The sequence below is a fragment of the Acinonyx jubatus genome, chromosome C1 (assembly GCF_027475565.1).
Source record: "Acinonyx jubatus isolate Ajub_Pintada_27869175 chromosome C1, VMU_Ajub_asm_v1.0, whole genome shotgun sequence".
Lineage (NCBI taxonomy): Eukaryota > Metazoa > Chordata > Mammalia > Carnivora > Felidae > Acinonyx > Acinonyx jubatus.
In genome coordinates this window covers 87653904-87725992 of record NC_069381.1, presented here as the reverse complement: position 1 = coordinate 87725992, position 72089 = coordinate 87653904, and positions in this window count along the sequence as shown.

The following is a 72089-nucleotide window of genomic DNA, read 5'->3' as shown; positions in this document are numbered from 1 at the left end:
ATAGCCAAAGTACATTACTTGACCATGAACTTTTCTAGCTACTCCCCAATCACCTTCCCTTTTTAGCCAGTTTCTCAATGGTATAAATTACCATCTGTGTTCACTTTCTCACTGCTACTGTACCCTAAACATTGGGAATTTGTTTACTTGCACTTAAATAAAATGATGGTCTCTGCTTGATATAAAAAAGCACTGAATCGCTTGGTCCTATTATTTGACCAATATAAAGAATTTGAAACTGCCAACTACTTACTTCTTGAAATTGTTTTCTCTTTGGCCTCTCTGAAGCTGATCTTCCTTGATCTTTGCTCCTTTCTCTGAATCTTATACATTACATATTCTCTTTTTCGGACCACATTTTTACAGATGCTGCTCATAAATCTGAGTTCAATTTTAAGCTTTAATAATTTTAGAATTTTAAATGCTATAAACTGAAAATAAAAATTACTTGAGAATTTAATTATTTACACTTCTTTATGCTCATTGAGTTTTATGAATTTTAAATAATAAAATTTTAGCTTTTTTCAGTTACTCTGAATGAAGATGTCAGATATTCACTGAAACAAAAAACATATAATTACAAATGTATTTTTTCCAAGGGCCAACTCATTTCAAGCGGCCAATTTATTTATTTTTTCTTGTGATATCTTTTATTTAATTTTTAAGTTGTTATTTAAGTTCCAGTTAATTACCATACAGTGTAATATTAGTTTCAGGTGTATAATACAGTGATTCAATGCTTCCATACATAACCTGGTGCTCATCACAAGTGTGCTCCTTAATTTCCAAAACCTGTTTAACTCATCTTCACACCCACCTCCCCTCAGTTTGTTCTCTAGAGTTAGGAGCCCATATAATTACAAATTTATTATTTGAAATTCACACAACTAATATTTTTTCCCTCTAACTGAAGATTAAAATACTGACCAAATATCCTTACATGAGCTCCATTCCCATGTACCCATTGGGCTACTTAAAATCTTCTGTTAGAAGTCATCCAGGCATATAATAATCAATATGCCCCCCATCTTATTTATTGGTTTCTTCCTCAAATAAGTTTTTTTCAAATCTGTTTTCCTTATTTTAAGTGATATAGTCTAAATATCCAAGCCAAAAACCTTCTTCTCCTTCAACTCTAACATCCAATAAGCCATAAGTCTTAACTATTCTTCTCTTACACTGTTGTACAAACCCTGTCCTTTCTGTTAATAATACTGATGACTTAATCTAGAGAGTCATAATAGATTGCCAATATTATTTAATAGGCTTTAAATTAGTTTTCCTATGTCTTGTCGTATAGCTTCCAAATGTCATGTTATACAGTGTGGACAGAAAAATATCGAACATACACGTACATACACACACATACACATAAACACACACACACATAATTTATAGACTTTCAATTTCAGGTAAGGCCTAGTAGCTCAGAGATCAATAATACCTCAGCAGAAAACTACTAGAAAATAAGGATACATTTTAAAAATCACATTTTTATAAGGATTAGTTACAATGATCAAGTGTTCATTAGTGGTCCGATGGTGCTCTGGAAGAGCTTCTATGATAGCAGCTATAATGATACTATTTTGTACTTGGAATTTTTACCTTACTCTATTCACCAAAGTCTAAATTTCTTTAGAGAAAGTCACATCTTATATTTATTTCCTTATTCCCACCACCTATACCATACTGACTGTTCTGTCATTACTTAGCAGATAATTGTTCAAAAAATGAATAGGGTAAATAAATCAATGTGAATATTAATGAGAGAACGGCAAACGAATGCCAAAATGTGATTAGAAAATACTTTTCAATGTCATCCCAGCCACTGTGGATCAAAAGATGGTGTACATGGCTGGTACATTTCACTGATTTCAATATGGCACATTTCACTTATACCATCCATAACTGTAAGCTGCTTTGGGTACTTTGTTTATTCATAAAAATAAAATATTTTATTCCCAGAGGATTTTAAAAACAATACAGAAATGTGTTAGCTAAAATAGAAGGTGTTTATTTCTTTTCTTATGTTAAGAAGCATGAGACACTTCAATATTTAAGGGAATTTTTAAACAAAATTAGAGTTAAATCATTCAAAAAAAGAAATGGGATGTTAATATGATACACATAGTCCACAGAATCCAGTCTGACCTTCTTATCAGAGTGCCTTGCTGTAGCCCTACTGCTGGGTGGTAGTCTGATCGACTACCTCACAATAGTCGATAGGCCTCACAATACTCAACTGAGTCCTACAACTAGGGATAAACTCAGGAATCTAGTTAGTTCTGTGACCTTCACTGGTAATGAGTCCTGTAAACTCATTAGTTGCAATTTGAAGCATTTTAAAATTAATTGCTTTTAGTTTAATGAAGTTTTTGCTTACTTGAAAATCAGACCAATAGTAAACACCTCAACCAACTCCTTAACAATTGTTTATTACAGGCTAGCTGTGACCTTGAAGAGACCTTTTTTTTTTTTTTCCAATTGTAATGGCATGCATTTTATAGAATGCATAGAGAGGGTTTAATTGTAATTTTTTTCAACCATTCTTTATGTATTAGGAACCTTATTATACTTGCACTCATGTATAACTCCCTAAAATATATTAAAATCTCTTTTAAAATTGCTCTTGCTCAGATTTATCCATGGTTTTAATTTCTTGTTTGTTCAGCCTATTTGGCCATATGATTGTCATGTTACTCCAGGCACAAAAGCAACCACCCTGACACTAATTTTTCTTAAAGAACATTACATTATAATTTATACATATGCTTAACAGGAATGTGAATCGATGCCAACATCACAAAGAAGAAAATCATGAAATGTAGTTTTACATAGAGGAATAATTTACTGCAGAGGAAAATAGAGTTTTTAATTTCCATATTTTGAATTTCTATTTTTACCTGTGTACAAAAATGAGTTGAAATATTTATTCATTGGATCCATTGCATAGTGTTGTATTTATAAATAAAAATAGTCACATAATTTTTCAGTTAGTTTTCATGTCTTCTGGTACTGGCTATTCTATTACTGCTAGATTATTCTGTTTTATAATTATGTTGGGATATATTTTCCTATGCTTTTTAATTGCAGAATGCATACACTTCATTTTTTGCATGTACTTGAGTTGTTGTCATAAGGGTAGGATGAGTTTTCACTGCAACATTCACACACTTGAGGGACCAAGAACAAGTATAAAGAGCCCTAAAGTGAAATAGCTAAATCCTGGGATTGGATTGGCTTTCAACTATGTTGCCCAGGGAATTTATTCAAGTTGTATGGTTTTCGGTTTACTCATTGATAAAAATGTAGATGTGGATTAGATGATCAAAAAAGAGTTATTCTAGCCCTTATTACATTGGGATTATACAATGACAGAAGTGGTAAAGTAAGATTATTAAAATGAAATCTACAGTGTAATTGATGAATCACTAAATTCTACTCCTGAAACCAATATTGCACTATATGTTAACTAAAATTTAAATTAATTTTTTTAAATGCAATCTACAAATGCTAATCTTACTTGAAGTCCCATATCAAGTTTGTTTCAGTACAAAGGCCAAACATCATGTTTCTTGCTCACCAAAACATAAATATACCCTTACTTAAGCACATACTTAACATTCTTAAATCTACATTTTAATTAGATGACTTTATTGCTATCATGAGAGTACAGAAGTATTTGCATAAAAACTGATATGAGATTATTTCTATAGATGCAAAGAAAATTAAAATGGACTCTACCTATGCCTGTTTGGGATTGATTGCACACTGCATGTGACTATGAAAACAATATACAGGCAAAGCTGTTTTTATTTATTTTATTTTTTATAATGTTTATTTTATTTACTTTTGAGAGAGAGAGAGATAGAACACAAGCAAGAAAGGGGCGGGGGTGGGGGGACAGAGGATCCAAAGTGAGCTCTGTGCTGACAGCAGAGAGCCTGATGCAGGCCTCACATCCATGAACGGGAGATCATGAACTGAGCTGAAGTCAGATCCTTAACCAACTGAGCCACTCAGGCACCCCTGATAAAGCTATTTTTAAACCTATCCTTGATATCTTTATGTGAGTAAAAATTATTTGAAACAAATTTAATGAAAACAACATTATCAAAATGTTTCATACTATTTAAAAGAAATATATTTCCTACAAGAGTGACACTTAGAAGGAAAATGCATCTGAAGCTTTGTAACATAAAGACTTTGACATTTTACAAATATTTGTTGTTTTGAAAATACATTTTTAGAGTGACCAAGTGAAGATAAACAGTAAACTAGATTTAAAACTTCTGTGTATGAAAAATCATCTGTATCTCACAGGGCCATGAGAAGAATTAAGTGAGATAATGCTTGTGAATTAATTAGGACAATGCTAGGACAAATCTGGTAATAAGCATGTTAGTAGGGACAAAGAATAATTGACTAATCCAAGAAAGTGACTTCAAGGTTTTCCAGATCCTTCACTACTCTGTCTGAGCTTTATAATTGCTTCAATCCTTTAAATCACTACTAAACCTTGAGGAAAGGTAAGATTCCTGGTTTTATAAATCTGATTAGAAAATACGATTTTTTTGTATGCTCAGTATTTGCAAAAATGTTTTAATATTAAATATGGCTTTATTAAAAACAGACAAATTAAAATGTAAATCTTTCATACGAGATTAAAATAAAATAATGGCCTCCTAAAAATGGCAAGCTATCATTATAGCCCCTTTTGAGAAATTTTGTTTCATGTGACCACTTTTTATGAATGTTGCATAGATATTTAAAATAAAAATTCATATACTCAGTTGTATAAAATAAATTAATCCCAAATATATGTTTAGTGAGATAGGTGTACCAGAAAATTTATAGTCAGAGTAAATGCTACAATAGAAAATGTACTTTAATAGCTGCTCTTCTTTAGTTAAAGCAATGGTAAAAAACATCACCTCTTATATTTAAAATAATAAGTAAAGGAAGACATGCAATTTTTATATTAAAAGTTATTTAAATAAAGTTTGGTTAATTGCTATTTTATGCTAAAATAGCATTGTTTGTTTTAGTCATACATTTGACATGAAATATTTGACATGAATTAGATTATACATATTTGAAGGTGGTGAGCTCTTAGTACCCTCAGCTAATTGAACACACCAAGCTCTTTTCCATCTTTAGGCCTTTAGACCTGCTTTTTCTTCTGCCAGAATTATTTTCTCGCTCATCCTCACATATTACCTTCTTTTGATTGTTGTGCTTAATTTATGTATAATCTCTGACCATTTTAGTTAAAATGCCTTTCCTCCTTCATTTTCTATGATGATATATTCTAACTTCATCCATTCTATCTTCTTCCAATTATTGGACTATAATTAATTTTATTTATTTATTCAGTTGTTCATAAAATTATTTTCTCTCTGCCTCTACTAAAATGTCAGCTTCTGGAAGTTAGAGAGTTTGTCTACTTTGTTCACAGCTAATTCCCTAATACCTAAAAGAGGATTAAGCATACAATAACTAAAAATACATACATACATACATACAACAGAAAAGTATGTGGACTACTTCATGGAATTTTCTGGAATTCCATGTATCCTCTATTGTAAGGCGTTCTTAATATAGTGATATAATGTGCACAAATTTGACAAAGTAGTCTTACTGAGGTGTAATTCATTCAATCCCCAGTGAAAGCAAGCCACATAGGTATCCACAGATACACACATGTTCACTTTGGTAATTGCTGAAGCACCTAAACAAGGATTCAGTTCAGGCACCCAATTTTTCACACAATACTAGCAGTCAGAAACGCCCTATCATACTACTATTATACCATTCACAATCCACGGGGTATTATTTGTTTGCTTCAGGTGTTAGCCATTCTCATTCCTTGGTAGATGTTAAAATTAACTGTGAATTTGTTCAGAAAATGTAAACATTCAGCCCCTCCCCTAGAGATTTTGGTTCAATATGTCTCTGAGTGTCTATATTTTAAAACTTCACATGATTCTTGAAGACGGTCTTACAGGTAGAGGCTACTATAGTAGGCATCATGGGCACCTTGCTAAAAAATACCTTGCCTTATTTGTTTCTGTAGAGTGGGTAAAACTGGGGAGAGAAAGAAAATGCAAATGAAATGGTAAAAGACTACAAATTAAGCAATTCACATGCTGGTTAATTGTCTTTTGAACAAATAGCTACTTTTAATCTTTTATGATTCTGCATGGCTACTATATTCCTAACCCTTTGTACTAAGTAGAAAATACTAGGACTCAGTGCCATGGAAGAGAGAACAGGAGAAAAAAAGAAAGAAAGAAAGAAAAAAAGAAAGAAAGAAAGAAAAAAAGAAACGAAAGAACATATGATAGAACTAATGAATGCTTCTCTTTGACAGTCAAATATATTTCTCACTCTGCTTTCCAGTGAACTCACAGTTTCCAAAATTGTGTTTTAAAAGATGTTGAACTAATTTCTTCCTTGGTAATAAAATCCTGCTGTGTTCCCAGTTAATTTACTCGGTTCTTTTATAATGAAGGCCAGGAGGCCCTGTCTTTTAAATTTATTTCTATCTGCAAATTCTATAATTTCAGAAAGGTACTTAAGACACAGGGAAAACTTGCTTATTTATTCATTTACTTCAATTTAGCCTAAAGGAATAATTTTAATATTCTTATTTATCTGCAGTATAATTAATGTTAAATATCCTGAAACAGATACTGAGAATTTGGCTCAATTTCCCCATATTTTCACCACCCAAAATCTCACTTGGTTAAATTCACTAAATAGTTTTCCACGGCCAACCTGATCTATTATGCTTAGCTGCAAGCCAATATTCCATTCCCACTGTAATGCATGCCTAGAAACCTTGAAATTGTGTCTAGTTAAATTTCCATACACTGGAAACCCTGGCTTTACCCAAGTCTTTTTAAACCTAATTCACTAAGAATTGAAAAAGGAGAATGTGACATTAGAAAGAACAAAATAACCAAGGTAAAAAGCATTTTAGTAAATTTCACTATGGATGAAAACAATTCTGCACATTCAGGTTCTTCTATTCCCATCCCATGTATGCACAAATCACATCGTTCCCATTATTTTCCTCTTTTGTCTCCCAAAATATTTTTAGCTTTTTAAAATTTGTTTTGTAAACAATCCATCCCTTTCCTATAGAGAATTTTTAAATGATGACATTTTCACTCTCTGGATTACCCCTACTGATAATTCAGTTCACTTCCACAAGATTTTATCATCCCTTTCTGTGTACCTAACGACATGCTAAGTGATACGGATACAACAATGACTGTAATGAAGTCCCTGTCCCCCCCCAAAAAAACCCCATGCATTCTAGTGAGAAATATAGTCATGTACACATATTAATTCAGTTCAGTAAAGAAAGACACGTGCTCAGATTTCTATGGAAGCATAGGCAGAAAAATTAGTTACTGAAGTAAGAATGAGAAAGAAAAGAAAGCAATAAGACAAAGGTAGATTCCTGAAAAGCACACATTTTAGTGGGCAGGAGGAAAGCAAGAGCTCACAGTCATAGAATAAATAATCATAGAGAAAGGATGACATAAGAGAAAAAAGACATTACAGGAGTGAAAGAGGAAAGAGTTTTAACAAAGGGGGGATAGCTCAATAGTGTCAAATATTATAGAGAATTTTGGCCAGAAAGGGTTATAACTGTTCATAGGTTGTGGCACTGTGAATGCTGTTAATAACTCTCTACTAAAGGACTGTCCCCAAATGGTGGAGACATCACATTGCCCCAAGCTGGGAGAAAAATATAAAACAACAGGCATAAAGTGTGTGATCACTGGCTAATCTTTCAAAAAGCTGAGTCAGGAAGGGACAATAAAACAAACAGAAACCCATTGACAATATTCTCTCTGTCTCTCAAGACCAAAGCTCAGAATCCAAGATCTATCAAATGTTTCATTCCCTCCTGAAATGGTCTCCAAACCTTGTATGAAAGTATTTATATAAATAGACTGTCTGATAACCTCTGGGGAAGAGGTGTAAGGAGAAAGAGGGAGAGAGGTCTGCTGTACTTTAGCTCTTTGCTGTTTCACACTGAGAGAGGGCATCCTTCTGCCACATTAAGCGATGCTCCAGGTTCTAATGATATAATACACATCAGAGCCGGGCCTTGGGAGAGGGACACCTGAGCCAGCAAAAATGCTTCAGAGAGGAAAAGTTCAAGACAAGCAGCAAACAAAACTGTCTGCTTAATCCTGATGGTTGATAATGCTGACACGGGGAAGAGAAGAACTTGGACTACATTATATTCTCTTTAATGTCTTTGTCTTTTCCACTACATGTTGAATTACTGACTGTCAAGGATCTTTTCTTATTTATCTCTACATATCCAGTGTCTTTATATGATAAGAAAGTGAATATAAATTAATATTTATTTTTTTCTTTATAGCTAGAATTTAAAATACTTATGTCTGTGTTATAGGGTATTACCCTTAAAAATAAATCAATTAACTTGCATGTTGTCATTAATATATTGACTTATGATAGAATATGGGAAAGATAAATCAAACTAATAATTATTTTAAGGGATAAACAAAGAAAAAATCCTTGAAGAATAAACCTTGCTGAAGTGGTCTGATGTAATAAAGGAATGGGAGATATTAAACAATCTTTGACCAAAGAAAGGAAAGGAACGTCTGATGGAAAGAGTTACATAATGCCTATGGTTTGAGGAAACAATAATAAATAGATAATACTGATTGAGTGCTTATTTTGTGCCAAGCACTTTTTAAATGAACATTGTACTTAATAATTCTCACAATAATCTTCACAATAACCTTAGATAGATGCTAATTTATCCATATTTACAAAAGAAGTAATGAAAACACACCAAATACACACACACACACACACACACACACACACTCAAGTTCATGAGACTAATAAGCAGTGGATCAAAAACTAAACCCAGCAATTTAGCTCCAAAGCCTACAAAATGAAGCAATACACCAATAATAGTTAAATACATGGATATTAGAAATACAATTAATTTGAGGGTATATACTGGCAATTGCCAATCATAAATTATATGCAATTTTTTATATCAAACACTATTTTAAAAATAATGTGTTAGTGTTCTTCAGAGAAACAGAGCTAATATGGGGTGTGTGTGTGTGTGTGAGAGAGAGAGAGAGAGAGACAGAGACAGAGACAGAGAGAGAGAAAGAAAAAGAGAAAGAATGAGAAAGATTTATTATAAGGAATAACCTTACATGATTATGGGGGATAAGTCATAAGATCTGTAGTCGACAAGCCAAAGACCCAGGAACACTGATAGTTAGTTCTAGTACAAGTCTGAAGGCCTAAGAACCAGAAGAGCTGATGGTATAAATTCTAGTCCGGAAGCCATCAGGATTGAGACTGAAGAATAGCTGATATTTCAGTCTGAATCTGAGGCCAAAGAAGACCAATGTCCTAACTCAGCAGCCAGATACCAGGAGTTCCTTTGTAGCCTTTTTGTTCTATTTGGATCTTCTATTGATGGATGAAACTCACCCATGGAAGACAATCTGCTTTACTCTACTGATTCAAGTATTAATCTCCTGCAGAAACGCCCTCAAAGACGTACTCAGAATGTTGGCCAGTGTCTGGACACCTGTGGCTAGTGGACTTGACATAAAATGAGCCATTACAAATTTAACCCATGTCCCCTTAACCATACTTAATCACCAAGTAAAGACAATAATAAGGCCATAATTCTGCCTAACATGATACAACTATCCTGCATACACCTGAAAATGTACTAATCCCTTTTCCACAGAAGAAAAAACCTTGAATGATGTAACTCTTCTCCTTGATGTCATGTAGCTTAAATATTACAATGTAAAGTCAATACACTCTCTGTTACATGATAAAGATTAAGGGGAAAAATAAAGATATTTGTTATCTATCTATATTAAAATAAAGATATTTTATGATAATTTGTATAAAATATTATATAACACATATAAAAATTATATATATTATATAAATATGTAAACTATATATTTATATATAAGTATATAAAATAATTTTATATAAAGATCTTATATATACATATATAAAGCTAACCATAGTTCTTAACCTGGTAGGATAACCAAAACATTCATCCTGATGGGTCTAAGTAATTAGTAGTCCTCCTGGACTGAGTGGTTGTAGTTTTTCTCTTACACTAATTATAGGGCATGATAAAACTAAAAGGTGCTCTTAGAGAAGCTCTAAGGGGTCTCCTATATTTTAGATACACTCTTCTTTACTTCCATTATAGAACAGTAGTCCAAATTCCCCTTGGTAGTCAATATTAATTACCCAACCAATGCAATAACCCCCTTCTCTGCCTTTTGATTTGGAACCAGGAGGAGTCCAACATGGGTGGGCCAAAGTCTTAAGGTCTAGCTCAAAGGAATCATTGCTGTGTTCCGTGGTAGAATCCTTGCTGTCTTTGGAGAAAAACCTATGGGCTAGTAAGTAGAGCTTAGTGTTGTAGGAATAGAAAGCAAAAAATCTTTCTGGTAGGTCAGTAAGGGGAATAATGACTGGTGTCACTCCCATTTTTCATATATAATAAAAATAAATTATTGTATTAGAAAGGGTGCATACCATATAGAACATAGGAAAAATGAAGCATGCAGATCTTTTTAAAACCTAGATTTAAAAGTTTGGGCAATAACTTGACCTAAAGAAAAGGGTGGGGAGCCATAATCACTTAAAAAAAAAACAGGTAGTAGTAATGCCTAAGTACTTTAAATGAATCTCATCATTCATGTTTCAGGAAATTCCTTTAAACAAGTAAGGCCCATTAATTAAGATGTCATTGAGCACAAGAGAGTAAAATAAATTAAAAGCAGTAGGGGCAGTGAATAAAAGTTAAGCTAGGCTAGAAAAGGAGCACATGCACACATGCAAAAATATATATTCATATATATTTATGGAAATATGAAAAAGACCTATCAAAAAGAGATAATAATTGATATGCATATAGTTTAGAATGAACATTGAATAACAACACTTTTAGACAAAGCATTGATGCAATTATCCTTGATCTTTAATTATAATTAGTTTATATTTGACCCACCATGTATTGATTTGAGCAGAAAACTACTTTACATACTGTGGGGAACTAAAAGATGTAGAACTTGTTATTTTGACCCTCATCACTTTTTTATTCCACAAAGTGAAGATTTTCTTTAGGTGTGTATGTATGCATGTATGTATATATGTATCATCTATCTATCTATCTGTGTATCTATCATCTATCTATCTATTTATCTATGTATCTATCTATCTTCACAGGTATAATTAGAAGGCAAATATAATTAGGTTATTGGTAGTCATTATGAGTACTGAAAATATTTGGGAGGAAGGTAATTGTGAAAAGGAAATTCTTTAAGTTTGGGATAATTATAGAATAAAGTTATCTGAGAGGAGGGAGGAGAAATTATAGCATAGAACTGTAAATCTGATTATGAAACTGAGTCAGCTGAATGTATGAGACAATTATCATTAACATCCCTATGTCTAGCATACACTCTTAGGAAGAAAGGTTCCCTTGGGGCTGTCAGAATAAATTAGACCGTAAGATAAAGTAGAAGAGTAATTGCTTTCTCATTTCTCATCACCCGAATATTGGAACTCCTCTACTTATTAGGGTCACCAAATGTAGCTAAAGAGAAAAAAAAATTAAATAAAGTAATGGCTCAGTGGTTGGGTTTAATAGTAGTATCGATACAGTGGAAAAGAAAACTAATACACTGGTTTTGGTGTCAGATTAAAATGTTTACCATGAAGTATGGTGAATATTTTTAAAAGTGAGGTATATAGAAAATAGATTGTAGGGGCGCCTGGGTGGCTTAGTCGGTTAAGCGTCCGACTTCAGCTCAGGTCATGATCTCGCGGTCTGTGAGTTCGAGCCCCGTGTCGGGCTCTGTGCTGAAAGCTCAGAGCCTGGAGCGTGTTTCAGATTCTGTGTCTCCCTCTCTCTCTGACCCTCCCCCATTCATGCTCTGTCTCTCTCTGTCTCAAAAATAAATAAACGTTAAAAAAATTAAAAAAAAAGAAAATAGATTGTATAAATTATGAATATAGGAAAGAAACATGTTCTAATATGTATAATTGAAGTCTTGAAAGGGGGAGAAAACAAGAAAGATATAGAGAAAGAGAGAGACATGGGGAAACAGAAAAACAGACTGAGAAAGCAATATTTGAGAATGAAATACCTGAAACTTTTATAAAACTGAAAAAAATCAAACTGTATATTCAATAAGCACTAAGAAACATAAGCAGAAATGATACAACGAAAACCATCTGTATGCACCTCATATTGTTAAAGCTAAAATCCAAGAATGACAACTACAACAAAAATCTTTAAAAGACCATAGGAAGATTCACTCCATTGACAATGATGTAGTGAAAGGAACTTCATTTACCTCCCTGTCTGAAACAGTAACAACAGCAACAAAACGGAAAGATTACAAAGAATGATAATTTTTGATTCACTAGACATCAAGCCATGAAAAGCAGTGATCGTTAAGAAATGGGAAACAAACGTGAGCTTAGCAATTTCCCAGTGGCATCCAAAGAGTTTGTAGACCATGACACAGGAAAAGGGAACCTGAAAAAGAGCTCAGCAGACTTTCCCAAGTTCAGGAGATGGATGTTTGTCTGGGGAGACCAAGAAATCTAGAGTTCCTAGAAGTAAGTAACAGAAAAGAACCGTACACAGAGAGAAGCCCAAAGACCTGCGGAGGGTCTTCTTGATTATTCAGTAGAGTACTGAGCAGTAGGTGCAAATAAGGAAACTACCTCAGGCCAAGAAATGAACCACTAACAAGGAAAAGAGGGAACAGTGCCTGTTCCCTCGCGCCAGCCAAGGATATCTTCTAATCTACAACATGTTGTAAAGAATTCAAGAGAGGCTTGCCTCTCTTAGTGCCCCTACACTAAGCACTCTCCTGGAACCAACTAACAAAATATACACTACATGTTTCAAGAGAATAAAAGCATTTCCAAATGATTTAGCTGTGTCATTAAACAAAGCTCATGAAGATGTGTAAGAAAAAAAAATATATATATATATCTAGAAACCAACAAGGTAAAGGGACATCAAATCCAGGATAACCAGGTATGAAATGAGGTGGGATAAAAGAGAGAGAGATAGAGCTTCCAGTTATGGAATGAGTAAGTCACAGGAATAAAAGACACAACATAAGGAATACACTTGTTATTGTAGTAGCAATGTAACAGGACAGATGGTAGCTACACTTGTGGTGAACATAGTATAATATAAAAACTTGTCAAATCACTAAGTTGTACTCCTGGAACTAATGTAACATTGTGTGTCAACTATTCAAAGAAAAAAAATCCAAAAAAGTTAATTAATTAATAAGTCCCATATAAGGAAAAAAGTCATTCAGAATCGACTTTAAATTGACACAGATGTTACAATTAATTGAGAAGGATGTTAAAATAGTTATTACAGCTCTAGTCCATATGTTCAAACAAGTTAAGTAGAGACTTGTGATATATTTAAAAAATCCAAATCAAACTTTTAGAGATAAAAAATATAATGCACGATGGGACACCTGGGTGGCTTAGTTGGTTCAGCGTCCAACTTCAGTTTGGGTCATGATCTTGTGGTTCGTGGGTTCGAGCCCCTCACTGGGCTCTGTGCTGACAGCTCAGAGCCTGGAACCTGCTTTGGACTCTGTCTCTCCCTCTCTCTCTGACCATTCCCTGCTTGCATTGTCTCTCCCTCTCTCTCTCTCTCTCTCTCTCTCAAAAATAAATAAACATTAAAATATATAATGCAAGAGATAAAAATTATATAAGATGGGGTTAATATTAGATTAGACATTGCAGAAGAAAATATAAGTGACCTTAAAAACATAGCAGTAGAAACTATCGCATATGAAATATAGAGCAGGAAAAATGCATAATAATAAAAATAAGGACAGCTCATCCATAACTTGTGAGACTATTTCGAGAGGCTTAATTCGTATGTAATACAGTCCTTGCAGGACAGGAGAGAGGAGAAAAACAGAAATAATATTTGAATAAATAATTAGGTTTTTCCAAATTTGATAAAAATTCAAGAAACCCAGTGGACCCCCAGCATCAGAAACACAAAGAGACATCATAAAGACACATCAAAACCATAAAGCTCAAAACAGTAATAAAAAAAACTTTAATAGAGCCAGAAAAAAGGCACTTTATGTGCAAAGAAACAAATAAAGATGGCTGGAGATTCCTTCCTGGAAACAAAGCAAGCTGGAAGGTAATAGAGTAACATCTTTAAAGTACAGGGGGAAAAATGTCAAATAGAATTCTACATCCAGGGAAGTGTCTTCTAAATGCAAAGATAAAATAAAGACATCTTCAAAATAAAGACATTCAAAAAGCTTAAAGAATTCATCACCAGCAGACTTTCCTTGCAAGAAAAGTTAAAATTTTCCAAGCAAAAGGAATATGCCATCATATAGAAATATGGATCTACACAAAAGTAAGAAGAAGAAGTGGTAATCGTATTTGTAAATATATGATATTTTCTTCAATATTTATTTTTTAAAGATAACTGACATTTTAAGCAAAAACAATAACAGTGTGTTAGAGTTTGGGTCACATGTGTAAAAAATATGTGACAACAGTTGCATAAAGGTCAAGAGGGAGAAATGGAAACTAATGTGTGGTTCTTACATTATATGTAAAGTGGTATAATATATTTGGGAAATAGATTAATAAAAAATGTATACTATGCACTCTAAAGCAACCTGTAAAAACAGCAGAAACAAAGCTAGGTGGGCCTCTGAATTTTGGAGACAGCAGAAAACATAGCTCATGATACTCCTCCAGCTCCTTTATTGAATGACTTGGAAGGCTGCAAGATCGAGGAGGCTGCAAGATCAAAATATAACAATTTTACAACTGCTCTAGACTGTGATGTAAGAGTCCTTGCTGTTCCCACTCAGGGTTGTGACTTAGAAGATCCAAGGTTGCTGGAGGAATGCATAATAGTTACAGAAACTACTATTTAAATAGTTTTGGGGCGGGGCGCCTGGGTGGCGCAGTAGGTTAAGCGTCCGACTTCAGCCAGGTCACGATCTCGCGGTCTGGGAGTTCGAGCCCCGTGTCGGGCTCTGGGCTGATGGCTCAGAGCCTGGAAACTGTTTCCGATTCTGTGTCTCCCTCTCTCTCTGCCCCTCCCCCGTTCATGCTCTGTCTCTCTCTGTCCCAAAAATAAATAAACGTTGAAAAAAAAATTTAAATAGTTTTGGGGCACCTGGGCGGCTCAGGCAGTTAAGGATCTGACTCTTGATTTAGGCTCAGGTCATGATTTCAGGGTTTGTTGGGTGATGTCCCACATCAAACTCTGCATCATGCGCGCGCTCTCTCTCTCTCTCTCTCTCTCTCTCTCTCTCCCCCCTAAATGAATGAATGAATGAATGAATAAATAAATAAATAAATAAATAAATAAATAAATATCAGTTCCTGGTATGCTTCTGGATCCCTAAGAAACTAGCACCTAGATAGAGGACATTGATTAACTATAAAATTGAGTGGCTTTCTTAAGTTGGGTATTTTCAGAACCAATAAATCATAAGGTTTAATACATACAGAAAATACCACTTCACAGTGGTAAGTATATTTGGCACTGGTCCCAACTAATACCAGATAGCACAATTAAATTGCACAAAGAGGTGGACCCAACACCCATTTTACTTACCTCTTTGTACCAATGTCTCTTCTTCAACTCAATGCTTTTAGCCTGGTGGAAGGTTTTATATATGACCAGTTTGCAGGAAGGGAAAAGAAAGCACAATTCTGGTTCAGATACGTTTTCTTGAAATGTAGGTGTGTGCTAAAAATAAAATATTACCACACTACAATTTAACTTCAAAAGGACAGTGATAGGTGAAAAACATTCAAATGGACAGAAATACAAGAAGTACATGTGGTACTTCCACTTTGTCTGGAGTTGGAAGTTGCCAGAGACAACAAAATAAATAAATTCCAGGACAGTTAATAAAGAGCTAGACTGGTTGATTAGGCATCTAAAAAAGCACATAACTAGAAGATCATATACAAAGGGTTCTGGGTAAAAAACAACTGAATGGCCCTATGGAAGTGAGTAAAAAGTCTGTGGATCTTTTTGTCTCACTACCAACCCCCTCCAGGAGCATCCATTGTAGAAGCACTCAGCAATCAGGTAGGCAAGATCCATTTCTCAGGAGCCCTCAGTTCACCTTTGCTCTTGGGTATGATGACGTTTTGCAAAGGGCCACAAATGGAGTAGCATGGTAGCAAGGACAGAGGCCATTTAAGTGTTCAACAGAGTGGCTTCACTGACACCAAGACTGATTTAACTACTTCTGTTGTTGAGTGTTCACCTTGTCAGTGGCAATGAATAAAGCCAATTTCTTCATAAGATACCATCTTGTGAAAAGACCGGCCTGTGATTTAGTGGAAAGTTAATTACATTTGTCTCCTTCAACCCTGGAGGTGTCAGCGATTCATATTTATGATATTGACACTTCCTCTAGATATGGTCCTTACAGCCTACATCAAAATCACTAAGGCTTACAGAATGCCTGACTTACCTTCATGAGATTCCATATGATAATATCACAACTAAGGGAACACATTTTAATGTGTATTTATTTTTGAGAGAGAAAGAGAGAGAGAGAGAGAGAGCGCGCACAAGCAGGGGAGGGGCAGAGAGAGCCAGAGACACAGAATCCAAAGCAGGCTCCAGGCCCTGAGATGTCAGCACAAAGCCTGACGCGGGGCTTGAACTCACAAGCTGTGAGATCATAACCTGAGCCAAAGTTGGACGCTTAACTGACTAAGCCACCCTGGCATCCCAAGGAGACACATTTTAAGATGGAGATTCATAACTGTGCTTGACCACAGCATCCATTACTCTGCACATCCTAATAGAGAGCATCAGAGCAGCCTAAAGACTCAGCTAAAGGTCCAGTTTAGGTATGCCACCCTGTAAGATTAGGGTGCTGTCCTCAGAACACAGTTTATGTGTGGAAGAAACAACAAATACGTGACACTACATTTCTAATACCTAGAATACACAAATTTGGGAGAAATGGGCTGACCCAGGATTAACCCCCTCCCATCATCACTCTCAGTGATGATTATTTAAGGTCCTGAGACAGGCTATATTCTTCAGGGGAGCCTTAAGGACACAGTAAGTTCCAGTGAACCTGAAATTATTAACTAACTAGTTACTTAACATCTATCTGGCACTAATGGACCAGCATACCAAGAGAAGAGAATAATTATTCTGCTAAAATTATTATGATATACAGCTAGGGCTGCTGCTACATAATGCGGACTAGGATGAGTAGGTCTAGAACTTGTTTCCATGTACATAATGGCATAATGCTGATAGGTTTCTTTCTAGAAAGAATGGAAGAAGATAATAAAGTAATATTTTTAAAATACCAAAGAAAAAATAGAGTAGAAAAGAACAGAAAGAAAATGAAAAAGAAAGAAGAAAGAAAAATAAAAGAAAGAGAAAAGAAAAAGAAAAAAGAAAAGGAAAGAAAAGAAAGAAAAGAGAAAAGAAAAAGAAAAAGATAAAAGAAAGGAAAAGAAAAGAAAAGAAACAAAACAAAAAGAGGTGTCTCCATTCCTCTTTTCCTGGTGATAATAATGACCTGGCATGGACAAGGTAACCAGGAGTTTGGACAATATAGCTTAGTCTAGCTGAAGTACTAGAACAATTAAATTCCAAGAAAGAGCTGATGAGTACTTAATAGGGCTTTAAGATTAGTTGCAATAACAATGATTATAGTTGTTGCAATAAACCTGGTAATTAAATTTGCCTCTGAGAGATTCCTGCATCTTGAAGGCCAAATGAGAGATTTGTTCATGGAAGCACGGACTACGGCAGGTGTGCCTATAGCATCAGCTTACCAGTGAGTTTAGCTGCAGTTGCAGCTGATCCTGTAATCCTGGGTTTTTCCAAACTAAAATGAGCACCATGGACTTTTCCAATTTTTTCCTCAGGGCCTTCTCCAAAACCACAGGGTACCATTCATCCATTACCCAAGAGAAGCCCAGAATTGATGGGGAAAGATAACAGTGCTGGGGGTAACCCTCAATCAATGAGCAAAAGTGCCTGGTGGATGAATGTCCCAGCCTCTTGTGTTTGGGAAAGACAATGTAGGAGATGATTTTATGCACATCTTTATGATCCCAGAAATTTTTAACCCTGACTATTCAGAGCAAATATTTCAATAGTGCACCATTATTGCTTTTCTCTGTATCACTCTGCCAACTTCCTACTCTATCTCTGGAATTATCTTGCAAATAAACCACCTGCAACTCAGTCATTGTGTCAGGTTCTAGTACGGGGGAAATCCAAACTGAAAAAGGGATAGAATGTCTTATTTACCATTATGTTTATAGTTTTTATCTCAATTTCTGGTATATGGTGATACCTAACTGTTGTTCATTTCCAAATACTCAAGATTATTGACCACAGGGGAAACAAATATTGAAGAGACCATTTAGTCTGACTAGAGTGGAAACAACAACAAAAAGATTGTCTACATGTCCTTAATTTTTTTTCTGTACAGAGCAGAAATTAGAAGAGTATAAAAACTAAGATATAAGTAAATAAGCAGATAGATATGGGTAGATGATAGATGATTAGATAGATAGATAGATAGATAGAGATGATAGATCATAGATAGATAGATGATAGAAAGTGTATCAAGTAGAAGTGCAAAATACTACTACTAATAATAATAATGTGATTTTCTCTTTCTCTTACTCTTTGTCTCTCCTCTTAACACCATTCTCTAATTTCTATTTGATTCACATGCCTGTATCATTCTTCTAGTCATCTGCAGATGCTGTTATTGATTTTGTTTTTCCTTGCAATAGCCCAATGTAACTTTCATAGATCAAGTTGTATATCAACTTCTGGTTCAAGCTCACAATTTGAGAGACTGAGCTACAAATCCTAACTGACAAGATAGCAAGTCTTGGCCAAAATGTGGCTATAGCAATGTGGCTACAGCAATCAGGAATTCCTGCTCAGCACCGCTGAGAAGTGCAGAATCCCAGAAGACTTTGGTATTTCTCTAAAAAGAAAATAAAAGAATAGGAAGAAAATGATTGCCAAAGACACAGCAAAATACTATTTTGCAATTATCCCTATTTTTATAACTTCAAGTATTAAACAAAAGAGCATTTTCTTTTTATAAATAAGTGATTATTTAAAGTGATTAGCTGAAAAAAATTGAACCCCATTGTTTAAGAAAATTTTACTTGGAATCTTATGAGGTAGCTATGTAGTGTTTTATTGAATATTATAATTAATATGAATGTGAGCCATAATCTTTGATTCTGGTGTTTTAAAAGAAATTAAGAAAATTGGTATTTGTATGTTCATGTAAGTTTAATGCTTAAGGACATATCAATAATTATGAATTCTTTGAGATTTTCCTCACTAAAATGGATACTGTTGAAGTAAAATTATATATACCTTATGATGATTGGCTGAGAAATTCAAATTTTCCCTGTTGAATAATTGGTTCATCATTGTTTACAGCTACAAATTTTCCTGTTTATGTTAGTGTCAGGCCATCAGAGTCCATATTTAGTTTTTCATTTTTGCTAAGCAAGGGTGACTGATTAAGGATACTAGAAAGAAAATGTTTTCCTTCTGGAATTTAATTAGTTTGACTTTAACTCAAAAAAAGAGATTCTGCTAGCTGTCAGCTACTACTTGGATCTCTAGCTAATTAAAGCTCTGAGGAAACCTATTAAAATTGTTCAAAAGCCAAGCCCCCTTTAAAACATCCCCAGTGTCGCCACAGAAGGAACAATGGTAATATTATTGCTCACACGTCTTGTTTATTGCATTTGTGTTGATAATCAGCCTGGATATGCCATCTATTTAGTTCTGCCTTTTAAAAGTGCTTTGAGGTGCGTCAACATTCGAAATGCAGTACTTTTATCAGACTGATCTATATCTTGATAAAACAGATGTAAGAACAAATTAGAGTCCTCTCTTCTGATATGGTTGCTGAGATATTCCATTTTATGTGTGTGCTTTCAAAACACTAGTTATTACACTTACAAAAAATCCCTGTTAAAATAGAAAATGGAAATTATTTACCTGATTTTTCTGATTCAAGGCACTAAAATTTAATAATTTGGATTTGCTAGGATCAGAGATGGAAATATCTACTGTGGGATTTTTAAACTTGAGACTTGTTAAGGAAATAAAAGGATTTGTTGTCCACAATTAAACCTATACTCTGTAATAATAAGGCTTATTCACTCTACATTTGTATGTTTTAGAGTATGGAATTTGTTCTCTGATAGACTTCTCTGGTTTCCCCCATGAGAAATATGTGACAATCTCCATAGTAAAGATAAAAACATTGTTCTAAGCAATTTCAAACACACACTCACACACACGTGTGAGGGCATACACATACACACACACACACACATACACACACACACACACATACACACACCTTTCCCATTCCCCCCTATTTCTACTAGTTCTGCTTTATGCCATGGTATCTGCTTTTTACATTTAGGGACATTGAAAATTCATCTTAATCTTTGGACATGCACATGCTCAAAGTTGGTGCATGCATACCAAGGCTATAAATTGGTTGAAGAACCAATTGGATGAGAAGCTTTCTTTTTCCCAATATTCTCTGCAGTATGGTAGCTATGACTTTGAGATATTGCAGATCTCTTTCTCTCTAAACTTACCACACGGGCTCCATTGTCTCTGAAAAGAAAATTGGCTCCAAATTCATAAACTAATGCACTGCCAGTATTCTGGCAGTTTCTATTTAGAGTGACACCTGGAAACTTAGGATTTAGTGCTTCATCAATGAAAATGCCAATATAATTTCTGGAAAAAAATAACCAAACTGTCCCTGAGAATGCTAGCCAAAATTTTTACTTATTTATAACTCCATATAAATCATTGTGTCATTCCTAGCATAGTAACAAGTACAAAGTAGCAGCTTCATAAATATTATTTAACAAAGTGGTCTAGCCTCTATGGCATCACCAAATGCATGCATCATATTTCATTGTAGGATTGGTATGAAGGATAGGCATTATTTAAGAGGGTTTAATTTGAAAGGCCGTGGTTGTAACATTATATAACAATATTCATATGTATGCATAGAGAGTTGTTTCAGAAGAGAGGCAGATTCTCAAACTTTATTATTTGGGACTTTTTATTGTTTTAGAGTATTATTCTTTTCCACAAAAAAACACCCTATTCACAATTGCTTTATTGTAAAGATACAATATTTTACTCATGAAACCAAAAATGAGAGAGGCCAGTTAGTGGCCCAAGGAAGTTCTGGAAGCAGAGACTTAAACTTTCTCTCTCTCCCCTTTCACCTCAGCCTCTCACTCTGTGAGTTAGCTTGTAAAAAAGCACTGAGCTCAATTTTTTTTCTGGACTTTCATTCAATAAATGAAGAAAAAAACCACTTTTCCTTCCCATATCCAGTTTTTTTTTAAATCCTGGAAAAGATTTCTCTTAGCTCATTTATTCACCCCTTGGTAAGAATATGAAGGGAGTTTGATACATGGAGAAAGAGACTGGTCAAGAAAAATCATAAATGCTCCATACACAGTCCAATATCAAAGTGAAATTAATTAACTATTTGAAATAATGAATTTAAGAAAGGATTTACTATGGGGGAAGATTCAAATTGCCATCATTAGTGTAAGTTCAAACACTCTGAAATAATAAGTGTAAGATGATGGTGAGACACACAGATATAGATATCTATAGAGAGTTGGCAATTCAGGGCTGGAAATTGGAATACAGTCATCAGCATAAGGCTCGTGTCTAGTAACATGAATAGGAGTGACATGTGAAAGAATATGTGGGCTGAAATGGGAGAATTTACAGCAGAATGAAGGATTAGCAAAAGGAAACACAGTGGTTAAGAGAAAGGGGGGGTGGGAGAACTAAGAGTGTACAGTCAACAAAACTCAAGGGTCACATCCTAATCAGAGCAATTAGGCAAGAAAAAGAAATAAAAGGCATCCAAATCAGAAAGAAAGAAATAAAGCTGCCTCTATTTTCAGATGACATGATATTATATATAGAAAACTAGAAACTCTACAAAAAAACCTGTTAGAACTAATAAACATATTTAGCAAAGTTGAAAGATACAAAATCAATACACAAAAATCAGTTGAATTTCTATACACTAATAACAATCGGATTCAAATTTTCACTGGAGTGTATGGAGCAGTGAAACTGCCATTCCATTTATTTGAGAGAAAAGAACTGCAAATTCATGAGTTTCTTTGATCGTTTTGGAGAGCTGAGCTAGTACTGGAGAAGTTCTTCAATTCAAATATTTCCTTTGTTCACTTACCTTTCCAGGTTCCACTTTTTCTTCAGTTTTCATCCGGTCATTCCTTATTCTACTGACAATTTTTCATTGCATTTGAGCTTTCAAATTATCTTTGTCATAGTTACATAATGCATAATACATGTATCTGCTTACATAAATTCAAATCATCGAATCCATCATGGTCAAAATCAGAACTTCATCCTGAAACTTGATACCAACCTTGATCAATTTGACAGGCTGATTCTGTTTGTTACATGTAGATTAAGTTTAAATCTAGAAGCCTGAAGCTTATAAAGTGATATTAGGTTTAGAACGTTTGAAGATGGTAGGTATTTAACTGATAAATGAATGCATTTTCTTAATTTTCTATTTCCCCTCATAAATCTGAACAATAAAAAAAATGATTCCTATCCTTTCAGCATTCATCAGTATTACCTGAGGACCAAATTATTTCTACTAAAGATTACAAAAAGTAAAATAATTATTGGGGTGGTTCAGTCAGTTGAGAATCTGGCTCTTGATTTCAGTTCAGTTCATGATCTCACAGTTTGTGGGATTGAGTCCCACATTGGGCTCTGCTAACAGCCTGGAGCCTGCTTAGGATTCTCTCTCTCCCTCTTTCTCTTCCCCTCCCCTGCTCTCTCTCTCTCTCTTCCTCTCAAACTTAAAAATAAAGCCGAAAAAATTATTTAAAAAAAATTAAACAGTAAGTCAGTAAATTAAATACATTTAGTAGAATTAATGGCACAATAAACAAATAAATAGATACATAAATGTAATATATCTTTAAAGGTGGAAACATCACCAAAAAAATCCGTAATCCAGCACTACTTTAAGCTTAAGCTACTGTGAAATACTTTTGCCACTTGGAAAAAGTGCAAAAAAATTTATTTCTCAGATCTAAAAAAAGCACTTATAGAAGTATACATATATAATTGAAGTAATATTAATATTTCTGAACATTTTCTCAATTAAACAATGATATATTATCAAGGATCCAAATATTATGTTCAAATATTCAAAACCAAGCAAAATATCACATGCTGATAGGGCCCTACACATATTCCCTTTGGCCAGCCACTGCACTTAGGATCAGATTCTGTTTGTGCTGGCCTCTTAATAGTTCACAGATGGTCCCTTCTCTGAAAAATTGTCATTAATTGAATGGAAGCTCCCTCACCCAGGAGGTACAACATACCGCCCAGGGGGGCCTACAACTAATGACTGACTGACACAGGTGTGGAAAGGACAGTCCTCTTGTTCAAGAGTACAATTTTTCTTCCAGAATTCACTATCAGATCCTAATGAAGCTGGACTTAGTGCAACTGAAATTATAAATTTGTTTAATTCCCTCACCCCCTTTTTCCAGTGATTCAACTCTCAATAAATTATGTGCATGTAAATCTCTGTCTCTTCTGTGGAACCTGACCTAGCATAGTAATTCAACCTATCTCTTACATTTCCAAATACCTAGGAGAGAAAACTGATTTAATCTGCTTTGATTATTCATCCTGCTTGGTTCAATGAGCATTGGTCAGAGACGTTAATGGCAGTCCAGTAAAGCAAGACTAGAGGCAAAGAAGGGAAGAGATATTCTGAAATTCTCCAGATCAAATTATGACTTCTCTCCTTTAGAGAGATAAGTAAACTTGATCCCAATACAAGTTATGCTCTCTATTCATTGGTCAATTATTAATTTTATTGCTAACACACTTCAACATTATAGTTCTGATATGATACAAGCAAAGTCTACGGATATAGAATCTCAATTTGAATACTTTTTGAGATAAAGCATTTATTCTATTAAACTTTATTTTCAAACGGGATATACTGATAACAAAGCAAACACATTTCTTGTCCCCAGTGTAACAACAACAAAAAATGATGAATACCAGGCTAACACCCCTAAGTTCTATTTCTGTTCCTAGTTAAGCCACAAATCAATTGCATGCCTTTGGGATTTAGCTTTTTATCTGCAAAAAGGAGAAGAGTATTGGTTTGATTTAATTCCAACAAATATTTATTCAGTGTCTATTGTATGTTACTGTGGTCTTTGACTTCAGTATTAAATATGGTAAGGAAAACAGGCTACTGAAACAAGAGCAATGTAATTTCTGTGATAGAGATATTTTAAAAATTCAGGAGGAATTGAGTCAAATGGAAAAATTAATATTGTTTAGAAGTCAGTGGAAACTTCAGATGGGGTTGATATCTGAGGTGAACATTGAGAAATGTATTGAATGGAAAGAGAAGGAGGAAAAATTAATATAGGATAAGTCACAGTGAAGCAAATGCGTGCAGACTTCAAAGGATATAGGATATTCAGGCACATTTTCAGATGACAAATGTAACAAATAATATATGTGAATTTGTGCATATAATTACTTGTAGAGATGCTAAATTATATAAACATAATATTTCCTACATTTAAATATTTTTATTCAACCTAAAATATATAGCATGATTCCCATTGTCATTAAGGAAATTACTAGAAATAAAATGGAGCATCATCTGATTCTCATGCTCATTTCATCACCCTTTCCAATACTTTATGAGCTAGTCTGTTTCTAGATAAACTGTCCTTAAAATTTCTTCTGAAAGAGACAATGAAATGAATAAACAGTGAACTAGTTGCTGAAAACTTTCTAGATAATTCTTTTCAGACATGGGCATGGACTACAGAAGCTTTTTCAGAAATATAGGCTAGACATGCAAAATTAAAATGCATATTATGGTATTATCTGTGATTGAAAATGATTTAATGATATTTTGAAACATGTCTTTACATAAAAAGAAGAAAGAATTCTTTAAATAAGGATTCCATTGTAAAAGCAAGCCTAGAATCAGAGTCATTTTGTTTGGACTGCTCCATAAATTTCTAATGCTTTTTCAGTAAAGGCTTTATTTAGTTTAACAGAATGTTTCAGCTTTCAGCAGGATTTTTTTGGAAAAGTTAAAGCTAATAATAAATCAAACATTATAATAGAATATGGTCAATGAAAATGTCCCAGTCGAAACAACAGTAAAGGAGAGATTTATTCAATATATTCAAAGGTAATATGGAGAAAGGTGTTATTTTATTAATTCAGAATTTACTGCAACACATTATGAGCTCAAGTATTAACCACTTTGCCCAGAATTATACATTTAACAATGAGGACAAATTATATCACATTAGAATGTATAATTTGGTATTAACTTTTTGGTGCATTGAACATATTACTGAACACTTAATCCAATGTCCTTAAACTTATGTTTTATTCTATATACAATATTAAGTTGCATATGTTAATCAGGGAACAATGTTGGTATTGTGTGACTATTTACTTGAGGTGCATAGTAATATATACACTACTATGAATAAAAGTTGAGGAATATAACTTGTTTTATAAAATCTGCCTTAGCTTTTTCTGTTAAAATTTAAAACTCCTAGGTAGCTGTCGTTTCTGAAATAAAACTAATTTAATAATATACAGGTGAACAAAGTTATTTAATACAGAATGCAGCAAATTTAACTTGCTGATTGTAGACCTAATTTCATAGATCTTTTATTTCTCTATGGTAAAAAATGTATGTATTAAAACTTTAAATTTGTGGGGCACCTGGGTGGCTCAGTCAATTAAGCTTCTGACTCCTGATTTCAGCTCAGGTCATGATCTCGTGGTCATGAGATTGAGCCTTGCTTCTGGCTCCACAGTGACAGCGCCAAGCCTGCTTGGGAACCTGTCCCTCTCACTCTGCTGCTCCCCTGCTTGTGCACGCTCTCTCTCTCTCTCTCTCAAAATAAATAAATATTAAAAAAAACATTAATTTGCATTTTTTCAATACAATCTTCATTTTCCCCAATTTGCACGTTATTTTTTGCATTTTAATGTATCTGAAAAGAAGATATAGTTTAAAACAAGAGAAAACACTCAAAAACTATACAAGCAACTGGGCAGAATTTTCCATAGCTTGTGCAAAATACTGCCACAAATACATTGTACAACCTTTTATTATTTTAACATATTTCATGCATTATTATAACTTTGCATGTGTATCTTCTTCAGTACAATTATCAGCACCTCAAGGGGAGGACCCATGAACCATCTACCTATAATCCAAACACCCAGCAAAATGCTGGTTCTTAGAAGGTACATAAAATGTGCATAAAATTACATTTTAAATTTAGATCTAAATTACCATACTGATTCACAATAAATACATGAGGTTTAAACACTGGACTTGACTGAAAATAAAATATATTTTAATCTAAATATAAGGCTATTTTTCCTGAGACTTTAGCAATTCATACCTAATTTTCCCTCTTAACACTTATTATATCTATCACTATACCATTATCAGCAAACTGTCTTATGTAAAACATATAAGTGGATATAGGTGGACAATATCTGCACATATATGAATGCAAATATACACATACACACAACACAAAGTTCTATATTTTATATGAAACAATCCAATTTACTTCCTACAAGACAAATATTACAAACTTAACTAAGTAAATATATCAAATGTCTTTTAGAAAAATTATGGAAGAACTATGAGAATAGCTGTGAGCATTGCCAAAACATTAAAAGTTTTAGAAGTTTATTCTAATATGCAATTTCATGAAACAAGTAGATCAACCATGTCTAGTCTCAGTTACAGTGACTGAGCAGCTGCATAATTTAACGGGACAAAGTTTGAACTAGAATTAACATAATAAATTGATATATCATAGGATATGATATATAAATATAACATATTTTATATAGAAAATATATATGAAATAATTGTATAAAAAGAGCAACCAAGATAAACAGCTTAAAAACAAGGACAACTAGGTAAGCATAAAACTAAAATGGTTGAATCAATTATATATGAATTTATTAGGGTAAAGAATAGCCAAATATTCACAAACATATCTTTTAATGAGTGTTTTTTTTAAATATGCCTTACAAAACAAATAAGGCATTGATTAATCAGGAAAGTCCGTGATCAGAAATTATTTAAGAAAACTGAAATACATACAGTTATTTATAGTGAACAGGTAAGTCTCAGGTAAATTGGGTCTACTTATCCTTGTTAATTTTTTTTTAAGTTTATTTATTTATTTTGAGAGAGAGAGAGCATGCGCATAAGTGGGGAAGGGCAGAGAGAGAAGAGAGAATCTCGAGAAGGTCCCACAATGTCAGTGCAGAGCCCAGCACAACACAGGGCTTGATCTCACAACTCACAGACCATGAGATCATGACCTGAGCCGAAACCAAGACTCAGATGCCTAAAGGACTGAGCTACCCAGGTACCCCCATATCCTTGCAAATTTCTATATGGTTATGTCGACAAGGATGTGAACTCCTTGACATCCTCTTTGTTGTCATAGCACAGCCAATTGTTATATAGTGAACAATTTATAAACACATACCTTTGCTATTATGAGTAGTTTTTAAAATGTCTTTTTTAGTAGTTCAAATAATTAAAACAATGTGATTCACGTTTCACAGTCTCATTATACTAGAGTGCTAAAGGAGTCTAGAATAGAGGATGCAATAAAAAGGAACATGTGGAAGTATTTTATTAATTTAACCTTTATTTATTTTTTCATTTTTTTTTTACATTTATTTATTTTTGAGAGACAGAAACAGAGCACAAGTGGGGAGGAGCAGAGAGAGAATGAGACACAGAATCCTAAGCAGGCTCCAGGCTCCTAGATGTCAGCACAGAGCCCGACTCGGGGCTCAAACTCACAAACTGTGAGATCAGGACCTGAGCAAAAGTCTATGCCTAACTGACTGATCGACCCAGGTGCCCCCAAGGATTATTTATTTTTGAGAGACAGGGCATGAGCAGGGGATGAGCAGAGGGAGAGGGAGACAGAATCCCAAGCAGGCTCTAGGCTCTGAGCTGTTAGGACAGAGCCCGACATGGGGCTTAAACTTAACTGCGAGATCATTACCTGAGCTGAAGCCCAATGCTTAACCGACTCAGCCACCCAGGTGCCCCAAAGTATTTTAAGTAAAAGGTAATATAATTGCAAGCTATAATCAACATGACTCAAAATTTACCAGATTTTATCAAAATTTTTATCAAAATTTTTCAGATAAAATGTTCCTTTCATGGAAATCAGTAAAATAAGAAAAGTATCTAGAATATTATTAGAACGGATACTTGTTTCTTATTTTCTATGACCTAAGAGACTCATCCAAATGGTAAATTATTGTTTCTTTAAAGCAATCTTTTATTTCATTTTTTGTTTGCTTCATCATTTCTTTGTAGAACCATAATTTGTTTTAATCATCTTGGAAAGATGCCTAGCACCAGTGACACTCTGCTTGTTAAAAGCTACAAGAAGTCATTAATTCTTTTGGTTATTTTTAAAGCAAGTTTCAGAAGAATTGGAAAATATGTCAAAGACAACTTCATATTAAAAGTATTAAAATGAGTTAAAAATGAAGAAACTTATCAATTATACAGTCCTTACAGGTAAAACAGAACAGGCAGCATTCATATAAATATGAGAAAATTGCTCTAGGCCTCTATCTATTGACAGTATGCCACAATGTCACAATATCTTGTAAATTATCAACACAATAGAACAAATAAGTGTCAGCAGATCTAGTTGGTTTTATGAATGAAAAGCATTACCATTGCAGTAATTGTACCCTTGTTGTCAACATCTTTTTCAATACTGGTGAACAAGAATAAGCCTTATCACAGATGTAAGTGACAAAAATGTTAGAATCCGTTACCTGTAAAATGGTGATTTCCCAGAGTACTTTAGGTACTAAGGTGATATCAATTTTTGTACTTTTTACTAAGGTAATATCAACTTGAAAACTATTAAGTGTCTAAGAGAGCTTTTTTGCTTTTGCTTGAGGTTGGGAGACATCCCTTAGTCCTGTATGCATATGTGACATATCAAAAAAAGTAGTCAAGAGCAGTGAAAAGGAAGAGCAGTTAGAATTACATCCATTTGATTTAATGACACTTTTACAAAAAAAGTATAAATAGCGAAATACTTAATATCATATATGCATTGAGAGGTAAAACGTCAAAATCTATCATCTATCAATTCAAGATATAGCTCTACAATTTGGAACACTTTGAGTTAAAGATATAATACAAAAAAATTTCCAAATCTTAACTGAAAGTTCTAATAAAATAAAAGCAAGCTTTGGCATTTCCAGCTTATCTTTTAAAAATATGAATGTTAAGGGGTACCTGGGTGGTCAGTCAGTTAAGTGTCCAACCTGAGCTCAAATCAAGGTTTGATTTAATTTGAGATCAGGTCATGATCTCACAGTCATGCAATTCCTCTCTATCTGAAAATTAATACGCATTAAAAAACGACTGTTAAAATAACTTTTAGCTTCAATATTATTCAACTAGTATTTTAAAAAGTCAAGATGAATGATATAGTGGCACCTGGGTGGCTCAGTCGACTAAGCTTGATTTTGGCTCAGGTCATGATCTCAGAGTTGGTGAGATTGAGCCCCTTGTCAGGCGTCACGCTGACAATGTGGAGCCTGCTTGGGATTCTCTCTCTCCTTCTCTCTGCCCCTCCCCTGGCTGCTCTCTTTCTCTGTCTCTCTCAAAGAAATAAATACACTTAACAAAAGTCAAGATGAATATAATTAAAATAATTGTAATCAGAACAATAGTTCTTCTTTAAAGAAGTCTTCAATGACAATGAGTCAAAGTGCTCATTTTAAAGCAATCTTCAATTATTGGTGTGATAATATCAACTTGCCATGAATTCCAGGCAAAAATTTCTATGATTTTACTAAGCTGTAGAAGGAAATGTAGAGGAAGTGCTCAGTCCAAATGTTTTATTGTTTAACATTAAAAACTGGTGACAGAAAAAAGCAGATTTGCAAAGAACTTCACCCAAAGATGCTTTCCCTGTGGAGCACAGGAAGCTGCAGTGTTGGAATAAACCATGTAATAGTCCTTATGTTCATTAATATCATAACCTAGATGCGATCAACTTAGAATAGAAAGAGATTTGTTATTAATTGATAAATGAGGGGAAAAGGGACAAAGAAGATCAAAAAAGTCTCAGGCTTAGAATTTAAAAATGTCAGAAAACTCCAGCCACCCCCAGGTGCCACAGTCATAGCACTGAAGCAATAACCTAAGATTGAAATTGTCAAAAACTATAGGAGTCTAACCAACATTACAGGAACTTTACTTCTCAGTCCAATAGTAATGGAGACTAGCAACTAATAATAAAAAGGACTCAGAGATGGAGAAGGAAAATGCAGACTCTGGCAGGCCAACATCAGAGTTAGGGATGCTATGGATCCCCTTGCTGGTACCCAATAAATGCCTGCAGGTATTTGAAGTGTGGACTGCAAATGTCTTAGCATTTCCTTAATTTTGTCTCCCCTGTCTTACATTCTGACCTTAGTTCAAAAACTGTTCCTACAAGCTCTCCAATTTAGTATTTTGCTCTTGACCTAACCTTGGCCTTTTTGTTTGCTTGTTTTAATAAGAAACCTCTCCTCACACCTAACTGTAAATTTAAGACCTCCAGTGCTTATGATGTTCCAATCCCTCTCTGAATTCAAGTTAACTGAACTCCAAACATGTAACTGCATTTCACTATCTTTAGTATTGCTTGTCCTTGCAAGACAGCTCCTAAATTCCATTCTTGGATTTCAGGCTCCTAAGACCTACCACAGCCTTTAAGGCTAAATAGGACAAAACTTCTTGCCACTGTTTAAGCAACTCCTGAACTCGTAGACATTTCTCTTCTGGCTTCCCACAGTTTTCCTCCTTCTTTCTTTGTGGCAACTAAAGAAATTTCTCCTACATTCTCGTTCTAAATCCAAAAACCTTCTACTGAAGGAGGCAAGACAGAAATCGCTGAAAGATTAGAATACTACAGTTCTTTATTCAGAACTTAAAGAACTATTATCGGAAGAAATTCAGAAGTGTCAGTTTCTTATAAAATTAGCTCATGATTCTTGGTTTTCTGCCAGTTGCACTTCAGGGCCAGGAGTTGGAGGGAAAAAGCCATAAAAGCTAGTGTAGCTTCATATGCCAAAAGTCTAAAAGAACCCACAGTGTAACAAATTAAATTAAATGCAAGATTTGGAATATCATGACTGTACAAAAATATATCATGCTCCCCGAGCAGAGTTTTTGGAAAAAAAAAATGTTCATGCCCACAGGTATCACTGTAACTCCTCATCTCTGGGGTATTGCATTCTGTTAGTGAAATGATAGCTTTTACAGCATCCAGAAGCTGGAATTTTTTAAAATATTATTTTCCCCCTGTGTATCTATTATATATTCTCTTTCATTTAAAGAACCATAATATCTGTCCATCAAGTCTCCTTTGGGACCTCAGTTTTGTATTGTTTGTATTGTGTGTTATCTATCAGAAGAAATAGTTACATGTCAGTATTTAGACATATGTTGTCATACTTCAATATTAAATCATTACAAAACTACAGTCTTGGATAGTGAAAATAAGCTTCTAATTTCCATTATTAACCATACAGGATTATGATAATATTACACATTCAACATTTAATGGAGGTTTATTTAAACATTGTCATGTACCTAAAATTTCAGTGTTTTTTGTAAACAAAATAGCTAATATGGATCATTTTTATATATGGTTTGTTGTTCAGAATACAAAGTAGGTCATCATATTCTCTTAGAATTCAGCTGGTAAAAAAATGAAGCATACATAAAAAAGTACATACATACAGAAGTATGATTTTTGTCAAATAATTAAAACTCTACAGAACACTGTATTTTATTCTCGTGTTTGGCTGCTAACAAATTCAGAATAAATTCTATTTTCTGAGCATAATTGTTCAAGTAAATTTACATTTTTATTCTCCTCTCTCTTCATTTTGATATTTAGTTCACAAATTTTAATTTTCACTGTGACTTTTTGGTTTGTTGTATCTATAACTTTTACGAGTTATATAAACACTTCTGTAGAATTATATGGGCTACATAGCTTGTTAAAGTAACACAATGATTGCTATTTCTGTGTTCACAATGAATTGTAGTTAACTGGGTAGGGAGGTACAAAAAATATCTTGCATTTTATACCAAGTAGACTTTTTTGGTTTAATCTATTAATTAAAATAAAGGATAGAAGTTATGTGCATAGATATGAGCAGAAGACTGCTAACTGGCAATAACAAGTGAAAACTACTGCAAATTAGGAAGAGATATATGTTTGGTGTCATGAAATCAATTTGGCATATTGCTGTAATATCAGTCCTCTGAGATGAACACTTGTCAGTTGGATAGTCAAAGAGAAAGAACATGAATAAACCTCCCAATGAGGATCAATGTTACCTTTGCTTAAAGCATCAAAAACAACTTACTATCATGGAGAATGGTAGGTAAATGGCCGGGGGATTGTTCAAGGAAAAAGAAACAGAGGAAATGACAGAAATCAATGCCATGGTCAAAATTTTTCATACATAATAGAAACTAGTCACATAATACCATATGCTAACAGGGCATTTACACTCATTTTGTGGTTTAATATTTAGGCATTAGCCAAGAAAAAATATCTATTTTGTTCTCAAAATGATGCACACTGGCGTCAGAACAGTGGGGAAAAGAGCTTTGAGATGTTAGAAGCCCACTCTGACTTCTGTAATAGTGATTGTACTGTCATTCACACTGTCATTACCATCATTTACATTGGGTGAAAACTAGAGATGAGATTATAGTCTTCAGGATATATTGTTGCAAACCTAATGGCTTAAACAGTTCTAAAAAAATAAAAATATGTCATATGCAAACATTTACATTAAGGGAAGCTAATTGCCTTCATTTTTTGAACAGTTTGATTAGGTATTCTTGGAACTTAGGTATTCGATAGAACTATTATTTCCAGGAAAAATTTATAAGAAGGGATCATAGTTGCTTTGAAAATCAAATGATAAATGTCCTAGAAAAATGAAAATGTCCAAGTTACAAAAAAAGTAAGGTGAATTGTTAGAGTCACATCCAAATCCTCTAAAAGTATTTTTGTGCTGCTTAACAATAGTGGTGTCCTAGTTCTTACATAACTTTCACATTAACAATATGAGTATTGTCAGTGAAGCTTACTGACAGTTGGATACTTCAGACGTTTGTGGACCTCAAAGCCTGATAACATGTTAAACAACTTTTTTTCTCTATTGACATTTATGTTGTATAAATTTCTCTTTTCAAAATTCATTATTTTTACTACATTTGATAATTTTACCCACAACCACTTTTCATATTAATTTATTTATGTGTATTTTTTAACTGAATAAAACTGTTAAGCACACAGCTTGTGCAAATCATTTAAGAATTTCTGCTCTTGGCAATGGAAGAATAGCTTATCTAAGATCATCTCTCCCAGTGAGGAAGACTAAAACACAAGCTATCATCAAATACAAAATATACTTAAGTGGCAGATTAGACAAATTAGAAGAGAGAATATACAAAAAGAAAAAATTGCAGAATAAAGCATAGAAAGAAAAGAACATGAAATAATAAGAAACAATATGTCAAAAGAGACTTTTCTTTTCAATTCTGATTGTAAAGACCGTGGAAGTCTTCCCTTTTATTGTTACAAAAATAAAGCTTTGAACAAGCAAAAATATCAATTACCTTTCATGGACCACCAGAAAACTGAGGTTGAAGAGGCAAATTGCCACCATGAAATTTGGAAGAAACAGACAAATTCAGGGTCACAGCCAAGATTTGATTACCTAGAGCAGAAGCCACTGGAGCTACAAACTGGTAGAAACAGTAAAATGGTCATGTGGATAAACTACTGGATATAGGAAACTTGCCAGGTTCTCTCAGTGAAGATCCAGAACAAGGGAGACAGTAAAAGTAAACATTGTGAAGTATGCCCAGAATGTGCTCTGTTGAAAAGGCCTACTATCTAAAAGAAAAACTTTATCAGAGCTTTACTCCAGTTGGGGAAGGAATTTCCTCACACTTCAGCCCCCTCTAAGGTTCCTTCCTCTGCATGGGGAAAGGGGAGAGACACCTGTGAAAGACCAGAAACACAGGTCCATCCACTAAAAGACTGAGATTTAATCAAAGGATTGTAGAGTGCTTCCCCACCTCACACCTTAGCACTGCACCAACAGTTCCATGTAACAGCATAGATCACAGCTGAAAGAGATGTAAGAGGTGGACTTTCTCTAAGGAGGAGTACTGCGGGAAGAACAAAGTCAAAAGAAGAGACAAAATCGAAGATGGCAGGGGAAACTGAAGCCACTGGAGGCTACAGCTTTGGCAGATATTTAACATAGCTCAACTCTAGTCAGACTTCACACTATAGGTATGTTTGCATCAGCTTCTATTACTCAATACTTCTATTTTCAAAAAAAAAAATTACATGGTATGCTAAAAAAAAAAGAAGAAAAAATTCCATCTGAAGGAACAATGCAATCATCAGAAACAAACTCAGATATGACATAGTCTGGAGCCCAGTCTGCTACATTTTTGTTGGCTTTACCACCAGGAGTCCCACCAGGTCCTCATAGGGAAGATATGAAGAAAATCCTTTCATATTTCAGCCAAGGTGAAGAGGAATGTACCAATTTTAAAATATGCCTAGTAAGATCTTCATAACAAAAGCCTACCCTCCAAAGGAAAAGATTTTACTAGAATTGTCTCAGACCTGGAGGAAGGACCGTTGTCCAACTCCAAATACTAGACCTCCTCTCTCACCTGAAGGGAAGAAAAAAGTTAAGAAATACTTGTGAATTTCATATCCCAAGGACAGAGACCACTAAAGCACTAAGGTTTAATCTTAAGATTATGGTATCCTTTCCCTCTCCAACACTTTGCCACCACACCAAAAGGTCTCCTGTATAATAATTGCAGATTACAGCTGACAAAGCTATGAGGCATATACTCTATTAAAGAAGGAGCTCTTAGATAAAACCAAAATTCACATGGGAGACATAAACAAGGTCACCAAAGGAAATTGAAGTCTCTGCCTTCTACAACTACAGCAAACATTAAACATAGCCCAAGTTTTACCCAATTACGACCCAGTTAGAGAGTAAAATTCTGCTTGCCTCAGTTCCTATTACCAAATGCATCTTTCCAGCTTTTAACAACAACAACAACAAAATTACAAAAAAATTACATGCTGAAAAGCAAAGAAATATACAGTCTGAGGGGACAACACAAACATCAGAAACTAAGATAATTCCAACTGACATTGGAATTTCAGGCATGAATTATGGAATTACCAGACAAAGAATTTTAAATATCTATGATTTATATGTAGAGTTCTAACAAAAAAAAATAGACAACATGTACAAATAATGAGAAATGTAGACAGAGAAATAAAAAAAACTGTAAGGAAGGATCTAAAAGAAATACTAGAAATAATAATAATAAAACTGTAAGAGACATGAAGAATTCCTTTGATTGGCTTATCAATAGCCTGGACACACTTGAGGATAGAATCAGAATCAATGAACTTCTAGATAAGTCACAGCAAAGGCAAAGAGAGAAAAGGAATGAAAGGAACAGAACAGACTATCCAAGACCTGCAGGACAATGTAAAGGTGAAATACTCTTCTAAATGAACCAGAATAAGAAAGAACACAGCTGAAAGATTATTTGAAACAATTATTGCTAAGAGGTTTCTAATATTAATGATGAACAAGAAACTACAGACCTTGAAAACTCCAAAAACATAAAAAAGGAAAAATACATAATATCAATAAATACCAAAAAAAAGGAAATCTAGGTACATTACCTTCAAACTGAAAAAAAATAAAAAATAAAAACAAAGAGAAAATCTTAAAACAGAAGGGGAAAAAAAGAAAATAAACACCTGACTATAAAGACATGAGAATGAGAATTACATTGGATTCCTTATAAGAAACCACTCAAGCAAAGAAAGAGTGGAGTAATGTACAAAAAAAATTTCTTTAAATGAATGACTTTGCTATATATCAGTAATGAAAACTTAGAACTTGACATTAAAAACACAAGATTATTTCCAATAGGACCAAAAAATGAAATGTTTAGGTGTAAGTTTAACACAACATGTACAGAATCTATATGTGGAAGACTACAAAACTGATGACAGAAACCAAAGACCCTAAAACTAAAGAACTGTTTGTGTTCACTGCATGGGAAACTCATTATTGCTAAGATGTCAGTTATTTCCAATTTTCTATATAGATCAATACAATCCAGGTAAAGTCACATCAACCTATTTTGTGGATATTGACAATCTGATTCTAAAGTTTATATAGAAAGACATATAATTCACGATAGCCAGGAAAATGCTGATGAACAAACTTGGAAGACAAGTACTTCCTGATGTCAAGACTTTCTACAAAACACAATAATTGAGACAGTGTGGTATTGGCCTAAGAACAGACAAATATATCCGTGGAAAAAAATAGATTCCCAGAAGTAGATCCACACACTTCTAGTCAACCTCCTTCGGGACAAAGAAGTAAAAGTAATCCAATGGAGAAAGGAATGTTGTTCCAATAAATAGTGTTGGAAAACTGGACATCCATATGCAATACATACACACACACATGCACATGAAATGAATCTAGACACAGACATAGATATATCCATCACTGCAATTAACTTAAAATGGATAATAGACTTAAATGTAAAATTCAAAATTATAAAAATTCCAGAGGAAAACATAGAAGAACCTATGTGACTGTGACCTTGGCAGTGAACTTTTCAATAAAACACAAAAAGATGACACATAAAAAAACATTAAATTGGAATTTATTAAAATTCAAAACTTCTGCTCTCTGTGAAAGACACTGTTAAGAAAATAAATAAGCCACAAAACAGGAGAAAATATTTATAGAAGATATATATTTGAGGAAGTAATTGGATCCAAAATATACAAATAACTTCAAAACTGTAAATGAGGGAGTGCCTGGGTGGCTCAGTTAGTTAAGCGTTGGACTTCGGCTCAGGTCATGATCTCACCCTTGGTGAGTTCGAGCCCATGTGGGGCTCTGTGCTGACAGCTCAGATTCAGGAGCCTGCTTCAGATTCTGTCTTCCTCTCTTTCTGCTCTTCTCCTTTCCCGCATTCTGTGTCTCTCTCCCCCAATAAATAAACAAACAAACAAACAAACAAACAAACATTAAAAAAATTTTAATTCTAAGTGAGGAAATAAACAACATAATTTAGAAATGGACAAAAGATCTGAAAGAACACTTCACTAAAGAAGACACAAAATGGCAAATGAGTATATGAAAAGATGCTCCACATCATTTGTCGTTACAGAACTGAAAATCAAAACAGCAGTAAGATGCCAAACATATCTACTAGAAAGGCAAACGTACAAAACATTGGCTATACCAAATGTTGGTGAGAATATGGAGTTACAGGAACTCTCACTCTACTGGTGGGACTGCAAAATCATACAGCCAATTTGGAAAACACTGTTACAGTTTCTTGCAAGTCTACCCTATGACCCAACAATTATACATCTGTGTATTTACTCACCTATTTTGAAAACTTATGTTCACAGAAAAATATAAATGTTTATAGAAGCTTTATTGAAATCACTAAAATCTGAAATCAACCAAGATGTTCTTCAACTGGTGACTGGGATAAACTGTAGTCTAGCCATAGAATGGAATACTATTCAGCATTAAAAAGGATGAGATACTAAGAATAAAACAATATGGTTCTTGTCAAATGCATGTGGGAAAAAGACAGGAACCAATTTGAAAAGTTATACACTAGACAACTCCAATTATATGAAATTCTGGAAAACAAAACAATAGCAACCATAAAAAGATCAGGGGCTTGGGGTGGGAAGGAAGAACTGACAGTGAAATATAAGGAATTCTTTTTCAGTCATTTTGAATAAGTGATACCATGCACTTGTCAAAATCCATTGAAAAAAGTGAACCTTAATGAGTGCTAATTTTAAAATATCTTTCAGGAGATCTGACCATCTAGTGTGGAATGCAGAATATGACAATGTAACTACAGTACAAATATAAGAAACAACTCCATTGAAGAAGGTTGAAGGATATGGTAACTTTTCAAAATGTGTAGAATTTGTAAGCCTAAAGGCAAAAGAAACTATATATACTCTAGTTAGTAAAGTCATTTCTCATGGGAGCTGAATTAATAATTCTAATACTGCTATACATGGAATCAGACAATTAAGTAAATAAGTGGTAGTTAGATTTCTATTAGAGTTGGATGTTACAGATAAGCAGGGAGGAAGAGAGTAAAACAATCCATGTAGTGATGGATTAGAGTCAGAAGCATCAGTATGAATTCAATTTTCGCTTCATGTAAATTGGTAATGCTCAGAAATATTTACACGTGTTATATACACACCTTTCTTTGTCAGCTGGTATACCTTTCTTTGTCAGCTGAAAGAACCTAGAAGCAATGACACTCCAGTGATACACAAGTACCCAGAACTTAGTTTCCAATGCCTTTCTCTAATTAAAGGAACCAGAGTTCAAGGAAAAATGGCTGATTCTAGAATGGGGGTGGAGAAGTATACAAGATGAGCCTGGGACATCTTTTAGTGCTGAAAAAATAAGGCTGTGCTAAACAAAAACAATGATGGAATATGTCCAAAGGACACAGCAGCCACTGTAAGAAATCTCAGTAGCTAAAACTGAAACAATATTCGTGAGTTCATACTGATAAACATATGAATGACCACATGACTGGGGAGAAGAGTCAAATCTCTCATGCAGAAGAATTCTGAATAATTCCTGTAGATAGTATGCCCTCAACTAGGTGGATCATACTTCCCCACTTCTTAGGCATGGGTTGTGCATTGTGACTTCCTTCCAAAAAGTACAGTGTGGCAAATACACATTGGAAAATCTGACAAACACTACTTCAGCCAGACATGTCTTGTTGTTAGCATGTGCCCTTGACACGATGTAATGAGAATGGCACTTCACCTCTGTGATCTTCCTCCAAAAAGTATGTAACTCAATTCTAATCATCAGTAAAACATCATATAATTCCCAATTGAAAGACTTTCTACAAAATGCCTGACAAGTACTTTTCAAAACTGTTGAGATCATTAAGAAAAGAAAAAGAAAGAAAAGTTTCTTAAGAAACTGCCACATACAAAAAGAGCTTGAAGAGACAGGACAACTATATATTATGTGGTATCTTGAATAGGATCCTGAATAAGTCCATTTAGTAGAACTAAAGGAAATATGAATAAAGTGTGGTCTTTAGTTAATAATAATAAGGTATCATCATTGATTCATTAATTGTAACAAATGCCCCATACTACTTTAAGGTGTTTAAGGCATATGGGAGCTCTCTGTACTATTTTCACAATTTTTCTGTAAATCAAAAACTGCTCTAAGATAGAAAGTTTATTGAAAACAATCAAAACAAACAAAAAAAAACAGAGATTAAGTTAGTGGAACAGGAGCACAAAGGATGTCAGTATTATCTTTCCTTGATATGTTTGAAAAAGGATACATGAATGTTTTTACTTAATGGAAATTCATAGAGCTATAGAGTTTTGATAGTATCTTTTTCTATCTTTATATTATACTTTAATTAAAAGGTTTATCAATGAATAAAATAGAAAGCATAAAGATGATGAGCAATTGAATTTACAGAGCAGAGATCTATGAAAGTAAATACCTGCATTGTAAACAAATCATAGACCCAGGCCAATTTTCACCTTGAGTCCCTAAATTGTCAAAATGTTAAGCAATTTTCAAAAAGTGCAAATGTCCCAAAAGTGAGAATGCAGAGTATACACTAAAAGTCTGCATGAACTCTGTTGGACCTCCAAGGTCTGTCCTTCACTCTGCATATCCAGAACCTGTAGAGTACTTGAAGAAGACTCAATTCATGTACAGGGCCCCAATCACACACTGAAAATATGAAATTAAGATCAAAATTTCAAAATAAAATACTCCAACCCCCTTTATTCTTCAAACTATAATACCATAAAATTTTTGAATCTGCTGTAACAAAAAAATACCAGAAAACCACTCTGTGGGGATATTGACAAATAACAGAAACATAAATTGACACATACTGATATTTTGGATTCCACTAATAAATTAAATAAGCCCCTTAATATAAAAACCAACCCTCAGTTTTTGAGCATGCTCACACTGATATTTCAGAGAAGAATTTAATGAAACCTCTAACAAAAAAGAATTCTGAACACACATATGATAAGAGAAGTTATTATATTCATGACATAAAAACAGGATGCCATATAAATTAACAAAAAGAGAGCAAAAATGTGCTTTCATATGATAAAATTCAACTGCAAAATTGGATATAAATTTGAGAAAATTCTCACAGTAAACAGCATAAAACAACAAATAAAAATGAAACAAAAGGAAAAATATCAGAGATAAATCAAGGAAATTTGAGAGAATTCAGGGAAATAAGCACCCAAATAATAAAAGTTCCAAGGGTGCCTGGGTGGCTCAGTTGGTTAAGAATCTGACTTCGGTTCAGATCATGATCTCACGCCTCATGAGTTCAAGCCTTGTGTCAGGCTCTGTGCAGACAGCTCAGAGCCTGAATTCTGCTTCAAATTCTGTGTCTCCTCTCTGCTCCTCCCCCACTCACGTTCTCTCTCTCTCTCTCTCTCTCTCTCTCTCTCTCTCTCTCTCTCTCTCAAAAATAAATAAGCATTAAAAAAATTTAAAAATAATAAATAAGTAAATAAATAAATAAATAATAAAAGTTCCCAAAAGCTAGACTAGATAAATGGATGGTAAGGAAATCACCATAACATAGTATAAGAAAACTTCTCAAAACTTAATTGACCATAGAGTATCTAAAATATTGGATGAAACAGAAATGAGAAATTGATAATACTCAAAAACTTCCAAAATATGTAAAATAAAAATATGGCATTTATAAAACATTAGGAGACTGAAAGCAATTGTAACTCTAAATAGCTAAACTGGAAGCCAGAAAGCAATGTTTTATTTTATTTGTTTTTTTCAGTCTTCTTTCTCACATGGAATCCCATAGTCTATCAATCAAATATTGGGGTAAAGACTTTAAAGACTTTTTCAGATATGCATGGTCTCCACAAATTTATTTCCCATTCATAATCTCTCAGAGACTACTGGAAATACTTTATCGAAATGAAGACTTAAAACAAAGCATCATCCAGAAAACAGATGAATCAAAGAGGAGAAAAAGAAGAGAAAAAGAAGCCCCATGCTTCAAAATGGGTAAAGAATCACCTGCACATCAAACCTAAAGTGAGAAATCATATAGTTGGTAATTCTATATTTGTTAGTATATTTGTAAGTATTTTCTAGCAGAGAGTTTGCATAAATTAATCAGTTACTTAGAAACTCAGCAAATGGAAAAAAAGAAAAAAAGAAAAGAAAACAAACAAAAAGATAACCATTTGTTCCAAGCAAAAGAGCAACTTGCATAGAAGAAGAAATGTAATCTTATTTGCCACAGGACTGAACTCTGAATATTTACAATATAATTACATTGGTTGTTGATCTAAACCAATTTATGGTAGAGCTGTGTTACATGTGGTCAAGTGTGTGTATGTGTGCGTGTGTGTGTGCGTGTGTGTGTGTGTGTGTGTGTGTGTGTGTGTAGCAGAGAGATCAAAAAAGGGATAAAATCCTCCTCTTTCCCAATAGGAAGTGAATTTGTAAAATTCCAAACCCAGGATGCCTGGATAGCTCAGTCAGTTGAGCGTCCTACTCTTGATTTTGAGTCAGGTCTTGATGTCAGGATCATGGAATTGAGCCCTGCATTGGGCTCAATACTGAGTGTGGAGCCTGCTTAAAATTTTCTCTCTCCCCACTCATGCTCACTCACAAACAAAACAAAACAAAACAAAACAACAACAACAAAAACCTACAATTAATATATAGCATATTCCACATGTTATTTAGAAATATTAAGAGAATAAAAGAAACAATCAAAAACTTAAGAAATACGTAGGAATTGTAGGAATTGGTGGAAGTTTAGAGAGGAAACTATCTTGTCATCATCTCATTCTAGTAAGAAAATTTAGCATTTATATAGCACTATAAAAAGGTACCATTAATAACCTCATTTCATACCTAAACTGAAACACAATGAAGTTATGTGACTTCCCAAGATCACTTAAGCCGTGAATAGAACTGAGATTTCATCCCAAGTACTTTGCCTTTAATGTCCATGCCCTTACCCAAGCATATAAAACTTGTAGTTATCTAGAGTTAGCCATATACAATGGGTTAGCCATATACAATGATCACTGTTAAAAACAGAAAGTAGACTTTAAGAACTCTAGCTGAACTGACATTTTTAAAAATGCTTTTATGTCACTATTACTTCAATGTCAAAAATAATTCAATGTGGAAGTCATAGCTTGTTTGAATGCATGAATTCAGATACTGGAGCATGAATTCAGATACTAGCAAAAGTTATGGATACATTACGTACATGCAGTATCACCACTAAAATGAGCATCTCTTGCAGGTGACATTTTTGACCAATGATCATGAGTAAATTGTTACCTTTGTTAAGGAAGCTTGACATAGATAAAATGTGACTCTCAGAAATACACTTGAGTTCATTGGCAGTATGGTGACAAAGCTTTATTAGGCTACATATTTTGACTTATATAGGGAAGCCAAGAAACTTGAAGACAAACATAAATGAGGAAGTACAAAGAATACGAATAGAAATGAAAATGAAAAATGAAAATTATTAAATAAAGAAAAAATAACAACAAAAAGCCTTGTTTCCATACCATTCCTAAAACATCCCCTTCCTTATCATCAATTTACAGTTAGGAAATGGACCAAGTGGCAACAGAAGTTAGCAAAAATTTATTTTACAGTAGAAATCCTCTACACCCTCTAATGCAGATGCATCTATGTCCTCTCCTTCAAGCATAATCACCACTGAATATGGTAATAGAGGATCCTAGCCATGGTAAACTTGACCCTAGGCTCAGTTCAGTTGCTCCCAATTTCTAGCAATACTTAGAGCTTAAGCCAAACCACTTACTCACAAATACGCCAAATAGGTGGATCCTTTTAAGGGAACCTACTGACAAACATGTCTTCCCTTTAATAACCTTTTAAACTGCAGACATTTCCAAAATAATTCCCGATATCTAAGATTAAATTCATAAGGGGCACCTGGGTGGTTCAGTCGGTTGAGCTCCAAACTTCAGCTCAGGTCATGATCTCATGGTTTGTGAGTTCGAGCTGCGCGTCGGGCTCTGTGCTGACAGCTCAGAGCCTGGAGCCTGCTTTAGATTCTGTCTCTGTCTCTCTCTCTTTCTCTCTCTCTCTCTCTCTCTTTCTCTCTCTCTCTCTCTGCCCCCACTAGTACTCTGTCTCTCAAAAATAAGTAAATGTAAAATAATAAAAAAAATTTAAAGATTAAATTTATATCTTATGAGAATTTAGATACTCTTTTAACATATTATATATAGCTCCACATAAACAGATGTCTACTAATTTATAAATGCAAAAACATCCTTCAAATTTAGAATCAACCTCAACCAGCGAGGCCAAGAGTTTTGCCCACACAGCTGAAATCAACATGACTCTCAGCTTGACCTGAGGTCACTGAACAAATGTTGAATTAAAGATATGTTACATAAGGTAGGTTAGACAATAAAGGGCTGGTCCAGGTCCAAAGAATTTGAAAATGAATGCTTGGGTACAATTAAAGGTTGTTTTAACTCTAGTTTAAGAACCAAACAGAAAACAAGCAATGCAAAAGATATACACCCAAAAAGGATATATATCAGTATGTATGCATTCAAAACTCACAAGGGAAAAAATGTATTTGTTTCATTAGATAATGTGCTATGAAACAGGTCTGTAATTGTGTCATATTCCATCCATATTCCATAAGATTATAACATATAATTATATTACATTATTTCTTCCCTTAGTTAACAGGATACAATCCATTAAATTATGTTCTCTAGTTTTAACAGTAATTGGACTAGTTTTAGTTTAAATATGTTATCATTCTTACCCAGTAAGAAACTGGGTAGGAAAATAAGGCTGAACATAACTTGAGCATACTCACATACCGCGTATAGTTAAGCCAATTGACCAGAAACTCCCTCAGTGCAAATGATCTATGTGCACTCACAGCTGAGTTTGTGTTGTTTCTAATCACTTTCCTTTTTCATTTTAGAATCTATTAAATAAAAATTGGTAAGATTCATTTCTAGAAGATGCAAAGTTTTTACTGAAAAGTTAGGAATCTATCAGAAAATGAAATTAAAATGATGCAATTGCATCACAAAATTTTCTTTTGATGATTACATTATCTATAGGACTTCATTTCCTTTCAGAAGATGATATGTGATCAAGGCACTATTATATATTCGGGTTATTTTAGGAAGTTTTCAATATGCAGTGGACTGTCCAGGATACAGATTACTAATACTGCAAAATTATGTGTCCAATTTACTCTACGAAATATGTCAAGATTAAATAAAGTAAAATTAAACCAGGAATATTTGAATGTTGCCACTTTTAATTAAGCATTTTTCATATATAGACATTTTATTATAACATTATTGACATCAGCGTATCATCAAAAGTAGTCCCATTTTAGGGGTGCCTATCTTACAAATGAGTTTTGCTGCATGAATCTAGTGAAATAGAGTGTTCTTTGAAACTCATTTTGTTAAACTATATACTTTCATTTTTTACTTTGTAAATATCATTTTATATCTGCATTCATACATAGCAAAACAGTCCCGTGAGTGTTTTGATTTCTATTTCAAACCTGCAGCTGGAGTGTTTCTAAAAATGATGCATATAAAACATTCCCTCAAAACTGATGTTAACACAAAAGACATTAAAGGTTGCCTCTACAAATGAGGACTGGTATTGATTTTTATAAATAGGGTTCTACTGTGCTTTTCATGTGTTCAGTCATTAACCAGAGTATTTGGATTATACAGCTTTTATGATTCTTTCTGCACATATAGTCTGATTTAATTTTAGCATTCTCATTGATTTCAACGGGTGTCACAGAGGGCAGCGGGACGTACTGGGTTGACAGAGTTCAACATATGGCATCCAATTAGAGACACCAGAGAATGTTAGCACTTTCTCTCTCACTCATATAAAAACCACTCTAATGCTATTTATTGTTGAGAGAAGAATGCATCTAAGATTCCGCTCAAAGGTTTTATAGAATATCTTTTTTATCATATTTTATCACAGTAGATTGCAGGAGTTATATAAAGATTTTTGAAAAATATTTTTAGAAGAAGTAAGAAATACTTCCACTAGATTTGGCATCAGACAATGCTATTTGCCATCAGTATGGTAAATGTGAATAATTATGTTAAGCTTTCTTAAATTTTTTTTAAATGTTTCATTTATTTTTGAGAGAGAAAGAGAGAGACAGAGTGTGAGCAGGGGAGGGGCAGAGAGGTAGGGAGACATGGAAACTGAAGCAGGCTCCAGGCTCTGAGCTGACAGCACAGAGCCTGATGTGAGGCTCAAATTCACAAACCGTAATATCATGACCTGAGCTAAATCGGAAGCTTAATCAACTGAGCCACCCAGGTGCCCCTGTTAGGCTTTCAGAGTCCCAGTTTCTCCTTGGTAAAATGAAAATAAAATTCCATCACAAAAAAAATGTATTCATTTCCTAGGGCTGCCATAACAAAGTACTACAAACTGGATGGCTTAGCACAACTGACATTTAGTGTTTCAGTTCTGGAGGCTGGAGGTAGTAAGTCAAGGTGTCAGCATTACCTCTCTCTCTCTGAAACATGTTGGGGAGAATCCTTCCTTGCCTCTTTCCTAGCTTCTGGTGGTTTGCCAGGATTGTTGGTATTCCTTGACTTATGGTTGTATCACTCTAATTTTGTCTCTGTTATCACATGGCACTCTCCCTGTGTGTCTCTATCTGTCTCTTCTCTTCCAATAAGAACACCAGTCCCATTGAATCAAGGGCCCACCCTACTCCAGTATGACCTCATCCTAACTAATTACATTTGCAACAATCCTATTGCCAAATAAGGTCACATTTTAAGAGAGTAGGGCTTAGAACTTCAACATATTCTTGGGGGGGGGGGGGGGGGTGGGGCGGGAAGGACACAATTCAACCCATAACAGAATTGGAGTAAGGATCTGAGGAAAATAATGATAAAATTTCCTTGCACAGTATCCAGTAATAGTAGCTTCTCAATAAGTATTAGAGAGTTGAGAAGAGAAAGTACAATCACCTAGATCTTGGGTCAGGCAGGAGCCTCAAGATCCCATTAGTGACAAAGAGATTCAGTGACCTAGAGTACAGGCAAAGAATTCCTAGGTCAGCATTTATGGAACACACATTGAAGCACTTGCATCTGTCTCACTTGGGGAAATTTTTATAAAAATGAGATCTTAGGGGCACCTGGGTGGCTCAGTCAGTTGGGCGTCCACTTTGGCTCAGGTCATGATCTCATGGTTCATGAGTTCGATCCCTGCATAGGACTCTGGGCTGACAGCTCAGAACCTGGAGCCTGCTTCAAATTCTGTCTCCCTCTCTCTCTGCCCCTCCCCTGCTTGTGCTCTGTCTCTCTCTTTCTCAAAAATAAATAAACATTAAAAAAATGTTTTTTAAATGAGATCTTAAATCTCCAGTCATTCTGGAGAAGAAGGAGATATGTGAAGAATGTGAGGCCAAAAAAAAAAAAAAGTCTTTGAGCAGCATATAGATTTCCATATTGCTTTCTTTGTTCTATGCTTCTGGGAGACTTAAACTTGTCTATACAGATCTTAATATAGATTATCTGGAGAAGTTACAAATGTGGATCTAAGAATTGGGAGTTAATAAGTACAAGCTCAGAGCTTGAATACCCTATAGGCAGGGACAAATCAAGAACTGTAGGATGAGAAACTCACACAATCTGAGGGGCTTAAAAAAAAGATAATATAAAATTATGAATAAAAAGGAGTTTTCAACCCTGAACAGTTTATTAAAATAAGTAAATAATCCACAATATATAAATTTTAAAATGCTGGTAAGGGATTCCAAAACTTAGAAAATAATATATTAAAAATATACATTGACTGCCTGATAAACTTCTATACTGCTTTGCTCTATATTTCCCTCTATAATATCCAATTATAGATTTGAAGATGACCCAGACTGTTATATAAACTTCATACAGACCCAAAGTTTAAAAAGCTGAGAAGTGGCCAATCTTGACTTTAAATCCAGCCAGTCTTATTCTATAATCCATGTTCTTAATTTTTATACTATTATACCCAAATAAGAGGACTTCCCTTTTTTATACATTGATGTTTGTGACTGCTTCTAGTATGTATGAAAGGACAGATAGAAAGTTTGAAGAGTAATAACCCTGGGGAGGAGAACTAAGGGGTGAGGGAAAGGCATATGAAGCAGAGTTCTCATTGTTTACTCTTTTGTTCCTTTTGACTTTTATGCTGTGCTCATGTTTTTATAAGTCAATAAAATAGAAAAAAAAAGCAAAAGAGGGAAGAGAAGAAGGAAGAAACTAATAGAGCCAATATTTATATTACAAATATATTTTTTGCAATCATGGCTATTATTTCACTTCTCCATGGAGAATATTGTAGGGGGTCTATGATAATTTAAAAACATTATTTATAGACCTAGAAAAATGAACACATTGTATTGTTGAATGAAAAACAATTGAAAAAAAGTTTGAATAGTTTGAAACTATTTAGAGAGAAAAATTATGTAGGTATATGTTACATATATCAGATTACATATGAAATAAATACCAAATTTTTAAAATAATAGGGTCAGCTATAATTGTATCTATGATTCTGTTTTTTAAACTTCTTACCTAATCAAAACATACATAAACCCATCATCTTAATAATTGATTTGACTTCAAAAAACATGACAGTGAATCTCATGTTTAGACTGTTCTTAGTGTTAACATAATTAATGACTTTAAGAAAATAAATTACTTTTTATCCATGCTAGTAAGTATAATGAGGTTATATTCTGAACCATAGGAAGCCAAGAAACAGAACTCATATGTTGAAGATATAAATGTTTTTTATTTTGGAGAATGAAGGTTTCTTGGCTAATTCTTTTATATAGACACAAATCAACTTTGCAGATGTATAAAGGGCACTGTACAGACACATACCATACTCTTCAGTATTCCAAAATAAATCACACTGTTATCTGGTGGTGCATAGTGCCAAGTTATCTATGACCATGATCATACTAGCAATGTACTTTCATTAGATTGCATTGATTTGATAACATTTGAGAGCAAAAGTGCCAAAACACAAAGGCAGAGTTATAACAATGACAACTTTCAGCCTTTCACCGCTTTTGTGGAGTGCTCATGGAATTCTGGATGAGGAAGATAAGAGTTGTAATCTCTGTCAAATAAGAAAAGACACATCAACATCCTTTGATGAAACACCAAAACTGCTGCCAACCCGGATCAAGATTCCTTCCTTCCAAGAAGGAAGATAAAACCAATAAAATAGAAGTCAGAAATCTGAAATATATATGCATGTGAATACATATACACACTTTATATTCTACTATATGCTACATAAATATATATAGATATAATATGCACATATTTTGTCAGGTCAAAATCAAACTAATAAGTATAAAATACTCTTAAGTTTATAAATAAATCAAATACTGGGTATAGGAATAATTAATTAATGGGGTTTTATGGAAATTTTTGAAGGCATGTATAAACAACAAAAATGAGTGACATTTGCTGCATGATGGCCATCTGTAGTTCTGAAAATAATTCTCAACTACTAAGGTTGAATTTTCTCTTCCACATTCAGTAATGAAGTTGTTCTCTAAAGCCTCCCTGGCATTTTACTTTTATTATGAAGTTCTATCCACAGCACAATAACTGGGGCTTCACTCAATTCCACAGGCTCATCTGTTATATTTTTTTTTTTTTAGTTGTCTGCTCACTGCACAGTACCATAAGAAAACACCTTATTTTAATGAAAGAATCAAAGAATAAACTGTTGAACAAACATTACTTGACTATTTAAAAAAGCATTTAAATTCAGGACACAAAAAAATTAGACGTTACTAAACTATTTTCACAGTATAAGTTTTTTAATGAAATAGACATATTCCCTTTTTATACATAAATTTCCTCTAAAATTTAATTTTTATCACAGGTTAAAAATATGAACTAATAAAAAACAAAAAGCAAATTATAGGGTAGAGGTTATTTTCTCTAATCATATAGTGTTTTACTATTCCTAGATTTTGTATGAAAATTCTCATGTCTTTCTCTCTCGCTGTCTTATATATGCATATAAGCATTTGCACATATTTAAGCCTTTACACAATTTAGAGGGCATGATATGAGGACATGATCCAGTTAAGTCAAACCAAGAAGAAACGACATTTATCTTCAGGAGAAGGTAGGGAGTACCAACTAAGTCTAGTATTGTTATGACAACATGGAATGTGTTGGGTGGTTTTGGCATGTCCCACATCATACACATCCATCTTAACTTGTTAATACAACAAAATACATTGATGCTTTCGTCAGATTCAATACCAGTGAGCATATCAGTTTTGTTCAAATCCGTTGTCAACACTTAAAACTACTATGGTATTTTTCCTTTTTTTGTATGCATTTGTGATTCTGCTACACCAGTGAGAGATTGACATGGTACCATTGTCTAGTAAGTAGCGAACAGAAAGTCTGATGAGGGGTAGAAAAAGTGTGACTTTGTCATGATAAATTCATGGGCTTTCTGTTACTAAGTAATAGAGTTGAAAAGACTATAATTTTTATAGGATGTAGTTTCTATTTGGAATGGATCCTATGTTAAAAGTTAAAGCCAAATGGCTAACATTCTGTAACAAATTTTACATGACTTCTGGGCCCACTGAAGGTGGATGTTTGCCAGGTTGCAGACATTTCTATTATTGATTTTATATTATGTTGTAAATATTGGTTTGCATATTGCCTTCTACTGAACAGTCAGTTCCAAAAGAACAGGAATCATGTGTTGGCTACCATGAGCATAGTCTCTGACTCATAACAAACACTCAAAAAAAAAAAAGTGAAAAGTGAATGTTAAGTTATATTCAATCAGTTACTAGTGAAAGTAATAGCCCTCAAAGGAATAAGAATATATATATATATATATATATATATATATATATATATACTGTCAACACAGAGTCTACACAGAGTCTGACATGGGGCTCAATCCCACAAACCGTGAGATCACGACCTGAGCTCAAATCAAGAGTCAGATGCTTAACTGACTGAGCCACCCAGAATCCCAGACACACTCTGCTTTTCAGTTGCAGAGGTGATGGAATTTGTATACTGGTAGAACCAATTGGAAGGCCTATTTCTGTGCAGTTGCTCAAATTCCTTTTAATTATGCCTTTTAGCCAATGTTATAGAACCAAAGAAAATTGTTGAAAAATATTAATCATGAGAGGTTTTTTGGTCTAAATTTGTGTTTTTGTTATTACTAACAGACTTTAGTAGCAATGTCATTTCTAACAAACTTTCCTCATGGTGATATGAAAAATGATTGAAACAACTTGTGCTAAATTAGTTGAGTAATCTATCTAAAGAGTAGGTGGGATCATTTTAAATCCATTTACTATCCTAATTTTTTTCTTAATATTTAGGGTTTTTTATTGAAATAATTTTCAACCTAATTATTTACAACTAAGTTGTACATAGTTTTCAATACAAGTCATATTTTGGGCTCACCACTCTTTCTGCTTTAATCCAAACTCGAGATCAATAGATTGGGGGTTAGAAGATTTTTTTTCGTTCCTAAGATAAAGTTGAAGTCAGAATGAGCACATTAAGTGAAAATACTAATCCCTACAACCTTGAGGACTTGCAAACAGGATCAGGTCCCATTGCGAGAGCCACCTAAGGACCACGTGATCCAGCGGGGTTCATCAGGGGGCATTACATTGGCTCTTTTGTGGCTCTCTGCTTGCTGGTCCATGACATGGGTTAAATCATTCATGAGAAGCTACAATGTGCCAGGAAGCATGCTGGGTATTAGGTGTTTAACGATAAGTAAATCTCATTTTTTAAGGGTAAATGGACATGTAAATAGGTAGTTATAATACAGAGTATCCTAAAGAATGTCCATGTTTCCCAAATATATCTTAGACACATGAACTCATTTCTCTGTTTACTGATACCATTATTTCTCCATGAAAACTATGACTTATCTAAGATATTAAATTGGATTTTTGCATTTTATTCTGTCCCCACCATATTCTTTCTACACATTTTAATTAGAGTCATGTTTTAAGCAAGCAAATCCAAAAATTTCAAGCAAGTATAAAACTCTCCAAATGGTTTCTCATTGTTTTTAGATAAAGTTCCAAAATTATTTACATGTACTATATAGTCTTCTCTATTATTTGGCCCTGTCTACCTCTTCAACCTCATTCTCTGATATGCATGCATTTGTTTTCTTTGCCCAAGGCATTTATGCATTTTCTCTGTTCCATGACTATGCAAAGTTGCCTCTCATCTTACAAGCAGGGTATATGCTATTTCTCTACCTCATAGAATGGTTGTGAGGCTCTGAGGTTTTTATAGGATAATGTGTATAAGGCACCAAGCAGTAAATGTCAATAGAAGATACTCATTAAATGTTATTTTTGGTCTTTTCCATCATATTATAATAGTATAGTCAGGGTCTTCTGGGTAATAATTTGGGAACTGAATCAATAATCAGCACTGAGATATGTAAACTGATAAATGACAGTGGAAGAGAACAAAGAACAAGGCTAAGGAATATAAACACAATTCTTGCTTTGGGGAATTGATGGCACTTTGGTTGGACACATGTTCAACTTTTTAAATTCCTTATTCCTTTAAAATTTTTTAATCATCCTCATTTTTTCAGTTTCTACAAAATGCTCTAAATGTGTTATTCTAAGTACACTGCATGAGAATATAATTATTTTTATGTTTTTAAATGCTTATTTATTTATTTTGAGAGAGAGAGAGAGAGAAAGAGAGCATGTGCAGGGGAGGGGCAGAGAGAGAGGAAGAGGGAGAGAATCCCAAGCAGGCTCCACACTGTCAGTGCAGAATTCCACATGGGACTCTACCCCACAAATCATGAGATCATGCATGATCTGAGTCAAAATCGAGTCAGATGCATATCCAACTGAGCCACCCAAGCATCCTGAGGATATCATTTCTTTTAATTATGAACTAAGTATGTAAAACATGTCTAATAGTGAAAATTATGAAAAATATAAATTCTAATCCTATTCTTCACTTAGCAAAAAGCCTTACCATCCTTTTAAAATGCATTTAGATGTAAGAATTTCTGTGCCTTTCAAATTTAATACCTACTGGAAAAATCTTTAAGGTTCTTGTTCACTCAAAGTATCTAAGAGTCTGAAACCATTAACACCATATCAGACTTTGTTTCAGATCTAATTGATTGTTAAGGGATATTACAGGGTTGTCTTGCTCTAGGAAAGTAATGTGCTAGACAAAATCCCCTCTGAAGAGCTGCATGGTATTGAGATTCAGCTGAAAAAGGAAATAATGACCCTTATTAAGTTAAATGTTTGAATAAGAACTATGTCATGTACAGATATATTTTTAATAAGAATCAAGCTGAAACTAGAGGAAAAAATGATGTCAGATGCTATAAAGTAATCTTAAAAAAATCCAGGAATTTGGCATAGCATATTTTAAATGATGCCTACTGATAGTTTTCTAACTTTAATACAAATATCTTGAGCATAAATTTAAAGCCAAGAGAAGCAAAGGCAGATGCTTCTGTTTCATAGCTATATGTTCCTTTCTGTCTCAGGAAGTTCACCTTGTTGTAGTACTAATACCTAATTACTCCAGAGGCTTGCATACAATTAACTTACTCTCTTTCCCTAAGGTTAGTGGGAAATGTAGCACAGAGAACCAAGTATAATTCTGTACACAATTTTCTCACCTCAGGAGTTAGAGCGGTGCTTCACAGGCTTCTAGCATGCCATGAAAAGATGCCTGCAGTTTACAGGGCAAGATAGAGAGGACATTCAAATACGTGCCCACAGTTTTAGACAAAGGGGTGGAGGGATGTTTGATGAATGGAGACTTCACCATTTATCCCGTGTTATGTTCCAATTCCAGCAAGCAGAGGACCTGGCAGCTTGGACTCTTCAACTTGAGTCAGCCTGTGGCAGCTCCCATACCAGGTGAACTCTTGTGCCTGGAACACAGATACTGTTTTCGGAGCATTGCATTTTTCTATAACAGCATTAAATGACCACCTCTCAAGTATCTGGTAATGTTACATAAAATATATAGTAAAAAGTAATTATTTTATCTCATGACTATGTTTGAGCAATTTTCATGAGTTTACTTATTTCTCTGTTGAAATAGTATTCTTGTTTTTGGGTTTCTAGTAATTATTATCAGGCAGTTATAATTTTCCAACAAAGGATCATTTTAAACTCTAAATAACTGGTGGTGGCGCTAAATTGAAATGAACATAGATTTGAATTTATTATCACAGTAATTTTCGTTAGTTATTTGTACTATGCAATGACTTAAAAAGTGAGTGTTTCTGAAAATATTATGCTGAGTTTAGGCTTGGTGGTGTGTTATCCAGAGTAAATATATGAATAAATGAATGAGAATGTTGTATATCTGTGTGCCAGTTTTTCTTATGTAAGTTCCATGATTTAATAGTAATTTGTACTTACATATATCCTTTTCTTTGATACTGAAGCTACTATCACTTTGCTATACTAAAGAATATAATTAAGATTATTTTCTTTCATAGAAGTTTATCTTAATAATTTTAGCATATATCACATTTATATTTACAAGTTAAAATGTATTTCTTTGTTCCAGTAACATTTTATGAAATGATTGCTATTCTAATATATCTGAAGTATGTACAATTGTGCTTTCTGTAGTTTCAAATCTATGTTAATTAACAAATTATAAATGAATTTGTTAAGTTCATTACAGAAAACTCATTTTAGAATGACCATAATACAATTCCATATAATCTAAATATCAGTGAGCATTGTACTGTTCCCCCAGATTTTTAACAATCCAAAAACTTATCAAATTTAAATACAGTTGAGCTCAATTAAGTGATGAAGTGATCAGGAAAGATAACACAGAAATTCATCTTTTAAAAATCCCATTAAGAGGAATCATGGAATGTCTTCCATTTTTCACTTACAAATGAAGAGATCACCTCATAGAATTTTGGGGAAGAGGTTCAGGTAAAATTTATAAAGAGGAATATTTTGATGTCTCAAAGCAAGATTAGGCTGTATCAACGTGGTTACCATGAGACTCAGCTGAAAAGTAGACTCAATATAAAATTACCAAGTTGTGAAATATTGTGTCCTAAAATCTCTTTTGAAAGTTGTAAACATGGTTTAGAAATTGGGTGTATCTCTGTCAAAGTAGTTCAAATCCTTCAGACAAGAGTCAGATATTCTGTTCTTACAGATTGGATTTTAGTCAAGTTTCTAACCATCTATAATTTTAGAAAACATGGTTTTTCAGCACTATGTCTTTTTGTTAATTAATAAAAGCAGTTTTACAAGGAGGGAGACAAAACATAAGAGACTTGTAAATACAGAGAACAAACTGAGGGTTGCTGGAGGTGTTGTGGGTGGGGAGATGGGCTAAATGGGTAAGGGGCATTAAGGAGGGAACTTCTTGGGATAAGCACTGGGTGTTACACATAGGGGATGAATTACTGGAATCTATCCCTGAAATCATTATTGCACTATATGCTAATTAACTTGGATGTAAATTTAAAAATAAATAAATAAATAAAATTTAAAAATAAAAAATAAATAAATAAAAGCAGTTTTACATGTTCACACAGAACATAAAATTGAAAGAAGTTACCCAAGAAGTAGGCAAGGACTTAAGTGGAACTCAAGAAATGTTGGTTTTTCTGTCACTCTCATTTATAATGACTTCAAAAAGGACCAAGGTTTATCAGTACTTAAATATTTAATATAGTTTAAAATGTATGAGAAAATTTAATTGACTTAAAAAATCAAGATATTTGTTAAATATAGCTAGATTTCTAAATAGAATGATGTAATTTTCATGTAAGATTGTCTTAAAAACTTACAGAAAAGCATTTAAAATTATTTTTATATGTAATCTTAAGAAGTTAAACAAAGGGCGCCTGGGTGGCTCAGTCAGTTAAGTGTCCAACTTCAGCTCAAGTCATGATCTCATGGCTCCCTGGTTCAAGCCCCACATCAAGATCTGTGCAAACAGCTCAGAGCCTGGAGCCTGCTTTAGATTCTGTGTTGCCCTCTCTCTCTGCCCTTCCCCTACTTGTGCTCAGTCTCATTCTCTCTCTCTCTCTCTCTCTCAAAAGTAAATAAACATTAAAAAAATTGTTAAATAAAAAAAGAAATTGAATAATAATTCCATAGCACAAGTAGCCACATATACTTAAAACAAAAACACAAAGGCCACTGTAAAGGAAAACCAGAGCTCATCTTTACCAGAATTCCGGAAGATAAACTTCCCTAGATTTTATCCAGAAATTCCTACTTTCTGTGGAAGTTCCAAATTTATTCTATTAGGTTAGAAACTTCTTTGGCTCTCTTCACATCTTTTGCTTGTTTTCTTAAAGCCTGTTTTTTCAATGTGAGATACTAACACCTTAGGTGTTTTATGTATTACAATCAGATATAGAAGAATACTAGGTTTTGAACAGGAGATGGTAGCTTACTTTTCTGTAGCTATATCACAAACATGAAAGAAAAATAAGAAGAAAATGTGGCATTGAGATATGCTCAAGATATTTATTTTGGAAAGTTAAATTATTGCTTATATACTGTTGTGGAGACATAATTCAAGGGCTGGATAAAATATACATTATTGAAGCAGATTCAGCAGGCTGATACTGGTGGAAAGTAGCTTGGGTGGGAGATATTTAGTAAAAACCTATTCTCCATTCCTGAGAAAGCAGGTGAGGAACATGCTGCAGAGGTTTTGTTCTTTGTCCTGAAATTGGTTGAAGTGTAAAAAAGAATTGCTTTCCATCATTCGGCAACAGCTACCTGGCCCATTTAGAGACTTAGAAAGGGGGCTTACAAAGTTTACATTTCAAGGAATTGATGCCATTCTATCTGATTGTGGTAAAACGCACCTTTTAATATTTTATTTTATATTTTATTAAAAAATTTTTAACGTTTACTTTTGAGAGACAGACAGAGCATGAGCAGGGGAGGGGCAGAGAGAGAGGGAGACACAGAACCTGAAGCAGGCTCCAGGCTCTGAGTTGTCAGCACAGAACTTGAACTCATGAACTGCGAGATCATGATCTGAGCCGAAGTCAGATGCTTAACCGACTGAGCCACTCAGGCATCCCTATTTTATTTTATTTTTAACATTTATTTATTTAAGTAATCTCTACACCCAATGGGGGGCTCAAACTCATGACCTTGAGATCAAGATTTGCATAACCATTGGACTGAGCCAGCCAGGTGTCCCCATTTTAATAATGTAATATAACTAATTGGTCTTAAGTCTTCTAAATTAAGAAAAAATAATATTCTGCTCATGCACATAAACTAATAAAGTAGAAACTGTTATGGCCTAGTAGCTAACATTGTGGTTGTTCAAAATTATCAACAATAGAATTATTGCATAAACAATATTTTCAAGGATTCAATATTTTCAAGAATTTCAACTCACTTTACAGACTCCTAAATTCTGGTGTGAAACTATTTGTATAGACCAGAGATCAGCAATGTTTTTTTTTGTAAAAGTTGGATAGTAAATACTTTAGGTTTTGTGTGTCAGACAATGTCGGTCACAAATATTCAACTCTGCTGTTGCAGTGCAAAAAGAACTGTAAGCAGTAGGTACACAGATATTCCAGTCAAGCTATTTACAAACATAGGTGAAGGGTCTGAATTGGCAGGCAGGCCGTATTTTCCTGAACTTGATCGAGGTGATTTGGGTGTGTCTGTGTGTTTTACACCCATCCCTCTGCTGGCTGCCCCCCCCCCCCCCCCCATGCAGGCGGCATACCTGCCCTCCCCTCCACAGAACTGGGTTCCAAGGACTGTTCCAGACAACTGCCACCACCACTGAGGGCCCCATCCCAGTGGCTGGCTGTGCAGAGCTTGATTGTAATTCCCTCTCTCCCTCTCTCTCTCTATCCCATGCTCTCTGTCTCTCTCAAAATAGATAAACTTAGGAAAAAAAGGAGGAAGTTCTCTCTTTTATAAAAAGTACCTTCCTAAATATGCCACACGTATGCTTCCTGGGCACTTTGTGTATTTGTTCCCACTCTCTCTAGCTCTACCTTTATTTCCATCTCTCCTTTGTTTACCTGATACTGTAACCAAACTAACATGAGTTTGCTCCTCAGTGGGTTACAGATAGAGACTACACCAGGTGGAGTTGTCACATGAAAGAAACTTTATTTGCAACACATAAGGAGATCAGGGGGAATAACTTCAAAGCTGTGACTCACTGAACAGGGGTGAGGGGTTCTGTTTATTTAGGCTGAGAATGAATATTTAGAAAGGGGAGTTTTGTCTTGGCATGTAAAGGTGGGCATAAGGTTGCACAGGTATCTGTACCTGTATCTTATGTTCTGTTAATGAAGCTTGTTCTCCTCCTGGTGTGAAGACTTTAACATTATAGTGAAGCAGAAGCAACTGTTGGACAAGAAGGGGCTAAGGGCATGCTCCAAGAGCCAGTATAAACTGGGTGGGGTCTTGGTCTCCTTATCTTAGGTGAGGAATGCAGGGTCTTGCTTACTTTTGAAATAGCACTAGTAATTTTACCACTGATTATTGTCTCTGATATGGTTAGGCTATTTCCAGACTTATTAGGGACTGTTAGTTTTGCATTCCCTTTATTCTTTTAAAAGCATTTTGCATCTCTTTGTAATTCTGATACTTCCTAGGAAATTCTGCAAGAGGTATGCTTGGGCAAGTACCTGTAAGACACAGGTCATGGAAAATAGCTGGGGGTTTTAGATGATTTCTCTTTCTTTTTCTGGGGACCCCTAATTCTTTCTGCTTACGATACCTACATCCCTGCCTGTTTGTGGTCAAACCTGTTCAAAAGCAATTCACACTCAAGGTTGGGCCATGTCCTACTGGACGTGAATATTTGATATAATTTCTAAGATCTGCCTAATGTCCTATCCAGTCCCACTGAATCTACCTCTTTAGGATTCTTTGGCAATTCTGCTGTATTTAGGTATTCTTGGCCACGTACGTGCCATGTATGTGTATTTGTTAGCTGTTGGGTTTAAAAAACACAAAGAAATGGGTTATGTGTGATAATAGGAAATATGTATCTTGTACATTGGTCTCTGCCCCTGGTTCCATGCATGGAGCTTCTAAAACCCTTGTAATTTCCTAAGTGATAAGAGCCCTAGGAGCAACTGTTCTCCTAATGTTCAGTCTTTGAGCCTGCTCCCTGACATGGGTCCCCTAAATCCCTTAGAATTTCCTTAGTGACAGGAATTCCCTTTGTGTAATGAGATGACTGTGGGTGGGCCCCTGGATGGGGCTGGCCACCAAAAAGATCAAACCATGATTAGAAGCCTGGAAATTTTGCTCCTATCCTGGTTTTCCAGAGATCGGAGAGGAGCTGGAAATGAAGTTAATGGCTGATCATGCCTACATGAGGAAACCCCCATAAAAATTGCAAAAGTCTAGGGTTCAGAGAGCTTCCAGCTTGTTGAACACATCCACAATGGGAGGGTGATGCACCCCAATGCCACAGGGACAGAAGCTCCTGTGCCCTGGAACCTTCGACCTTGCCTTATGTATCTCTTCATCTGGCTGTTTGTCTTTATCCTTGATCATGTCCTTTAATGAGCCAGTCAATGTAAGTACATTTTTCCCTGAATTCTGTGAACCTTTCTAGCAAATTAATCAAACCTGAGGAGAGAGTATTGGGAATCTCTGGTTTATAGTCCCTCAGTCAGAAACATACGTGGAAAACTAGACTTGGGATTGTCATCTGAAGTAAGGTGGGGGACAGTCTTAGTGTCCCAGGATTCTCACACAGAGAGATGGGACACCAAGGCTTTTCTGTCCAGGAAGCAACTTTATTTATCATGCTGGCACAGGCTCAGTGGGTTCGTACCCGAAAAACTGAGCCCTGAGAGCAGCTAGGTGTAGCCTTTTATACAATTTCTACTTCTTTGTCTCCCCTATATGATGACATATAGTGTGATTGGACACAGTTCAAGTTAGAGTCATGTCAGAGCTGCACATACGTGTATAGAAGTTGTCTGGGCCAGTTTCCTTCCTTTGTTCTGAGGAGGCCTCCACCACATTCCTTAGGGAGGGGCTCTACCACATTACCCCTTTGATGCTTGGACTCCCTATTTTGGGTCAAAGAGTATCATCTTGGTTTAGAGGTTTATATATCCCAAACATCATCACATGCATGGCCATTTTTCTTTAGACCATTGCTTCAGTGAAGCTGGAGACAGACCATGTAACCAGGGGGAGCTAGGCAAGGTAGTATTAAGCAAGCTCCCAAAATCAAGAGAATAATACCTACAAGGGTTTTATAAAAAAAAAACAAAAACAAAAATAAAACAAAACAAAACAAAACATCCTCCTAGTAACTCCCCAGGTTTCCAACCTTCCCCAGGTCTGGACTGGGATATGAGCAACCTTTCTCATTGGATCTGTGATCCCCTCATCTCTCCTCATCACCTATCTGTAGGCAACAGTTGCTCAGATTAAACTTTCCACAAACTCCTCCCTCAGAAGCAAGCAAGTAATCTAAGGCCAAGCAATTTTGATACATAGCATTGTGCATTTTGGTTTGCTGCTTGGCTAGTAAGTTAAGAGCTCTGGCAGTTTCATTGGTTATAACTTCTACAAACGCTTGCAGTCTGATTATGCAGTTTAGCATGTAAATGGGAGCGCAGTAGCCCCAGGACCCATCCTCTGCTAGGTGGCAGGGCCATAATATTGGATTATACACTCTAGAGACCATTCATCATCTTTCCAATTGCCAATTTGTAGGGCACATCTTTTCCTTTGAGTCTCCCTGTCCCCATACCCTTGGACTCCCAAATGTTCCCCTCTGGCAGGTGGAATCAGGAAGAAAGATGGAGTAATAGTTCCCAGTACACATGACCCTGACCAGCCTGAAGGAAGTATACGCTGTCCTTCCACATATCCAGTACATTCCACCTGGGGCCCGCCATTCAATGGCTTCATTGACATTGTCCAAGGCCTCTCGGAGATGAGAGAAATTAGATAGGTGGTAGGGATCTGGCTCAAGGTGTTCTGGGGACACCCACCATTGGGTTTCTTGGGTGGCTGAGTTCTAGAATCTTTGGCCTAGGCATGTTAAGCTTCCAACAGAGACTATGAGCTTCCTTTCCCACCAGGCAAGGCAGTTTTTTTCCAATAATTGATGTTTGGAGGAGCCAAACCCCAGTAGTAGGACTGGGGTATTCTGTTCCAGTATAAAGTTTCTGTGGATCTAATTGTCTAGCCTCCCATGGCCGTTGATCCCCCATGTTAGTTCCCCTGCATACATAACAAAAAGAGATCTTTAGAGTCTGGGTTATAGTCTCTACTGGGGCTAGAAACATATTTTTCATTGTGAAAGAGACAGGAAGACCCTTTTCCATTTCTTCATAAAAGGAATGAAAGACCTGGTGGGTCATGGCCTTATGTGTGACAGTAACTCTCTTGAAATACAACATGGTTCCTCGGTCTCTGCCCCTCCCATAGATAAATATACCAATCTGGTTGTTTTTTATTTTCCATTTTGAGACTCCTGGGTCAAGGATGGTAAAATTAATGGAGTTACAGCTTCCCAACTGGCAGTTTGACTCAACAGCACCCTTTTGGAGGAGTGCTGTTTTGTGTTTAGTCTGCCAGTGGTCCATGTGACACAGCCCCAATAAGGACAGAAGAATTCAGGTGCCTGGGGCCAGGAACCGTATGTACCAGACTCCTCATACATATATTTATTGTTGAGTCGGTACTCTCATTCCCATGTCTGACCTCCACATGGCAAACCATATGGTTATGTGTCACCTATGGCTGCACATACATCAAAGAATATAGACACCGGCCAGTTTGGATTGGTAATTATAGTTTTGTTAATTAGTCAGCCCACACTGGCAGTGCCAGTCTTGGAGCGACTCTGGACCTCTAGCCATTCCTCTGTTGGGGAGTAGTGTGGCAGACCTCTCGCATTGGCAGATAGAATAAGTGGTCTTATTGTGTTTTCAGGTCCCCAGGATCTTTCGCTGGCCTGAGAAGTGGGTATGGTTTAGTAAGGTCCAAGCAACTCCCTGGCCTTACGTGGTTATGCGAACACATGGGTCACATGATGAGGAATCTAGGTTTACAGAAGGGATCCAAATTAGAAGTAACCAATACCAACAAAGCATCCTATCCACAAAAAGAAGGTGAATGCTAACAGAAACCTCTCACCACATTCCCAGCTAGCTGGGATGGCCTCTGCCAATCCTACGGCAAAAAGTAGAGCAAGAATCACAATAACGGCAAAAAACAATGAGTGATAATACATCACAGTAAGGAAACATGGAGAAAATAAGGACAGTCTGTTTGTTCCACCAGACCGTCGATTTTTCAAGCTTCTGCTATGCATAGATTAGTCTCCCAGAGCCTCTGGAGTCGTAGACTGCTTCTTCCATATGGTCAGCTTGCACAGCATTAAAGGATCAGGAATGCACTCCCAGTTTTGAGCTGCCAGCTTTACTCTGTTGTGGTGAATCCAGGAACCCACCTCGGCTACTTTTACAGCAGTAGGGGTGGACAAATTGTCAGTGAATGGGCCCCTCCATAGGAGTTTTAGGGGTTGGATATTCCATTATTTCGCCCATACAGCATCTCCTGGTTTAAAGGGGTGAGCCTTTACGGTCAGACTCACAGGTAATCGCTCTCTAACCCAATGGTGTAAGGTGGTTAGGGTAGAGCCAAGGGCCTGTATCTGTTGCCTTAAGGCTAGATTGCCTATCTCATTTAGATCCCCCCTTTTGCCCTTGGTAATGGGGGAGAGCACCCATAAGGGATTCCATAAGGGGAGAACCCCATCTGCTTCTTCAGCCTCCTACTTGCAGCTGCAGTCTGCCCCCCTGAAGTTCCCTTATTTCTCCCTGCCTAATGTTAACCCTTTCCCTATTCATTCCTCCCCCTGGAATAGGGCCCCTAACTGCTGTTAGGGAACAGGGATGATGACCCTTCTGGCTTCTTCAAGCTGATAAGGGACAGTTTTGGGGTACAGCAGTTACAGTCTACCCAAAGGTTGGTCAAGTGGCCTACAGTATGGTTCTACAGGAGGCTGGCAGGCATGAGGCAGCACACACATTGGCAAACAGAGAAAAACACAAAGTAAAGATTATACTGCCCAATAAGATGGCATCTTAAAATAATGTCTCCAATTTCCAAACCAGTCAAACAATCAGTGAGAGACCCTGACTTTGTCCAATTATGCCCAAATGTCATATATCAGTTCTAAGTCTGTGAGAATTATCAGTTATATTGAAAAAACACATGTCAGGGAATCTCTCATAACCCAGGTGATGGTGTAGTTATTACCAGGTCTACCAAAACAAACCCATGTTCTTACCTGTGTGACAGGCAGTGCTCCCTGAGCTGGTTCCTGGGCCTGGCTGGGTTTCTTTGTGCATCTGAGGCCCTCCTCCCAGCATGCTGGGAGGGGCTAGTCTCCTAAGGATCAAGTGGTCCACTGGAATCAGGCAAGATCACTTCTCCTGGTGCTCAGAGTTTCTTACCCCAGGACAAAGGAGGTGGAAACACACCATCTCTGAATCCTGGAGACAAGCCCCCAAGAAATGTAGCAGGATTCTCGCACAGAGAGTTGGGACACCAAGGCTTTTCTATCCAGGAAGCAACTTTATTCATCATGCTGGCACGGGCTCGGTAGGTTTGTACCCACAAAACTGAGCCTTGAGCGCATCAGGGTGTAGCGCTATATGTCTCCCCTATATGGTGACATATACTCTGATTGGACATAGTCCAAGTTACAGAGTTGAGTCAGAGGTATGCATTTGTGTATTGGAGTTGATTGGGCCACATTGCCTGTTGCCTTCCTTTGTTCAGAAGAGGCCTCCACCACATTCCTTAGGGAGGGGCTCTACCACTTTATGGGACTGAGACCTTGAACAGTGGGAGCTGGTATTATCTCCAGGTGGATAGTGTCAGAACTGAGTTGAATTGTTAGAATACCCAGCTGCTGTCAGAGAATTGCTTGGTGTGGGGCAAACTGCCTACATATTTGATGACAAGAAGTGAAGTGATCTGTATGAATAGTACAGGAGATACACAGGAGGTGGAAAACAAGTGTTTTTTTTAATGCTTTTTTTTTTTAAGGTTTAATTGTTTTCAATCTCTTTTTTACATCTCTGGCTTTGAAGGAAAAAGGTGGCTCAATTTGGAACTAGGATGTTGCCATGCACTTATCAGAAACAGGAGTAGTTTGTCTGCATATCCTAGATGTCAATACTCTAATATTTTATCTATTCTAAACTATATTTTTAATATATCTAAAACCCCAACACATCTCATACTTAGCAAAATCTTAAATTATAATTGTAAGTATTTATTTTTTTATTTTTTTGTTGACATATGGAATAATGGTATGTTTTGCATTAGATTCAATATAATACAGTAAGAAGAAAATTTGTAAGTTTACAATACATATAGAATGAATGAACCAGTGAATGAATGAATAGTTTAGTTCCATTGAAGCTTACAAAAATCTTTTTAGGGTTTGGTAGCTATAAGTACTCACATTTAAGAGTTGAATAAACAAAAAATAATAATACTGATATCACAGTTAAAGCCTATCTCTTAAAAATATAAAAATAAAATCATCTGACTTTAAAATCAATAGTACAGGAAAAGACAAACTATATATTTCTCCCACACTAAACGCTAATGCTTAGGGGGTGTTAAAAAGAAAACCAGGGATCCAAAATGGTGTCACTTAAACAAGTCTCCAAAATGGGGTTTAATACCTAAGTGCAATTTCAACCTTCCCAAAAGTGTAGTCTTAACTAGTCAGTCAGAAATTTTCTGGTAAGCACCAATGAGGTAATCTGTCACGTGGGTCCTCTTATCTAACACCTCCCTCCCCCAAAGGAAGATGAAGTAAACTTCCTGATGAGACTCCCTGCATTTCCCCTAAGGGAATATGCCACTGCCTGAAAAAATTCTTTCTCTTCTTTTGCTAATAACTCCTCACACTACCTTCCTACCTAAAAACCTGTTTTGTATAACTCTTGGGAGCACCTCCCTACTTGCCAGATGGGATGCTGCCCCATTCACGAATTACTTAATAAAGCCAATTAGATCTTTAAATCTACCCCGTTGAATTTTTGTTGTTTGATGTGGTTACATGGACACAGCAGAATGCTTGGAGTTCTGTCATTGAAGACCATGTTCCACTTTTCTGAAACTTGCAGCATGAAAATGACACTCCATTAACTCTGATAAAAATAGGAAAATATGAGCATCAGAATCACTGATCTGGAAAGGTAAGGGTTCTCCCAAAAATACAAACCAAATTAATATAGAGATATTACACACACACACACACACACACACACACACACACACACACACTTCCTTAAATAAAACATAGGAAGGGTTCCTGGGTGGCTCATTCAGTTAAGCATCCAACTTTGGCTCAGGTCATGATCTCAGGGCTCTTGAGTTTAAGCCCCGCATCGGACTTTGTGCTGAGAGCTCAGAGACTGGAGGCTGCTTTGGATTCTGTGTCTCACTCTATCTGCCCCTCCCCAACTCATGCTCTGCCCCCCTCTCTCTCTCTCTCAAAATAAACATTAAAAAATGTTTTAATGAAACATGGGAATAAAACAGAATAATGCAATTCAAACAAGTCCACATTCGGGGCACCTGGGTGGCTCAGTTGGTTGATCATCAGACTTTCGCTCACTCAGGTCATGATCTCGCGTTCCTGGGTTCAAGCCCCTCATCAGGCTCTGTGCTGACGGCGCAGAGCCTGGAGACTGCTTTGGATTCTGTGTCTCCCTCTTTCTCTTCCCCTCCCCTGCTCATGCTGTGTCTCTCAATAAAATAAAATAAAACATTAAAAAATTTTAAAAAACATTTCAAACAGCTCCACATTCTTGAAGAAAGGAGAAGCAAAAAAGTAGATGTCCATGGGACTTAAATCCCAGTGATAGTCAAGACTATCTCCCACATAAGGAGATATCCTAATTACTCAATACCTGAACTACTTATATATATATTTTTTTCTCGACGTTTTTATTTATTTTTGGGACAGAGAGAGGCAGAGCATGAACGGGGGAGGGGCAGAGAGAGAGGGAGACACAGAACCGGAAACAGGCCCCAGGCTCTGAGCCATCAGCCCAGAGCCTGACGCGGGGCTCGAACTCACGGACTGCGAGATCGTGACCTGGCTGAAGTCGGACGCTTAACCGACTGTGCCACCCAGGCGCCCCTGAACTACTTATATTTTTTAAACAAAGTTATAGAGGGTAGGATGGTGGATGGAAATGATGACATAATCTAGCGTGGCTATGTTTTAGCTACTACCAATTTCCCAGCTTCTTGGACACCCTTGTCCCTCTACTCTCTATGATCTGGTCAAATTATCCAATCTTTAGTTCCCAGAAGGTATCATGTTCTCAAATGACATAGTGCCACTGACTGAGCTATGTATTCTGGAATGTTTATCCCTCCTCTCTTTACCCTGTCCTTACACTATCAATTAACTACTACACATTCTTTTCTCTCATTTCAGATCAAGAGTCTTCTATAATATCAGACATACTCTTTCAGATACTGTGCCTGGTCCTCTGGAATAATACTCTGTAAATCAGCTTGTTTTGTCACATACACTTGAGCAGAGGTGAATGGTGATATTGAAAGGGTGGGCCTACGCTGGCTGACTCCATCTTGTTCTGTGTCCTTCACCTTGACCCTGCCTCCTCGCCTTGAGTAACCTCCCGCTCACCCTTTCAAACTTCCCTATCAAAACACACCCTGCGACCTGCTAACAGGACTCCGACCCTTCCCCAGTCAATCGGCTGAGGCCACAGCCATTACCTCACCAACTGCCCCTAGGCCCCAATAAAACCTTTGTCCTTTTGAAACTCTCTCTCTCTCCCCGGTATCTCACTGCTGAGTCGGTGCAGGTAGGGGATTGAGCTCAAGCTAGCTCGAATAAAGGCTCTTTTGCTTTTGCAAAACCCTGGAGGTGGACCACCTCCCTGGTGGTCTTTGGGGATCATGAATTCTGGGCATAACAATATTAATAAAATTGAAGCATCAGAATTTCTTACTTTCTGGGACTTCTTCCAGTTGACTTTGCATGAGACTATACTTTGCCTCATTTTTTTAAAAAAGGCCACCATATTGTGGTGTGCCTAGGTGGTTCAATCGGTTAAGCATCCCATTCTTGATTTCGGCTCAAGGCATGATCTCACAGTTTGTGAGTTCAAACCCCACATCGGGCTCTGTGCTGGCAGTGCAGAGCCTGCTTGGGATTCTCTCTCTCCATCTCTCTCTGACCTTTACCTGTGCTCAGTCTCTCTCTTTCTCTCTCTCTCTCAAAGATAAAAAGCCACCAAATTGTAATAATAGTTTCAGTCCTTATGATACTTTCATCTATTCATGCCCTCAAAGGGTCATAGTTTTCCTTCATAGTGCATCTTTATTATTTAATATCTGTCTGCCAGAGAGAGTAACAATTCTGCCTCTTTGTCATCATCATTTTATCCTAAAGGCCTGAAACAGTATCTGGCCTAACAGGGATGTTGAGTAAATATTTTCTGGATGAATGAGCATCACTTTAGATAATGATCTTTCTTCTCTTCTATACACGGTTTTCAATTTAGTCAAAAGTATCATAGGCACAGATATACTGTGTTCTTCCAAATACATTTTCTGTAGAATTGGAGGTAAAGCAGCTTATGACTATTCAGCATAACATTGCATTAGAGATAACATTTGTTGTAGAGGCAGGATTATTCTGAGATACCTGTATTTGTAAACGCTTTACAGCAAGTAAGATGTATTTCTTCAGAGATTCTTTCCTTAATAGGATTTCAGGCAGCTTTTGGAAGCGGCTAAAAGAAATTGCTTTTAAACATGTGTGTCATATCACATTAAATGGAGTTATGAATCAATATCCACCATATATACCCTCACCCTATAAAAGAATTAATCCTAGATTAAAAAGAGAAATCCTTTTCTGATTTTCCCTTCAACCCACTTTCTGTTCTCTTCTTGAAAATATGAGCTTTTCAAATGACATATGACTAGAAGAATCCATTATAAGCATCCACTGTTTTGCCTGCTCTAAAGTAATTTGGTTCTGCATTAATCACCCTTACTTCACAATCTCTCATAAGCCCAGTTTAAATGCCTATGTCTTAAATGAGATTGCTTATTTTATGAAGGAATGTGTGTTGGTCCAAATTCTCTGTGTTTCATCATATACTATAAAGAGTTGGTACTAGACAAAGTTGTAGAGAAGGTCTGTCAAGTTTGTCCTTAATATTCCTTCTCTGTTCCTCCAACTTACTACCATCAGTAGTGAGAATATTTGGCTTTGGATCCATCAGTTCAAGAGGTATCTACCTATCAAGGTGTAAGTAAACTCAGAATCTAATGGAGAGGACAGCCATATTAACAGATCATTATAATTCAGTTTAATTAGTTCTATATGAGATTTTAAAATGATATGAAATTGTGGATGAAGACAGGTAGGAATATTTAACAAGTCAGGCTATTCAGGAAATACTTAGCAGAGCAGAAATGATAATCATATTTCAAATGTTTTGAAAGATGAGCCTCCTACCACTTGGACAGATGAATGAGAGAGCATTTTGACTGGACAAGCAGAACCATTTCAGGAACGATAAAAAGTTCAGTCATTAAAGAAAATTACAAAACTGAAAATGAAGGAGTTACCAAATTATAATGGGCCTTTTCAGACCTGCTAAGTAGTTTAGATATCACCTATAGATAGCAGGCTAAGGAATTAAACAGAAAAAAATATGAAGAAATGTTTCATTTACTCATTAATTAATTTTATTTTTTTAAGAAGGAGCATAGGATAGTCACATAGAGAATAAACTTAAATGATGAGGCCCATGTTGCACTATTCCAGGTAAGACATGAGGAGGCCTGAACTTGCACTGAGCTCTAAGAATGCAAAGGATGAGCAGAGCACAAAGATATTTATAGTGGTATGCTGGTAAATGATGAACTAGCTCACAACAATGCCTGATTTGGACCATCTGGCAGCTTCTGTGGTATACAAATGCCCCAGCATGGCCAATTTAGAATTACCTTATCAACTTCAGACTGAATTATCACTGAATGCAGAATTGGGAAGAAGTGCACATAATCAGTTCTCCTGAGCACGCACCAGCCAGCTCCAACACAGCACTAAATATTTCTGAGGTACAATCAATAAAAAGTAGAGGTTGAAAGAATGCAGTATATGATGGGAAAAAAACTTGTATATAAACCCCAGATTTCCGGCTTGGAAAAGTAAATGTGTCAATATTTTATGTCTTGTGTGTTACTCTCAGATGGCTTTGTTCTCTTCTAAAAAAATAGTAACAATAATAATAATGCTTGCTAAAAGAAATAATAATAATGCTTGCTGAAACTTGTATTTAACGGACATCCTCAAGAGACATAGTATCTTAAGTGAGAGGTATATAAATAATAATTTGAGAGACGTCAGTAAAAGACATCTGTTGAATATTAGTTAAACTACAGTAGTGCTGTCTTGGCAGAATCCATTTTGTGCAACCTAGTGACCTACAGGGGCCTTGAACTGACACCAGCTTCTCCTTTGAGCCATGATCTAGACAACAGCCACAATTTCACAAGTAAAAGTAGATTCCTGGTACTGACTTTCCCAACAATGCCCTTATGATGAGCATCCTCCCCAGGCTTTCCCTGATGAGCCCCTTAGAAAACCTTCTAGGAGGCTTACTAAAACCCCACTATTTTTTGTTTGAATTGACAAATCTAGCCTTAGCCTTAGTGACTCCTAGGCACTCTACACATGAACCCTAATGCAGTCATGTGCTGCAGGCTCTGGCCCACCCTCTGTCTGCACTCAGCCTTGACCTCGTCACATGGTCTCTCCAGTTGTGTGAGTATCTCCTCTAGGGCCTGTCAGTATCAACTTCTCTATTTAACTTCCCCTTTGCTGTCCAACACCCCGACTGGGCTCTACTTAATAAATGTTCATTTAACAAAGTCATGACAACATGAATTGAGGAATGTTTGGTGTTAAGGATAAAAGAATTTAGGCACAGCTAAATTATTTAATGCAGATCAATATCCCCCGAACAAGCCATCTCGAGTTATCAAGGATATTAATCAAGGTTAAAAGAAGCTTTCTATACATTAGGCCTTTTCAAAGATTTTAATATGCTATTTTACCTTGTAAAACTAAAGCAGGAATAAACGATACAATATTTTCCAAAATTAATTGGAAAAAGATTCTGTTTTTACTATTTCTTGAATGGTCAGTATTCTGGTGAGAATTGATGTAGGCTCTTTTTTCTATTAATTGAATCAGCATTCTCTGTATTACTAGTTCCAAAATTAAGTAACTTACTTATCTTTAAATCATAAGTAAGTATGCTTTTATTAAACTAGCCCAACAAACTATAAAAGTTGGGATACTGGGCCTATATATTTTCTTGCAAGTCTACATGGAAACCAGTTGATGGGCTTGTAATTTGAACTATGGAAACTACATATTAAATATTGTTAGATATCCTTAGGCACATATTCCCAAAACAAATATATATCCTCCAAGAAGGCTTGAGAGAAGTCAGCTGGTAAAGACCTTTTCTCCCCACACTTGATTTTGTAGGCATGCACATTCAAAACTGAGATTAAATGAGATATATGAAAAATGACTCTTTCACTGAATCTGAAACTACTTCCTTAACACTTGTATAGTACTTTGTCTTAGAAATAATATTTTTATGCAAGAAGATACAAAGCATCAAGTATAAAAAAGTTTTCCAGTGTCCTATTTTTCTAGATAGACAATAATAAGAGCAAAGAAACAATAGTAGTTATCAGGCACAAACTAAGTGATTTATTAACATTTTCTCTTCTAATTCTACAACCTTAATGGCTATAAGTATTATTGTCGGTATTTTTCATATGAAGAAATCTGGGGAATTTAAATATTTGAAATATGAATTAATTTCTCTCAGAATCATAAATTTTAATGCTCTTAATCACTGTATCCTATCCATGTTCTTATCAAAAGCAAAAACAAAAAAATTAACTCAGCATTCTTTTCTATATGGCAATCCATATAGCCAACAAAGGATACACACTTTAAGAGGGAAAGCTGAAAACTTTTTTTTTAATGAATGGTTGAGTATCCCAACATTTCTCAGCCCAGGAAATTTCCTTTTGCCTGTCCAGTCCTTCCTCTTGACACATTCCTTTTTACTTCAACCATGCTGTGAATTCTGCTGTTCCTGTATATGTATATATCCTGTTTGATTGTTACTTCCTTTTGTTGACTATTATAATTTTCTTATTATCTTTTCTTGTTTTTTTTCCCTTGGCCCTTATTTAATCCACTTTAGGACTGCTAATGTTTTCATTTTTCAAAGTTCTCTGGGCAGGGGGATGGGGAAGATACTTTGCAAATATTCAAAACAACAAAACACCATGTACATTAAATGTGGATAAATGTGTGAACCTAAAGGATATGGCTCTGCCTTGACTAAAGCAGAGTGAGGTCAGCCATGAACATATACCAGAATAACCCATTGGCAATAGTGAAAAAAGACAATTATCTCATAGCTATATTCATCATAAATGAGATTATGAGATTGTTTTTTGACTATTAGTATCTGCTAATTGTTCAAAAATGAAACACAGGAAGACTTGACACCTGGTAGTCATGCTTTATAGCTTACTCAAATTTGAAGAATTATTTGCCTGGTCTGTAAAACAACACTATATACTCTTTTGGCATTTATAAAAGCAGGTCTTTTCTCCTATTACTCAGATAATTAAAGGCAAATTCTGCTATGGGATTTAGAATATATTTGCTTGACACTAAACTTTCATAAAATTCAATAAATTCAACAAAAATATATTAATTACTAAAAACCCCTGAATTTTAGATTTACATGATTTTTTTATCCAGATTTTATGCACAATTTCAAAGAAGGCAAATGGAGTTAAAAGGGGAAAGATTTATGCGATCTGAAGAGAAACCAGAGTATTGGCAAATAGAGTTAAAATGTTACTTAAGTATTTCCTGCTAACCTCCTGCTCCTCAAAGATATGGATTGGTGCAATCCTTATTTGTACCTCTAGCACATAGTAGACATGTAGTAGTTTCTCTATACATACTTGTTTGCTGAATAACTACTGTAGTAGTTTCTCTATACATACTTGTTTGCTGAATAACTACTGTCTACTCAAAGTGAACATTTGTGAGGTATATATTAAAAAAATTGTCACAAAAATATGAAGAATACAGACTGAAGTGAGAGAGAATACAACAATCAATCCAGGTGTTCTAGGGGACATTTTATTTATTTATTTATTTATTTATTTATTTATTTATACATGTTTATTTACTTATTTTTAGAGAGAAAGAGAACACAAGTGGGGGAAGGACAGAGAGAGAGGCAGAAGGAGAGAATCACAAGCAGACTCCATACCGTCAGTGCAGAGCCTGATGTGGGGCTTGATCTCACAAACCATGAG